The 72,089-nt window shown below is 42.2% G+C and overlaps 1 protein-coding gene, 1 non-coding gene and 1 pseudogene across 2 annotated transcripts; 1 reads left to right on the forward strand and 2 right to left on the reverse strand.

The window, feature by feature from the left end:
• Positions 1–3,134: 3,134 nt before the first annotated feature.
• Positions 3,135–27,034, reverse strand: GOT2 (glutamic-oxaloacetic transaminase 2). The gene is made up of 10 exons (XM_045806925.2): positions 26,840–27,034; positions 15,041–15,197; positions 12,970–13,098; positions 10,850–10,909; positions 10,168–10,329; positions 9,834–9,938; positions 8,379–8,529; positions 8,043–8,208; positions 3,959–4,109; positions 3,135–3,396 (listed from the first exon to the last, which is right to left on the reverse strand). The coding sequence occupies exons 1-10, from the start codon at positions 26,926–26,928 to the stop codon at positions 3,274–3,276; spliced, it is 1,293 nt and encodes a 430-aa protein (XP_045662881.1). The 5' UTR covers positions 26,929–27,034; the 3' UTR covers positions 3,135–3,273.
• LOC123798470 (ORM1-like protein 2 pseudogene) lies at positions 15,741–16,606 on the reverse strand (annotated as a pseudogene).
• Positions 21,171–21,307, forward strand: LOC123798481 (small nucleolar RNA SNORA38). Its single transcript, XR_006781313.2, has one exon. It is a non-coding gene; the product is annotated as a small nucleolar RNA SNORA38 (small nucleolar RNA).
• Positions 27,035–72,089: the final 45,055 nt, after the last annotated feature.

Here is a 72,089-nt window from a genome sequence, read left to right on the forward strand (position 1 = left end):
GGTGGCTCAGTCGGTTAAGTGTCTGCCTTCAGCTCAGGTCATGATCCCAGGGTCCTGGGATCATGTACCATGTCTGGCTCTTTGCTCAGTGGGGTGCCTGCTTCTCCCTCTGCCTACAGCTCCCCCTGCTTGGGCGTGCTCTCTCTGACAAAGAAATCTTAAGAAAGATTTTTTTTTTCCCCAAGGAGGTTGAATGAGCTGGGCTTTGGTTGTTTAGATGAAAGCCTGAAGCAGTCTAGTCTAATAGTGCCCAGTGGCTGCCCATGTGACAGCTATATATGAATCACCTAGGAAGTTTTCTTTTTCTTTTCTTTTTTTTTAAAGATTTTATTTATTTATTTGACAGAGAGAGAGAGGAAGAGAGAAAGAACAAGCAAGGGGAGTGGCAGACGGGAGAAGCAGGCTCCCCGCTGAGCAAGGAGCCTGATGTGGGGCACGATCCCAGGACCCCAGGATCATGACCTGAGCAGAAGGCAGCCGCTTTGCCGAGTCACCCAGGCGCCCCAAGGAAGTTTTCTTTTTCTTATTTAAAAAAATAAATTCCCAAGCCTTATTTTAGAAATACTGAGTCAGAATGCCCAAAGGTAAGAATAGGCAACCAATATTTAAAAAATCAACCCACATTTGGGAACTATTATACCTTAAATTATAACAGAACAAAGGCATGACTCTTCTGAGTAGGCAAACCACATCCTCCATCATGTGCCAGAATGTTAACACCTTAGAGCCTGACTAAGAAATTAGGAAGGGGTGAAGTAGACAGTCTGAACAGTGGAGAGAAGCATCAGGTTCACACCCACCAGGTCTGTTTTCAGTGAGGAATGGGACTTAGTCCAGGGTGTGCTGGTAATACATGTGTTTAAAAATAACAAGTCAGCAGGGTGGTTTAAGTTCCTTTTTTGGTTGAGTTCTTGGCAGGCAACTTTCAACCTTTTGGCTCCAGACAAGGAGACCTAGCAGTCAGTCCCTGTATGGATCAGGTAATATTATTTATTGCTTCTCCTTTTAAGATATTTCCAAAGACACCCAGTGATCTGGTCCATTCACTTCCTTTTACCACCTTGGTATTTCCAATAGCAACAGGAACACAGAAGAGCCAAGGGTCGGGAATGACCACTCTCTGCCCCCTACCCTGTGCAGTGTCCCTCAGGGAACGAAGAGAAACAAGAGCTCACTTTCCTCTCCCCCCGAACTGTCAAAGCACTGTGGATGGGCTCAGGGGCTGAGTCTGGTTCCACTCTCTGTCTGGTCAGTAGCCGGCCCATCCCAAATGGTTCCTAGCACCAAGCAGAAAGGACAGAATAACCTCGGGGAGGACTGATGCGAAGCAGGTGCCGCTGCTAGATGTCTGCTGACAGAGCACATGACTTCATGCTAAAGGTTGCACACTGGCGAACTACTGTTTGCATCTTGCTTGCAAATCATTTTAAAACAACGTAATTAGTTGCCAACTTTTAAACATCAACAGACCTCCCATAAAAATCAGGATTTCCACTTTATTCAAAAACAAACAAACTTAAGACCTGGGGTGCCTGGGTGGCTCGGTCGGTTAAGCGTCTGCCTTCAGCTCAGGTCATGATCCCAGGGTCCTGGGCTCGAGTCCTGCATTGGGCTTCCTGCTCAGTGGGGTGTCGCTTCTCCCTCTCCCTCTGCCTGCAGCTTCCCCTGTCAAATAAATAAAATCTTAAAAAAACAAAAAACCCACAACTTAAGACCTGCAACCCTAAACTTTGATTCTCTCAGTGCTGTCACTTCCCTCCCACTTCTCAACACTGAGGATGAAGGCTGCTTACAGTTATGATCTCCTATTTCACATCCTTTTTTACTTTATGTTCACCGTTTGCTTCTATTACCTACTTGGCTCCTATAGACACCTAAAGTCACCATTGCCCCTCCATTTCTTCATCCCTGCTCTATCTAGCGTTTCCTTCAAGGTATTCCACTTGTCCTCCAAAGTCCAAAGGATTATACCCACATTTTCAACATTGCTGGACTGGACAAGCTGAATGGCAAGACAAAGACAGAGACGTGGCTTCTGTTTACATTCGGAACACCTCACACACCCACTGGCTTACAGGCGGCTGAATAGGCCTGCAGACTTCGGGGCCACTCCTACCCTTTCTTCCCATTAAAGAAAAACATAACATAGGAGACAGTGGTGGGGTCTACAGTAACTTTATTTTAACAGAGAAACCAGGCTGTGAGAAGTCTACATGATTGGAGCAGATGGTGGTTATCTTTCCAAAAGGGTGAAGCCTGAGCCCAGCTGGCAGCACACAGAGATTAAAACCAAAGCAGACAGATCCGCTTTCGTGGTTGTGCTCCGCATCGCCGGCTCACGATGTGAGATGAGAGACCGCACAACCGTACTGAATGAAGAGGTCCAATCGGGCAGAGGCGACATCCCGACAGCAGACAATCAATCACTGAAGACGATGCTGAACTCAAGAGCCGTTACTTACTCTCGGTTATTCTCTATGAGAAAGGTGAGGGTATGGGAGGAGCAGGAAGTTATCTTTTTCGCTCTTCAAACAAAGAAAGCCTACAGGATGGGGCAGGTGGTCAATGAAGCAGTAGCACAGGATGAAAATCTAGGCTAGTTATAGATCTCTGTGCTCAAGGAAAAGAACAGCGATGATAAGGGAAAAGAGAGGAACATTAAAATGCCTGCAAGTATTGAAAAGCAGCTTTTTTTCCCCCTTAAATAAGACAGGAGACAGCATCGTTCTATCTTCCTCACTGCAGTGGCAGCAGGCTTGCTGGTTTTCACGAAACATGGTTCCTGTAACGAGGTCTGTTGATAAGCTTGCTCGATCGCGGGAGGACAAACACGAGCTGCCTGCGAAGGTTAGAACGAGCTCTTCCCATGACACCTCCTGTAGCTGCTGTTCTCATGCTGGATCTGCAGAGGCGCCCCAACACCGTAAGGTGCTGCCGTTAAAGCTTCTGAAATATTGCAATGGCATGACTGACGGGGTTTTTGGGCTACGTCTTTCTTGTACATGTAAACTCTTTTGGAACAGCTGAGGTTAAAGGATGAGCAGGAGTTTGGTTTTGAGCCACAAAGTTTCAGACACCCGCCACAGATGCCTCTGCCCTATTTCACTACAGGTTCTCTTCTGCGAAACACATTCAGTGGTAGAGTGTTAACTACTGTCGTTGAAAGAAGGGACCTGCTTGCCACCATCCACCCTCCTTCTCTCTCCGTGTGAATCTCACAACAGCAGGGGCCGTAGGCAGGAAGGCTGTCTCTGGTTCCTCTCACCAGGGAAATTACTTGGTGACCTGGTGAATGGCATGGGCAAGGTAGCCCACGTTGCCGGAGGTGACCCCTGCCACAGAGATGCGGCCGTCCTTTGTCATGTAGATAGAGAACTCCTTGGTCAGCCTCTCCACCTGCAGACAGGAGAGCACAGGAGCCAGTTCTAGGCAGGGGGATTTGCCCAGCCCAGGTGTTAAGACACGAAAATAACAGAAACTCTATTTTCTCGCTTAAACCCTATTCTCAGAATTTGGTGGGCTAGCATAGAGAGAAGGATAAAAAACCATCTTAAAGTCAGATGAGGAATACTGAGGTGTGAACAGGTGAAAACAAATCTTAGATCCAGCATTTGTAGAAAAAACAGATCCAGAATCCAGCTATGGAACAGCTCAGCTACGTCTCCAAACAATATTCAGGCTCCTGCTTGTTCTGCTTATCTCTTCAGAGAAGCAGCAGTGGTCATATAAAAATGACCAAATCATGCTCTGCTTTTCAGCAGTTTGCAACCTCATGGGGGGTGCAGACAGGGAAACGACTAGTAACAAAACAAAATGAATGCTATACTCTTCCTTTACCTAAAAGGACTCCAAAATGACTGTTTTAAGGGTAATCTGAATAGGTAGGGGATCTTTGAGGAATTCTAGTACTTGAGGACTGATCAAGTGGTCAGCTGGGGAGAAATCAGCGCCCACTCACCTGTTCGGGCTTTAGTCCTGTGAAACAGAACATGCCAATCTGGTCAGTGATGTGCTGCCAGCTGTGGGAGGAGCCCTCCTTCTTGAGGTTGGAGACCAGCTGAGTCCGCATGCTAATGATGCGGTCAGCCATGCCTTTTACTTCCTGCAACCTGTGAAAAAAAAAAAAAAACAAAAACCCAAAACCCTGGGATGCAGCTCAATTCTGGACAAGCACCGACAGATAAGCCACAGCTCACAGCAGTTTTACCTTCCTTGAGTATTACCCTGGTGTGTCTTAATTCTTCGTCCCAACCCATGTCAGACGCTCTCACTGGTTCAGGAAATGAAAAGGTATTTTACAGCACTGTTTTCTATCAGAACACTATTCTGATCAGGTACCTAATGACTAACATAATGGAGTTATTGAGAAAGATGAGGGGCGCCTGGGTGGCTCAGTTGGTTAAGTATCCGACTTCATTTCAGCTCAGGTCATGATCTTGGGGTTGTGGGATTGAGCCCTATGTCGGGTTCTGTGCTCAGCATGGAGGCTGCCTGGCATTCTCTCTCTCCCTCTGCCCCCCTCAACTGCCATGTTTTCTCTCTCGAATAAATGAAAAAATCCTAAAAGAAAAAAAAGATGAATGAATGACTCAAATCTAGGAAGGCTAAGGCTCTCCATCCTTTATGCAGGGGGCAAAAGTTGTGTTTTTTTTTTTTTTTAAGATTTTATTTTATTTATGTATTTGAGGTAGTAAGAGAGAGAGAGAGTGAGCATGAGTGGGGGGCAGATCAGTGGAAGAGGGAGAAGCAGACCTCCTGCTGAGCAGGTAGTCCAGGATCATGACCTGAGCCAAAGGCAGACGCTTAACCGACTGAGCCACCCAGGCGCCCCAAAAATTGTGTTTTAAATAATAGACTATGACCTTATTTTTAACACGGATGGAATACACACTCCTGCTTTTGCAGTTAAGACAGTGAGTGCACTGGGAACCTATGATGTGCCAAGCCATGGGCTAGGCGTGAGGCAAAGGGAGGGTTCAGACATGGTCCTTGCCTTTAAATCTTAAAACTGACACTGGGAACAAACCTGTGAACCACCAACTGGAACACGTCAGGACAAGGTAGGAAGCAACAGAACAGTGCTGTGTTGAAAGCCCCAGGAAGAGAGGGTCAGTTCTATCTGGTGGCTGAAGGCAGTCCTCTGATACACATGGCTCACTCGATTCTGGACACAATCCAGAATTGCCTTCCTTAGAATCTCCCCTTCTCATTCTACTCCTATGGCTCTAGGGGAAATTCCTGCCCAACTAGACGACGACAGTAAAAACATTTATAGTTTACCTCTCTGTTCTAATGTGTTCATGTTCTTAAACCATCTATGATGATGTCATACACAGTTATAACGGGTCACAACTGCCAATTAGAAGTCAAACAAGATTAGTCTTAGTCATTTTTATTTGACTCAGGTAAACATTTAAAATTGGGCACTTGCGCATAAAAACATGGATTTATCCTCTCTGGAAAAAGCGGGCAACGCTTCACTAGCAGTGTAATTACTGGCTGGAGCTGGAGCTCCTGACCCCTCTGGGGATGACATTTGATTTTAAATTTCCTATGGTCCCATCTGTCCAGCTCCATTTACTTTCAGGCTGAGGTCCTAAAAGCATGGAGGCTACGCCCACAGCTAGATCCAGGGCAGTGCCAGCAAAGCCCTTCCTCGCTCTTTGGTGCCCATGGAATGAAGTTCTGACTTCTCAAGGTATGGGTGAAGGTGATTCACCATCTGCTCCCAACTTCCCAGCTTTGCTGCCTTCTCCATCCTCCTCCCACTCAGCGTCAAGGCCACAGAAACTACCTGGGACTTTCGAAGCACGTCCTACAGGACGCACATCGTGCTTCTGTGCCTTTCCTCATGCACAGCTCTGTCCGGTTTTCCTTTACCCTTCATTCCCTTGAGGGAAAAAGCCTTCTCTCTTTAAGGCATAGCTCACATGCTGCTGTCTTCATTATGGCCTCCTTTATTCCCCACTAGAATCAACAGCCCTTCGTTTGGCCTGCCTTTATTCTTTGTCTCTTGTATGGACGCTGTACCCGTACCTTCCTCACCAGATTATAAACTCCCCACAGGTAGAAATGCCCCACTCATCCAGCACAGCACCTCTGTTATCTTTGTACGCGACAGACTGCAAAGCTGTACTGAAGCGCACACAGTAGAAAAACCGACATCCTGACAACCATTAGGAAATATAAAAAACCACTTAAAAATAGTAAGTTAAAAAAAAAAGCTTAGTATAATCCTAAGAGACAAAAACAAAACCAAACCTACAACATACATATACAGGAGTAAGGTATATAGTTAGCATGATGGAAAATGGTGAACAGAGACAAAAGGTGGGTTATAATGACTAGATTTATAGTTAATGTTTTCCCTCTCCCAAACTTTCTGAAATGTACTTACACGTTAATTTTATAATGGGAAAAAAGTATAAATTAAAAAGTAGTCAGTTTTTTGGTAAGCCTTGCATCGATATATTTAACTAAAAAGAACCGCCCTGAACCAGACCTACTTCAACGTTCCACAGGAATAATTTAATGTAAAAAGAACAGCTGTCATGTGATAAGATAAAGTTCCTTGCAGACAGCGGACAACAGATTTCACTTTTCTCCCCAACAAGCTCAATTAAACAGCTACAAAGATACACTCTTGTCTGACAAATCACACTGTTCATGGCCATCTTGGCTTTTTATTAACTTTGAATTATATAGAGCAGGGGTTGGCAAACTTTTCATTTTTAAATTTTTTATTTAAAAAAAAAATTTTTTTTAAAGCTCCAGTACAGTGGCAAACTTTTTATAAAGGGGTAAATTATAACTGTGTTAGGTTTTGCGGGCCATTTGCTCTCTGTCACAACTACTAAACTCTGCTGAATGGCACAAAAGCAGCCACACATGATTCATCAAAAATGGGTGTGGCTGTGTCCCAATAACACTTTACAAGAATAGGGGGCACACTAGACTTGACCCATAGAACACTCTGCCAACCTCTGATCTAGAGCAAAGTTTTCTGAATTGTATGGCATGACCTGTTAGTAGCTCACATATTCAAGGTAGTTGGATGCAACTGGCATTTAGAAAATATCAGAACACATGAAACCTAAGTACTGAGTTTTTGACAACTGTTTCAGTTACGTATATGTTTATAGGTAATGTGTGTTCAGAGTCATTATATAAAATATCTGTCTTATGTGGACTATGGTCAGAGAGACTGAGTGAGTAACACTAAGTTAGAGCACAGGTGCCAAGAGATTCAGATGGTAAGGCTAATAAAAACCAAACATAAGCAGAAATACTGATTCAGTGGTAGCTATTATTAGGATAAGAACCAAAAATATGATATTCTTAAAAAAGTTTTCCTATGTAAGGTACTTCAATTTGAACTTAAGTTGGGGGGGCAGGTTTTTTTTTTTTAAATTAACATATAACATATTATTTGTTTCAGGTGTCTGTGATTCATCAGTCTTACACAATACACAGCGTTCACCACAACACGTAACCTCCCCAATGTTCATCACCCAGCCACCCCATCCTCCCACTCCTCTCCACTCCAGCAACCCTTAGTTTGTTTCCTGAGATTAAGAGTCTCTCATGGTTTGTCTCCCTCTCTGGTTTCATTTTGTTGCATTTTTTTTTCAACTATTCCCCTATGATCCCCTGCCTTATTTCCCAAATTCCATATATCAGTGACATCATGTGATAATTGTCTTTCTCTGATTGACTTATTTCATTTAGCATAATACCCTCTAGTTCCATCCACATCATTGCAAATGGCAAGATTTCATTTTTTTTCATGGCTTTGAGGAGAGGGCAGGTTTTACTTAACATGGAGATAATGGAATAAAAAACCCCTGGTGTTTCTGAATTACCTTTGTCTCTTATGCATTTGAAAGGGCTAACAAAATGCACACTCCTCTCTCCCCTCCTCCCCTTCCACATACAGAAGCGGTGTGATATTCTATGTCACCACTTGCCGATTATAAACGAGCTCTCAAAGATGGGTGGCAGGAAAGGCAGCTAGCTGGCTAGGAGCGGCAATGAGCTTTTACCATTGTTTTCGCAGGTCGGGGCTGGTCAGGATGGTCGAGGCAATCCGGGCCCCATTGATTGGAGGGTTGGAATACATGGGACGGATCAAGATCTTCAACTGTGACTCCACCCTCTTGGCTTCATCAGCATCTTTGCAGACCACAGTGAAGGCTCCCACACGCTCCCCTGAAAAGACACACATGGGTCTTGTCTTCTAGTTTTCCAACCTAACACGCAACAGGAAATCACACAGCAGACACCCCACCTCCCACACTGGCATCTCTGGGGCATCCTCTTTCAGCACTTCTTCAATTGTATTAGGACACACACATCACGCCCTGGGTCCTTTAGCTCACCGTATAAGCCCATGTTCTTGGCATAGGATTGGCAGAGACAGACATTAATGCCCTGTTCGATGAAGTGGCGCACAGCCCAGGCATCCTTGTTACCATCACCACTGGCAAAGCCTTGGTAGGCCATGTCAAAGAATGCAAAGAGATTGTTTTTCTGGGAAGGAAAAGAGAAGAGCAAAGCTTTAGGCAGTCCCTCTCAAGATGCCCCACACGCTTGCCTGTGCTTATTGGGACCATGTCTGCCTCACACAGAGTTAACGGTTTTCTCCCCCAGTGGCAGTTTGGAGATATTTAATTTTCCTTAAGACGTCATCATATTATTTTTTTTTTTACTTTGGTGGATATGGTCCCTCAAGAAGACATTAGGAAGAGATACTCTTAATTTCAATCTTCCCAGAAAGCTGCTTGATCAAACAGGAAGCTCCTTCCAGGCCCACAGGAGTCTGGGTAATTACTCTGGACCAACACCAATCTTTTCTGGGGCTAATGTTAACTCTGGCAGCCTCGTCTTATACCCATGACTCATGGGATGGCCTCATGAGAACCATCTCATCTTCAAAGTGCTCTGTGAATGCTCTCTTTTTCCCTCTGTTTGATGCCAAAGAAAGGGAAACCAAAAGAAGTGAAAATGCGGACACAAGGCAACAGGAATATTTTCCTCCCTTGGAAATTTTTTTTTTTTTTTAAAGTAAACACTGCCTCCAGTGTGGGGCTTGAACTCGTAAACCTGAGATCACGAGTTGCATGCTCTACCGACTGAGCCAGCCAGGCGCCCCTCCTCCCTTGAAATTGTGACTAGTGCCTTCTCTGACAGCTGACCCTGTGAATGATAATGGCCATGCTGAGGAAATAGGCCAGGAGAGGAGACATGACAAAGCATATAAAGAACGAACAAGTCATCTTGGCCAGGGCAAATGCAGGTGCCAATAACAGACATTCTGGGGCCAGTGGATGCCCACTGGACAAGCTAGCCAATGACAAGATTCCTCAGAATTCCCTACATACAGGCTGAGGAGCAGAAACTATTTTCAAGCTGCTCATGTACCATCAATTAAGAACTGCTAATTATGCAGGGCGTCTGGGTGGCTCAGTTGGTTAAGTGGCTGATTCTTGACTGAGGCTCCGGTTGTGATTCAGGGTTGTGGGATTGAGCCCCATATTAGGTTCTGTGCTTAGCAGAGTCTGCTTGCGATTCTCGCCCTTCGTCTGCCCCTCTCCCCACGTGCATGCATGCACAGGCAGGCGCTCCCTCTCTAATAAATAAAAATCTTAAAAAACCCCCAAAAAACCCAAAAACAAACCCAAACTGCTAATTATGCAAATAAGAAGCTCTTTCCTGACAACTTAACCATGTGGGCTTAAGGGTAATTAATTCTCATTGTTAAGACTTTGCCCAGTTAAGCATCTACGGCCAGTTACTGAACACAGAACTGTGGCCAGTCAGCTCACTCTCCTTACCTTCACCACTGTTGCTATCTCCTTCCACTGCTCAGGGCGGGGGTCCACTCCCGTGGGGTTATGGGCACAGGCATGCAGGAGAAGAACACTTTGCTGTGGCATTTTCTAAAGAGACAACCAACAGATGACTTTGCAGCTCCGAAGGAGATAACTTACCTGAAATGCCACAGGGTCACTGTTTTGGATCGGTAACAAGGATAATCTGAGATCTGGGAATGAGTTCATCCCTAGTATTCTACGTCAGATGTGGAGAACCAGCTGTGAGACATCACATCTCCACATGGAGGTTTGTTTCTTGTTCCTTCAGCCCTCTTGCCCTGAGAGTCACACCTACCGAAATGTCCTCTATGGCGCCAGTGAAATCGAAGCCGCACGTCTTGGGGTCATAGTACCGGTAACCATGCAGCTGCATGCCAGCGTCCCTGAAGATCGGAGTGTGATTTCCCCAGGACGGTTTGGGCAGAAAGACATCTCGGCTGAACTTAAAAAATCTTTGCTAAACAATGGGATGAAAGGGAATGGAAAAGTGAAGAAGGAAGAGGAAAAATAAAAAAGAGTCAATATATTTTACTGAGGAAGACATTTTTCTCTCTTGAAACTCAGCATCTTGATGAGTGAGAGACAGTAATGGCTCCGCAGCAAGACTGTGAACTGGAATCTAAGCTCTGACAAGTAAATCCACTGTGGAGCCAAGGACCTGTCTAGGCCTCACTTGCTTCATTTGTAAAATGGCAGCAAGTGAACCTCCTTCATAAAGATTAAATGAGTTAAAACAAAAGCTGGTAGTAACAGGTATGTGCTCAATAAATTAGATTTATTATTATGATTATTCTATCTTCCTTGTAATTTCTTCTAAGTATTTTCATTTTTCTTACCCCTGACTCCGTTTACCAGAGAACAGGAACTCTTCCGACTTTGTGGAAAGAAGTCAGCAAACACACATGCAATAGGAAACCCTGCCATCCTCAACTTACAGACTGTCTTACAGCTCTTTCCTGAAGGAGTTTCCAACTCACCAGAAAACTGGCTCCGATCCTCAAGGCCCCAGTTCCAGAAATGGTCTGCACGGTGGCATACTGAAGAAGAGACAGCATGGTCAGTAGGTGCGACACTCTCTAGAGGCCCATAATTAGCAGAACTGAGGCCAAGCCCACAGAGGCACTGCTCTGTACAGTCAGTCCCCTTCCTTCTTCAGAAGCTGAAGACAATGTTCCAAATGGTATTCGGAAACGAGAGAACAGTGCTATTGTTTCATTTCCTCATTTGCTAAGAGACAGACTGACTCTCCTTGTGAGTTCTCGAAAGAGCCATCTCTTCAGTTTACAAAACCTTTGCTGACAGAGACGCTAACCCCTCATGGCCTGTTATCAGTATCATGGCGTATTACATGAGGAATGTTCAGGATACAACCTCTCCCCTCACATGAGAAAGGGCTGATTTATACAGAGAAGAAAGACACTAAGAACAGTCACTACATTAAAATATTATTCCAGAATTATACAAAATTGAATGAGTCTCTGAACATCAAAGTTTCTTGAAAAGCAAGTCAACTTATTATTAGAATAATAAGTATGACTACATTTCAAAGGCTCAGAAGTTCCATTCAGTTTTCATAATCTGAAAACAGTACCTTTTGAGTAATAGGAAGGTAAATCTGTTTCTTTGAATCAGTCAACTTTAAGGAATAAGAAACCACAGATAATTTTTTTTTTTTTTAAGGCACCATAGACATTTAAGGTTCTCTGAAACATAAACCTATTTTCTGGCCAGCAGTAGAAGAAATGGGGGACCCTAATAAACTCTTTACAACACAAAGTTTGTCCCTGCAAACTTTGCCATGACAGAAATAAAAACTTAACTGTGGGGGCAACTGGCTGGCTCAGTTGGGAGAGCACAGGACTCTTGATTTTGGGGTTATGAGTTCAAGGCCCATGTTGGATGAAGAGATTATTTAAAAAATAAAATTAAAAAAAAAACCAACAACAAACAAACCTAACTGTGGATCTGAGAATACTAAAAATTCACAAAGGCACAGCACTTTATGAGGCAAGCTGATGTTACACTAGATAGATAGAGGTTAAGTAAAAATTACAGAAAAATATGGAAGCTTTCATGAGGGGTTAACAGGTGGCTGACTGCACGGATATCAATCAAACCATGGATTAGGATCATTACTGTCTCTCCCCGGGGAGGAAGTTGTATGCTTTTCTCTTGAGTTAACGAACTAACATGTGGACTTAGACCAGCCTTGTGAATAAACTATTTATTCTGGTCTTGGGGGTGGAAGAGGAGAAATGTTGGCTTAGTTCTGCTACTTTGTATGTTTTTCTCCAGACTTACCCAGAACAATAAATATTTAAATATACACATGTATCCATTAATGAACATATTTGTTTCAAAGGAAAGTAAACTACAGGGCCCGAAGCCACATGTCCTGGGCTGTTCTGCGGCCTGGAGGCATGCCTCCTGCCCAGCGCCACCCCTCTCCTACTCTAAGCGCTGGGCCTGCGCATACTCTGTGGGTGCACGGCCATCTGTTTCTGCAAAGTCTGTGTTCAGTGTCCTTTAGAGACATCTTTCTTCTACAATAGGACGGCCCCCAGGGAGACGGGAGGAGGAGACCCAGCTGCACGACGCTCTCTGGACCTGAGAGAGGAGGGAGGCAGCAAGAAGAGAGCACAATGTCCACACTGGCCGTGAAGGGGCAGCAGAGGAGTGCCAGACTGGTCCTGGCCCCAAGAGTCCTGCCTGTGTGCTTCCTCCATCTCAGCTGGAAGCTGAGAACATGAGGGCAGTGGCTAATTATAGGCCTAAAACTGGGCCTTGTTTGGCATTTCTAAAGCATATTCAGTATAAACGGAACATAAGCGTACACAGAGCAGTGTCAACTCTTCAAATTACCATTCCGTTTTCAGGATTACTGCTACATTTTTGGAATGTGTGTTACATGAAATCTTTTATTTAGTAAGTGCCAACCTACTTTCTAAAGAAGAGATATTAGCAATGGTGCGGTCACCTCAAAACAATGATCACGCACAAAGTGATGTATCTTGATTTATTTAAATTATTTCAAATTTGTTCAAACTGTTAAATATAAAGAAAGACTCTGTATGATGCCAGAGTCTGCTCTGCTTACCCGGCCACTTTTCAACACTTCGTTGTTCTCACCCAGGGCTAGCTCTGCAGACGCCTTACAAAATTCAGCAAGCCCCGCGATGGGCAGATATTCTTTGTCCAAATTTTTTGCAGCAATCTGGGCCTCTGCCTAGACAAGAGAAAAGATATCTGTTTAGTTTCTTCTCCTTACCTGGAATTAGTATGATTAATATTTAATGTTTTATAAATTCAGTTTATATATTAAATATAAAGGAAGTAAATAAAGCCTTGTTTTTACTTGAAAATACCGTCCAAGAAAAACAGTAAGTACTACACCTGAAACTAATATGACACTGTACGTAAACTACTTGGAACTTAAATAAAAACTTGAAATTATACAACAAAACAAAACAAAACACCAAAAAGCCAGCCCTACAGAAAAAATGTAGAATACTTAGTATTTTATACTGTAGAACAGAAGTATGTTATTTTTAAAATTATACTTTATTATTTTTTTAGTTAGGTTTTATATGGATGGGTACACAATGTTCTCTTCGTTAGTATTTAACATACGACATTCTTGGAATGCGTAAGAACAAGGTTTACGAGCAACACTTAAAAGAGATATATGATGATAAAATCAAACTAAATATATAATAAAGAAGTATTTCAAGGTAAAATGCCAGTCTAAGAACTTCAAAGGTTAATAGTAACAGCCACACCTCTTTGTGCTTTGGAGACAGAGGTGAGACTGTCCCTTACTAGCTGTATGCCCGTGAGCAAATTAGTAACCTTCCTGAGCCTCAGTTTCTTCATCTGTTGAATGGGGGAACAACTGTTGCTGCAACTCTTACGACTGGCTGAAGACGTGATGAAGGAATGTACAGAAGCATGTGGTGGTATTCCAGCTTGCAAAATAGGTAATACTTGCTGAATACTCTAACCTGAGACCAAAGCAATTCCTGCATGACCTGAGACCCAGCAGCTAGCAGTTTTCAATAGGTCTTCTCATCACAATGGCTTCTTGAGCCCTTCTTTTCTACTCGCAGAGTTCTAGAGATGACCCTGAACCCACACTCCCACATGCTTAGACATTTCTTCTTTCAAGGGTTCATTCAGCCCATATTCTTACTTCTGTGGCTCAGGAGGGCCTGAGCCAGCCTGCTGCAGGGCGGTGAGGCTCAGATGATTACCAAGGGCTGTACCCTCACCCAGAAGTATTCCTTTGTAACTTTCATTCACTGTGCCCAGTTCTGCTGTAAGGAGGAATGACGCATCCCCACCTCACTTTCGGAAATGACAAAAAAGCATTCATATATCAACAGACGAGGTATAGATGGAAAGGAAACATACTTTCTTTTAAAAAACTGTTCTAAGTGGATTAATTATTTAAAGTTATAGTGATAACCAATATAAAGACTAGTGATAAAAATACAACAAAAATAAAGCGAATTATTCTATAGTTCAGTACAAAGAAAGGACAGAGCATGCCTGTGCAGGAGAGCTTATTAAGGCAATCAACATGAGAGAAATGGAAAATAATGGCAGTAACCCTCATCTACAAAGGTCTATTCTTTTTTTTTTTTAATTTTTTAATTTCTTTTTGATGTAAAGTTCGATGATTCATTAGTTGCGTATAACACCCAGTGCACCATGCAATACGTGCCGTCCTTACTACCCATCACCAGCCTATCCCAATCCCCACCTCCCTCCCCTCTGAAGCCCTCAGCTTGTTTCCCAGAGTCCATAGTCTCTCATGCTTCACTCCCCCTTCTCATTACGCCCCTTTCTTTAAAAGGGCTATTCTTATTACAAAGAGGCAATGTTTAAATTCTTGGTCCTTCTGTGCACTCTCAGGATTAAACATGACCCTATGCCTGCTTTATAGATAATCATATAAGTTCAATTTTGAAAAAGACCAGGTAGTTCTCACCTGTCACTTTTACAGCCAAGGAGACCAGAGCCCAGACAACCTGAATGACTCCAGCAATCAGTGCCAGAGCTAGAAGCCAGGTCTCAGGACTCCCAGACCAGCACTCTTTCTGCTACTCTCCAGGAGCACTCTTCAGTTTAGCCATCCCAAGAAGGCAGGAGACAGATGGCGAACTCACCTTTCGGACACTAGGGAGCACATAAGGCTTTCCATTATCATCCCGGTAGGCACCAACTCCTAGATTCATCTTTTTGCTGTTGGTGTCTCTCTTAAAGGCTTCTGTGACTCCCAGGATGGGATCTGGGGGCCCCATTTCCACATGGGTCCACCAAGAGCTGAAATGGGAAATAAACGAAATCAGTCACAGTAGCTAGATTTCCATGGCCAGACACATCTCAAATCTGCCAAAGCACTTCAGAGAGGAGGGCAGAAGACCAAAGATTTCAGTGTAAATGCAATGAGGAGCAGAAGGGGGATACCTCAATCATCCTGGGGAGGACAGGGTGCATATTTAAGCTTTCACAGTACCAACCTGACCTGAATTCCCAGGCAAAGACTATTTCACATAATTTGGCTGTGAGAAACTGAGAGTGGTAAAAGATGACAAAGAGAAGCAAGCAAGGACCATTGCAAGAGTATTAAGTGAACCCCCCCCCCCCCAAAAAAAAAGGCACTTGGGTTTTATCCTGCTCTCAAACAGGTGGTGGGGTGAAAGACCTGGAAAAACTTGATCAGCTGCCCAAATATGGCTTCCTACTGTGGGGGGTAGAGTGATTTGGCCCTTATTTTTTCCTGCTTTTCCTGATTCAAGGAAACCAGCTCCTAGCAGGGCTGGGCCCAGGGAGCTGCATTTTCCAGTCTGTTCTCTTCCTTGGGAACAGAAAGATTGGGAAATGTTGTAGAGTTCTCAGGCTTTCAAGATACAGAAGGCAAATTGGAGAAGGAAAGGATGTTACGGCCCTTTGGTCCAGTGTTATCCCCAGCCCCATCCCTCAGTATTTGTTGATGCCAAAGACACGAACCCCATGGAATTGGGGTAACTTAGGCAGCAGTACACTGAGCAGTGAGGCTGTGTTGATGAGGAAGTGAGCATCATCATACTCGGTGTAGAAGCTGGCCAGGAGGAAGAGTACAATGGGAGAAATGCTGAGGAATTTGCGGAAGAGGTAAATTGGAGCCTAGAGTCCATCTGTTCCCAGTGTGTCAGTAGCAGAGCCTTTCCTTGGTCAGGGGTCTCAAAGGGTGTCCCTTTCACTGTATAGAAGATGACATACATAGCCAAGTTATGGATGACGTTGGTCAGGGTCCAGATACCAGGCATGCTGTAGAAGGGGATGCTGAGTAGAACATGTGACAGTCCTACCAAGACGATGTAGGCCAGCCAGATGCCCTGACTACTCATCACTTGAGTGTTGGGGGTAACTTTGCTGTGTGCCACCCTCACATTCATCCTGCTGGCTTCAGAAGCCCCTCCAGCTGGAGGTGGGGAACTCGCTTCCATAACTGTGGTCTCCATGAAGCAGCCCGAGGCAAAACTGTTTCTCTGGCTTGTTCCCCACCCGCTACTGATTTGGGGCTTTGTTTCTGGTTCACCTATGGCCAGTAAGCTAGTCCTCATTGGCAGCAATGATGTGAATCTGGTTTTATGATATGACCATTCAGTGATCTTTGAAAATGCAGAGCAGAGATCTACTCTCTGTCGGGTGAGAGATGATAATCTGGTTTGTTGTTTGTTTGACTTTGTTTATTTGAAGCTTAAATCAAGAATTTTGCAGCTCTGGGGTACCTGGCTGGCTCAGTTGGTGGAGCTTGTGACTCTCGATCTTGGAGTTGTGGGTTCAAGACTCACGCTGGGTACAGAGATTACTTAATAAAATCTTAAAAAAAAAAAAAAAGAATTTTGCAGCTTTTTTTTTTTTTTTTAATCAGAACTGTGAGGTTTCTGTGTTTATTCTTGGCCTGTGGCTGAAGCTGTAAACCTGAAGAGCTTTAAGATCTCTGTGTGTCAGTAATTCAAAAAGGCTTTTTTGTTTTACCTCTGAATGTCTGAATGTAAAATGTTTTCCATCTCTGTAGGGTACTGATACATTGAGATTATAAAAATCTTGGGGCACCTGGGTGGCTCAGTCCATTAAGCGCCCGACTTTTGATCTCAGCTCAGGTCTTGATCTCAGGGTTGTGAGTTCAAGCCCTATGTTGGGCTCCATTTAAAATAAAGTCTCAAAGGCGGCTCTGTTCTGATTGTGTTACAGAGACTGAATTTCTAGTACTTCGAATGTGCTAGACAAAAATTTTTTCTTAAAGAAACGAACTCAAATGTTTAAAAAAATTCGAGTTCACATCAGTGATAAAACCTCTGAGACTAGTTTAACTGATTTAATAAATATAGTTATGTCTTTTATTTATTTATGTTAAGTATGATCCAAGCATACATTTTATGCTGTGGCTTTGTTTTTCCTAAACTTATATTGGTTTACTAATACTATGAGCTAACATTATTCCTATCTAACGTTTAAAACTATGAAAAATGTAAATTTGTGTTCAACTAATCATTATTGTGACATATTTTCACCTCACACTTGTCAGAATGGCTAAAATCAAAGACACAAGAAACAAGCATTGGCTAGGATGTGGAGAAAGAGGAACCCTCATGCACCACTGGTTTCGGAATGCAAGGTATAGCAGCCACTGTGTAAGAGTATGGGCACATGGCTGGCTCAGTCAGTAGAGCTTGCAACTCTTGATTTCAGGGTTGTGAGTCTGAGCCCCACATTGCGTGTCAGGATTACTTAAAAAAGAAAAAGAGGGGTGCCTGGGTGGCTTAGTTGTTAAGCATCTGCCTTCGGCTCAGGGCATGATCCCAGGGTCCTGGGATTGAGCCCCACATCGGGCTCCCTGCTCTGCTGGGAGCCTGCTTCTTCCTCTCCCACTCCCCCAGCTTGTGTTCCCTCTCTCGCTGGCTGTCTCTGTCCAAAAAAAAAAAAAAAAATCTTAAAAAGAAAAAGAAAAAGCGGGGCGCCTGGGTGGCACAGCGGTTAAGCGTCTGCCTTTGGCTCAGGGCGTGATCCCGGCGTTATGGGATCGAGCCCCACATCAGGCTCCTCCGCTATGAGCCTGCTTCTTCCTCTCCCACTCCCCCTGCTTGTGTTCCCTCTCTCGCTGGCTGTCTCTGTCTCTGTCGAATAAATAAATAAAATCTTTAAAAAAAAAAGAAAAAAAAAGAAAAAGAAAAAGAAAGTTAAAAAAGATTAAAAATAGAATCACCATATGATCCAGTAATTCCACTACTGGGTATGTACTCAAAACAAAACAAAACAAAATTCGAAAAGATATATGCCACCACATGCGAACTGCAGCTTTATAATAGCTAAGATATGGAAGGAAACAGCCCAAGTGTCCATCCATAGATGAATGGACAGAGAAAAAATATGGTACAATGGAATATTAGTCAGCCACAAAAAATGAAATCTTGCCATTTGCAAGATGGATGGATCTAGAGGGTATAATACTAAGTGAAATAAGTCAATCAGAGAAAGACAAGTACCATTAAGGTTTCACTCACATGTGGCAAAACAAATGAAACAAATGAGCAAAGAAGAAAAGAGACAAACCAGACCTTTATTTTTTATTTTTTTAAAGATTTTATTTATTTATTTGACAGAGAGAGAGACAGCCAGGGAGAGAGGGAACACAAGCAGGGGGAATGGGAGAGGAAGAAGCAGGCTTCCCAGCAGAGCAGGGAGGCCGATGCCAGGCTCGATCCCAAGACCCTGGGATCACGCCCTGAGCCGAAGGCAGACGCTTAACGACTGAGCCACCCAGGCGCTCCCCAAACCAGACCTTTAAATATAGAGAACTGGTGGTTTCTATATTTAGAAATATAGGGGGTGGTGGTGGTGGAGGAGATGAGTGAAACAGGTGAAGGGGAATAAGAGCACACACATCTTGAGGAGCACTGAGTAATGTACAGAATTGATGAATCACTATACTGTACACCTAAAATATAATATTGTTATTTACACTTGAATTAAGAAAATAAATTAAAATGAATAGTAATTACATATTTTTTCTCTTTTGTAAAAGATGTATTTATTTATTTATTTATTTATTATTATTATTTTTTTTAAGATTTTATTTATTTAGTCGACAGAGATAGAGACAGCCAGCGAGAGAGGGAACACAAGCAGGGGGAGTGGGAGAGGAAGAAGCAGGCTCATAGCGGAGGAGCCTGATGTGGGGCTCGATCCCATAATGCCGGGATCACGCCCTGAGCCGAAGGCAGACGCTTAACCGCTGTGCCACCCAGGCGCCCCAAGATGTATTTATTTTTAAGATTTTATTTATTTGAGAGAGAGAAAGAGGGGGAGAGAGTGCCCAAGAGTGGGGAGAGGAGCAGAGGGAGAGAGAGAGAAACAGACTCCTCGATGGGCAGAGAGCCCAATGTAGGGCTCCATCCCAAGACCCTGAGATCATGACCTGAGCTGAAGGCAGACACTTAACCCACTGAGCCACCCAGGCGCCTCTTTCTCAAAAGATTTTATTTGAGGAGAGAGAGAGAGGGAAAGGGCATGCACAAGTGGGGGGAGGGAGAGGGAGAAGCAGACTCTCAGGACCCCTGAGACCATGACCTGAGCCAAAGGCAGATGCCACCCAGGTGCCCCTGTTTTTTCTCTTTCAGTAGATTCATTCATTCATTCATTCATTCACTCATAGACTCCACCCCCAGCATGGAGTCCAACCTGGGCCTTAACTCGGGACCCTGAGATCTCAAGCTGAAACCAAGAGTTGGAGGCTTAACTTTAGACTGAGCCAATCAGGCACCCCAGTGGGTTACATTTTTTAGAAGTTTTATTTTTTAAAAGATTTTATTTATTTATTTCAGAGTGAGAAAAAGAGAGAGGGAGAAGCAGACTCCCTGCTGAGATGAAAGCCCAATGTGGGGCTTGATAACAGGACCCTGGGATCATGACCTGAGCTGAAGTCAGATGCTTAACCAACTGAGCCACCCAGGCGTCCCATACAATAGTTTTAGATTTACAGAAAATTGAGCAGCTAGTACAGAGTTGCCAACAGCTGCCCCTCCAAGAGTTTCCCCTTATTACTAACATTTTATATTAGTAGAGAATACTTGTTACAGTTAATGAACCAATACCGACACATTATTAAATCCACAATTTATTCAGATTTCTTTAGTTTTCATCCAATGTCCTATTTCCATTCTAAAGGTCCACCCAGGATATCATATTGTGTTTGTCATGTCTCCTTGGGCTGCTCTTTGTGGCGGCAGTTTCAGACATCCTTGTTTTTGATCACTTTGACGGTTTTGGGGAGTACTGGTCAGGCGTACTGCAGGATATCTCTCTACTAGACTTTGATATTTTTCTCATTAGACTGGATGGGTGGTAAGGAGAACAGTAATTTTATTTTGTCCGCTTGAAGATAATTTCAAAGATGTTAAAGTAACTTAAAATCTTGGGCTAATATAATGATGAGTTAATTAATGGGTTACTTAGTTACTGGATACCTAGATAATTTCTAAGACAGGATACAGACACATTGATTATAAAGCATAATTTTTATATACTTTTATTTCCTATTTATTTTTATATGTGCTAGAGAGGCTAAAGCTTTGGGTCATTTTATTTTTTGGGGGGGAGGAGGGTTAAACAACAGAAATTTATTTTCTCATAGTTCTGGAAACTAGAAGTCCAGAGCTTTGGGTCATTTTAGCGAACATGTTCTTTGTTGGCATTTTAAGAAAAAAAAAAAATATATATATATAAAGAAAGTATAAAAGGGATATATGTGTGGCTGTAGAAGCTGAACTATGTGCATCCACTAGTCTGCTAAGATGCTTAAGTAGGATTGACATCAATGCCCTCCCCTCAGTTTTGTCTATGAAATGGAAGTTACTTGGTTAAAGTTATTGAGTGGTTGAGAATATAGCAGGATCAACTGTGACAGAGAAACGCAACTTTGTATATGTTTTTGTTTTTCAAGGAAAAGTTGTGTTGTCCTAAAGCAGTGGTTCTCAAACATTTCGGTCTTTGGATCCCTTTTTATTCTTAAAAACTTGTTGAAGGCCTGAAATAGCTTTTATTTATGTGGAGTTTAGCTACCAATATTTACTGTATCAGAAAATAAAACTGAGAAATCTGCTATACCGTGTTAAAGTATCAGCTTGTTCCAAATATGAAAGAGCATATAAGGACACAACTTGGAAAGTGAATTTTGTCTTGATTCATTAGAACTGAGTCTGAAAAGAAGCTATGAAATATGTTAACATTTTTAAAAGTTTGCTCAGTCTTCCCTCCTAAAAAGGTGTGTCTGTAGTTCCCTGTCTTTGGACACGTAAGAATTGGCGGCAAAGAAATGTGAATTTGGAGAATTTTCTGTCTGGGGCCAGCTTGCGCCCTGCAAACTCAAGATGAACCAACAAACAGAGAAGAATTACAAAAAAAAAAGTTTGCTCAGTCTTCCTTGGTTTAATGACTAATGACTTTACTTGTAACACAAAAGGTATTTTTTACCTTCTGTGTAACTGGCCTAGATAGTGGAGATTCTTTGTTTTACCAGAATACTTCTCTATGCTTTATGTTGACTCTCCTATGCCCTTATTTAAGGAAAAAACAAAACACAAAGCATACTTCACATATGAAATGGCTTTACAGTCATGTTGTATGTTTAATTTTAATGTTCTGTCATTTTAATTAAATAGGTAAACAATGATTAATTTCCAGGCACTCACAATCTTATCTTAATCAAATGATCAAATATCTAACAATTTTTTTGATTTGACCTTCCCAAATTGAATCCTAAATATAGAAAACATAAAACTTTCAGGCTATCTTTCACCTACAACTACCTTGAGATTTCTAAGAGGGCACCCAAGAAGCATCATTCATGTTTCCAATAAACACTCTCTTGGCAGCAGGATGTATTAATGTATGAAAACTGAGGTTTTTGCTCATGGTAAATTAACTTCTGAGAAAAAGATTATTCTATCCCTTTTCTTCGGGGGAATAAGCAAAAAGCTTTTTACAGCTTCATATTATAGAAAACAAAGTATGATCTCCTAAAGCAGTCACTGAGAATGTGCTATGTGCTAAGAGCTGGGAATGTAAAGAAGAGTAAAACAACCCCTCACATGCCCAGTGGGGTGACCCGTCGGGAGTTATAACAATGCAGGCTGGGGTGTGGGGATGATGTACTGTGATAAAGACATGCTCAGAGCACAGAATATTATTTTTCAGAGCCTTGAGGACAGGACCTAATAACCTGGGGAAGGGGGAGAAAGAATAGGCTTAGGGAGGCTTCCAGGAGGAGGTGACATATGAGGTGAGTGCAAGGATGACAGGAAGAAAAAGACATTCCCAGCAGAGGAATAAGAATAAAGGCTAAAGGTGAAAAAGAGTGGGGGGGGGGAGGGGCGTGTTGCAGTGACAGGCCGAAGCTAGGGAAGCAAGGTTCCAAATTACCCAGGTGAAATAGCTCAAATTCTCGTAATCATTTATCCAATCTCAACCAGTCAGAAGTTTCAGCACAGCACAGTGAGAGTCCTCTGTGCTACCATGCTGAAAAGCTTAGCGAGAATCTTTCTCGAAAATGGTTCTCTTGTCCAACTCATCAGCGGCCAGTCAGCACTCGTACACCTCACTCCGCGAGGCACACTGGATGGCTCAGCAGAACATTACAGAGTTAAACTTATGTTTTTCTGACACGTTGAAAACTGCCTTAGTATTAGTAGCTGTAATTGTCACACACAATTTTATTATCAAAGGGTAGATTATTCCATTTTTGGATTTCCCAGGCTTTTATTTCTTTTATTGGCTTGCCTTAGATAATGTCAGTACTGGGCAAAGTGCATGGATTCAAATAACAGCGCAGCTGCCTACCAGCTTGAGTGCTCACAGGCAAGCCAATTAAGCTCTAAGTCTCAGCTTTCCTTATCTGTAAAATGAGGGCATAACAGACTGTCATAAGGATGAAAGGAGTTATTACATATAAAACACTCAGAGCCTGGAACATAGTGCTTGCTGTTAGCTGGTATCATTGTACTAAATCATTACTTCTACACTTTTTTTTTTTTTTAAAGATTTTATTTATTTATGTTACAGAGAGACAGCCAGCGAGAGAGGGAACACAGCAGGGGGAGTGGGAGAGGAAGAAGCAGGCTCCCAGCGGAGGAGCCTGATGTGGGACTCGATCCCGGAACGCCAGGATCACGCCCTGAGCTGAAGGCAGACGCTTTAACGACTGCGCTACCCAGGCGCCCTACTTATACACTTTTATTTGTAACTACCATGCCACTAGTATGGTGTCTGGTGAGGCAAGTATGTAGATAATTCAAGAAGCGTATGGTCCTAACTTTGTGACCAAATACAGGTCCTTCTTGCTTTTCATTATTTCTACTTAGTTTTTCTACAGTCTTGGGTGACATTATTACCATCCCCTCCCCTCACTAGCTCTATTGCCAGGACTCAAAATCCCTCTCTTCTTTTTCATTGTTGTAGGCTGCTTAGTTGTTCCAGTGTCTAAGCAACAGTAAGAAACAGATACCTTGAAGCAACTTCTGACTTGGGCCTGAAGAAAGCTTCCTTTATTTCCTATCCACAATTCAGACCCTGAAGACATGTAGCCACCTGCCTCTATACATCACTGTCATTAACTGATGAGTGAAAGGGATACTTTGGATGTCAAGGACACACTATATAAAGCTTCCAGTAAGCAATTTTCATTTTTAAAAAGATATCTGTCTCTACGGCCTTTAATCAACAATGACAGGACTGCTGCCCCAACCACAAGGACAGAAGGCACCATTCTCATTAAATGGTGTGAAAAGCACTTATTCATCAAGTTCTTTGAAAAGTTTACTGAGCACAGAGATTCTCTCAGAAACCGCAGTCTTGAGTCTTCTGGCAGGGATTTGTCAAGAGTGGTATCTTTTAAGAATTCTAAATGCAATTTCACAGTATTGAATCTCAAACAATCTAAATATAGGAGCAGGGATACTCAATTAGATTAGTTCTACATTAGTAATCATGTTCAGAACCTCTGTGCTCTTCACTACTCCTCCATTCCTTAAAAGGGTAAAGACTCTATGACCACAATGTAAGAGCCATGATGTTTTCAAGGGATAGTAATAAATGCAAACAAGAGCACTCTAGGGTCAAAACTGATGCTGATAACCTATGGCCTACAAACTGGTTCCTACCAAAGTACTTTGGACATAAGGTGCAAAGCCTCAGCCATTGAGCAATGTTGACTAGCAAACCAAAAGATGTTAGGTACAAACTATTCAGATAAGTATTTCTAATTCAAGTACCTTGCAATTTTTCTGGGAACCTCTCTGGTGCTTTGTAGTTTTAAAAACATGCTTTCCCTCATATTCTTATTTTAAAATAAGAAGATAAGTTAATTTGCTCATGATCACAGAGCTAAAAATGATACAATTTTGATCTTCTAATAATGGTTATTATACCACTATTGCACACTGCCTTTTTTTTTTTTTTTTAAGATTTTTATTTATTTATTTGAGAGACAGAGCGAGGGAGTGAGTGAGTGAGGGAGTGTGCACAAGCAAGCAGGAGCGGAGGGAGGGGCAGAGGATCCTTAAGCAGACCCTAAACTGAGCACAGAGCCTGTCTTGGGGCTTAATCTCACGACCCTGAGATCATGACCCGAGCTGAAACCAAGAGTCAACCAACTGAACCACCCAGGGGTACCCCCCCGCTTTTAAGATTTTTATTTATTTGAGAGCACATGCACACTGCCTTTCTAAAAGGTCTCATGATTCTCCTTCAGTTATTTCACCAAAATTAAATAATCAGAATAATTAAGAACAGATCCTTATAAATCAAAATACATTAGCATATTTTCCTTTCTTCATTGACCTGGGACGAAGCATGATTTCATGTCACTATGTTTTCACAGCACAGTCAAGAAAAGGTTAAATGCTGAGTGCTTTCTGAATGTTTCTAAATGAAACATTTGAACTTATTGTGCCACTTAAATGACCCAACACCAATTAAGTATTTCATAGGATAAATCCTCAGTTTTTCAGAATACTGACTGCCAAGGCTGAATGGTATTAAGATGAGCTGTTCAAAAAAAAAAAAAAAAAAAAGAAAGAAAGAAAAGCAAAGAAACTTCAATTAGTTCAGTTTATTTTAAATGTTTTCCCTTTGGATTTTGGTAAAGATCACTTCTACAGTGGCAGCAGCGAAGGTTCTCACTTCCTTGTTGTCTCAACAGTTACCAGTCACAGCCAGATATGGCATCTGGCTCTATCACCCAGTTATGTATCACTGTTTAAACCTGAACAACACCTTTCTTGCTGCAGATGCTCAAATATTTTAAGACTTCACATCAGTGAACAAAGTCGGTAAGGTTTCTGCTCTCACGGAACTTAACATTCTTATTGTGAAAAGACGGAAAAGAAAAATGAGTCAGTCACTCAAACTCGAAGAATGACTAAAAGGTCACACCCATAGGGATTTTCACCCAGCACTTTAAGCTCTTTAGGCCACCTAGCCGAATCTACAAAACAGTAGTAAGACCACTACAATGTTGAAAGACTTTCTCTTGCCCATCACGTTAGGCACTCCTTTTTCTTCTCCGAATTTGCTGCATAAATGATAACCCCTCCCTAATTCTGGCCCACTAGACAGGCCGGCTTAAAGAGCACACCTTGACAGGGGGCCAAGGAGGAGCTAAATCAGGGAGAGAGAAAGTGTGAAAGCCCAAGCAAAACTGTACTGCCAACAGTGTGAGGCTGTGTAAAGGACAAACTGTTTTGCTGGCTTGAAGAGGACATGCAAACAATCAAGGCACGCGAAACAGGCCGAGGCTTTGCTCCTTGTAGTCAATATCCGGATGGAGGTGGGCTGGAGACTAGGTTCCTCATTAGGCCATACTAAAGGATACCGTCCCAAATCGCCTTCTTGAGTGAATTAATCTCCTGGCTCAGGTCTCCACTAGGCAGGAATGGCTAATTCGTTTTAAACTCCACACCTTTTTGTTGCAACACTTAGCACACAGTGTGAAATTACATATTTGTAATTTTTTTGAGTGACACCCGTCTCTCCCTCAGATTTAGCATTTGGTCTGGCACCTGGCTCTGAGAAACTGAGGTGACGAACTATTTACTAAATGAGCGCAGAGAGGTGGAGCGGAAGAACGGCGACTTCCCTACAGTCAAATAAAACGTAGGTGAACTACACCTTGACCCTTTTCCATGCAAAGGCCACACGGCTCAGGGGTCACCCGCGACTCAGGCAGCAACACGGGGGGGGAGAGGGGAGGGACGATGCCATACACCAAGGTCAGGGGATGCAGAAACGAAAGCTGGGCCTGAAAGCCAGAGCCCCGGAGCCTTCCTGCCGTGTACCTACTACCCCCCCCCGCCCACGACCGGCAGCACGTCGCGGCCCTGCCAACCCCGCTCAGGCCAGAGAGAGGCCAGGACAGGTGAGCCCAGCCGCGCCCCAGGGCAGCCCATCAAGGGCACCCGCGCCCCTCCGCGCTGCAGCCAATCGGCGCGAGGCAGTCTCGGCGGCGCAGCCAATCGGCGCCAGGCCGGCCGGCACCACAGCCCCGCGTGCTCTCCCCTCGCCAACCCCCCTACCCCTACTCCCCCACCCCCACGGCGCCGAATCCGCGTCTCGTGACCCCCCCACCCCTGAATGGGAGTCCGGATGCCGTAGAGGGCCACACTTCCTAACCCCGGGGGAACGCGTTGGCGCGCTCTCCTACGGTCCTGGGGGCAAGGGAGGGGAGGGAGGTAGGACCCCGACGGTCACTTTGAGGCGCCGACGCTCAATTATCAGCCCCCAGTGAGCCCGAGGGAGTGTCAGAGAAAGTGTGTGTGTGGTGCTGGCGCTTGTGCTTGGGGGGCGGGGGTCGATGTCCTGGGGCGTCCGCAGCCGGGCTGGGCAGGCCTGTCGTCCCCAGTTCTGTCTCCTTCTCCCCTGCTTACCTGGCTCTGGCGGAAGCCGCAGAAGCGAGGCCCGGGTGGAAAGCGGCAGCGACCCCGGACAGGACGCGGCCTGAGTGCAGCAGGGCCATGGTGGGCGACAAGAAGGCAGTGGGTAGCTGCAGGACGGAGCGTAGGTCCAGCGGGCGCAGACACGAAGGCGCGGGCTCCTGCAGAAGGTAAGGACAACGACTTCGCCGGGGCGGCTAGAGCGGTCGTCCCCTGGCCCGAGCGTCGTCACAGCGCACCCTGGCGACCGGAGCGCAGCGGCGAGGCCTCCTCCACAGAGCGGTATGGGCTCGCGGGGGAGCCTGCACCGCCGGGCACGTGGTCCCGGAGGATGGTGGCGGTGCCTTTTATCGCGGTTTGCAGCGCCTGAAAAGCTTTCCTTTAATCACGACGGACCGGACAGCAGGGCTGCTATCGTGCCAGTTTGAAAGCTGGGAAAATGTAGGCTGATGTAGGCGAAGTAATTTGCCTCCTGCTTTACAGCCAGTAACCAAGCATCGGCCAGTCCTCAATCTTTAGCTGGATATTTCCCTAAGTGCAAATCACTCACCTTCCTCCTGAGTTTCTTTATCCCTGTTTGTAGAGGATAACGGGCCCGTCTCTTGGGGGTATTTGTGAGGATTAAGGGAGATTAGCCGATTATGTCTAAAAACGGCCTGGTTTAGTAGCACAAGATAACCCGTGGTTATTAATGACAAACTTGTGTTTGTCAAATCCTTGTAGTTGTGTGTAGAAAGGAATGAATCACTTTTAAAGGAAAAAGCGAACAAATTCGAGATATCAGAAATTGAATGATTCAAACAAGTCCGCTCTAAAGAATGGCTGTTTCTCTGATGCTTCTCTAAACCCCAAATAGTACTGTGTCCCTTACCGATTTAATTTGTCTCCAGTGGCATCTCACTGCCTGAAAGAATAAATCCAAACACCTATCCAAGGTCATATTCAAGGCCCTTCCCAGTCCAGCCCCAGTTGACTGTCTTAGACTCACCTTCTCTCTCCCTGACCTCAACCTATGCGCCCATAGACCACGACTTTTGATTCCACCACTGGATTAGCTTCTTACAGCTGCTCTCACAAAATACCACAAACTGGATGGTTTACAACAACAGAAAGTTATTCTTTTACAGTTGTGGAGGCTAGCAGCCCAAATTCAAGGTGTCAGCGGGTTTCATTTCTTCGAGAGTCTTTGAGCTGGGAATTTGTTCCCTGCCTCTCTTCCAGCTTCTGGCAGTTGCCAGCAATCCTTGCTAGCAAGCAGTTACTTGGCTTGTAGATACACCACTCAATCTCTGCCTTTGTCTTCACATGGTATTCTCTCCCTGTGGGTATGGCTGGGTCTCTACTTGTAGGACATGAATCATATTGGATCAGGGCCTACCTTAATGGTTTCATCTTAAGTTGATTACATCTGCAAAGACCCAAATTGCAAATTAGTCACATTCACAGATACCTGGGATTGGAACTTAAACCTATATTTTGGGGGGATGCATTTCAACCCATAACAATCACTATCTTTAAGACCCAGCGATTATACTTGCCAATATAGACCTTAGAGACCTCACAATGTAAAGGATGTTAGTGAAGCATTGTTTAAAAAAGAAAAACACAGGAAACAACTGAGTTGCTCATCAATAGTTAAATAGATGTGCTGTTGTAGTCACAAGATGGAGCACTATAGAACTGATGAGAAGGAGCTCATTTAAAAAAAATATTTTATTTATTTATTTGAGAGAGAGAGAGAGAGAGAGCACGCACAAGCAGGGGGAGCAGCAGAGGGAGAGGGAGAAGCAGGCTCCCCGCTGAGCAGGGAGCCTGATGTGGGGCTCCCATCCCAGGACCCTGGGATCATGACCTGAGCAGAAGGCAGACGCTTAACCGACTGAGCCACCCAGGAGCCCCTAAATGAACTCAATTTATAGGTATCAACATAGACAAACCTCAAAAAACATAAAAAAGCAAGTTGCAGAACTATTGAGATAAAATTTTAACATATGCAAAATCATTTCATATATTCATTCGTAAACGTATGTATAAGTTTGAAAAAAATACACCAACGATACGTTCAGTACAGGATCTGGAGGGTATAAGAGGGTGTTTGCCCTTGTGGAGGGAATGACACAACTTTGTCATATTTGCTTCATACATAATTACAGATAATATTAACAATAGTCATCATTTTGGGCGTATTTGTTATATTGGTCTCTGTAAAATATATTTTGAACTTTCTCATACGACAGCGAATTTGAGTTACTGGTAGGAAAGAGAGATGGGAAGGGACAACCCTTATGAGGTCCGGAGAGCAGGTAGAGAGAAGGCTGATGCAGTAATCCAGGCAAGAAATTCTGATTGCCTGAGTTCAGGTGGAAGTAGCAGTGCTGGAAAAAGATCACAGATCTGGGATATATCAAGGACGTAGATAAAAAGGGTTTGGTGAGTAGATGCAGGAAGAGGTGGAAAAGGGGTTTGAAATAATTGCCAGTATATCAGTTAAAATTGGGGTTGTCTACAAGTAATAGAGACCCCAAATAATTGGCTTGAATGAGATAAAATTTACTTCTCTGACATAAAAATCCAGAGATAGGTAGTCCAGGGCTGGCATGGCATTTCTGCCCACAAAGTCCTCAGGGACCCAGGTCCTTCCAGCTTGTGACTCGGTTCTCCCTAGGTGTGGCCCTCACCCAGTATTCCTAGGTGGTAGCAACAACTTCAGCGACATGTCTCCACTCCAGGCAGGAGTCCAAGGAAGGCGCAAAGATAACAGTGCAAAGGGTCCATACTTCATATCTTTTATTTATTAATTTTATTTTATTTTAAAAATATTTTGTTTATTTGAGAGAGAGCGAAAGTGAGAGAGAGAGAGAGAGAGGGAGAAAGAGCATGAGCAGGAGGAAGGGGGGAAGGGAGAAGAGGGAAAGGGACAGGGAGAAGCAGGCTCTCTGCTAAGCAAGGAGCCCCACGTGGGGCTCAATCCCAGGACCCTGAGATCATGACCTGAGCTAAAGGCAGAGCTTAACCGAGGGAGCCACCCAGGTGCCCCCACGCTATCTCTCTTTTAAAGGAGCTAAGAGGAGGAGACAGAACATGGTAAAGATCAGATGGAGGAGAGGGAGCCAGGCGAGGGCCCAGGACGGAGGACTCAGCTCTAGCTGTGGAAATCAGGGAGCTATCTTGCGTCACCAGGGATTGACAAAGAAAAAGTGTCACTGGCAAATCAGTAACTCCTCTCAACCAAAAGCCCCACGTTCTCCACTCCACTCCTGTTGAAGTTGTAGCTTATAGAACTCTAGAAACTGAAAAGTTTTCCGAGCTCATTTAGGACAGTGCTTCTCATTCCGTAGTGCTCATCAGCACCACCCAGGGATCTTGTTCAAACGCAGGTTCTGATGCAGCAGGTCGTGGGAGGGGCCTGCAGTCCCTCTATTCTGATAAGCTCCCAGGTGAGGCCAATGGGCCACATTCGGAGTAGCACGGATCTAAACCATACCTTGCCAGCCCTCTATAGATGTCCCAGGAAGCTGTGTCCCCAACTCCAGGCTTCCCACTGTATATATGGAAAATCTGAGGCCAGAAGAGGGAAGAATTGCCTAAGGTCACGAAGTCAGCTGGGGCTTGAGACTAGAGTCAAAAGCACAGGTGAAGGGTGGATTCCTTTTACCAGCTTCAGCATCAATTACAGATACTTGGGAGGATCCTCGATCTGTTCTCAGCCCTCTGGTAGCCTGTCCAGGAATACTCTCAGGCCTTTTCCGGGCCCAGGCTGGAGGATAGATGCTGTGGGTCAGCCTTCAGGCTGCAGGCAGAAAAGAGCTGGTCTCCCCCAGTCTAGAGGACTGAAGACCCTGAAAGAAAGGTAGAGTTCTGAATAGACACATGGCTCTTTTGGGGAGCCCTGTGATGATCAACACCTGGGGGGTTGAAGGAAGCAGGGTTGAGTAGAAGGAGAAGCTGTGCCAACAGCAGTAACAAGGCTCTGAAACTGTTAACGGCCCCAAAGAGTTGCCTGAATTGGGGCAATGGGACCTGGCTTTTATACCTCTGCGTCGACTCCCCCTCCCAGACTCCCTGTCACCCACCCTGCTGAGTGACCTTGCCTGGGCAAGTGAATGCTGCAGTGGGAAGAGGGGCTGGGGGACCTGAGAGGCACCCTACAACATCTGGTACATAACTGTGTATATAAAACCTGTAAGGAGAGAATACTCGAAGTGCCCGTGTGTGTCTGTGTATGTGTATGTGTGTGTGTGTGTAGCTGTATATGCACATGCCTGTCTTTGGTGTTTATGGAGGGCACGCATGTGCACTTGGGGTGATTGTGTTTGAGTGTGACCTTGTGTTTGGCGTTTGTGTGCATATGTGGAAGTGAGTGGTGTGTGTCTGAGGATGTCTACGTGTGTGCCTGTTTGCATGCAGGGATTCAGTATGTGGGAGTGGTGGGGAGTAGTTGTGTGCCAGCTTTCAAACCCATCAGGCAAGAAGTTCTGTGGCCCCCTGTTCCTGAGGAGGACGGAGGAGGCCAGCTGGGCCCGGGTAGGAGATGCTGGGCTGCCTCAGTGGCCTTGGGTGGAGAAGGGATAGTGCTGTTTGAGAGGGCCACTCTCATCTGAAGTGGTAGCCCTGTCTTTGGACTGACCACAGTCTTTTGTATCCTCATGACCCTTGCCCTCTCTGCCCAGCCTGTCCCAGGAGAAATGCAAAGCCTCAGGAGAATAGCTTGGGAATGTCTGGGGGAAGGCCCCGTGCTGCCACTGTCAGCCTCCTCCTAGCAGAAGGCGGGAGGGGGTAGTTTCTGGTGATTGTGGCCCTCCTCAGGGTGGAAGAGCATTTCCTGAGTCCCCCAGAGTATCCTGGTCTCTGACTCGTGAGCCCCCTGGAAACCTCTCCCACTGCCTCACAGTGTGTCTGCAAACACTTTTCTGCATATGTGAAATTACTCTGGAAAAGTACATCCACCCTTCTCCACCTGATAACTTTAAGGATTTTAATAAATGACTTAAAATACTTTATCGATGGTGTCCATCTGTAGCTCCCCCATTGTACAGCTCTCTTGTACAGGTATGTCTTGATTTCCCTCGGTTCTGCTTCACATTCGGACTTTTCACTAGAAGGAAAACCAGCCAGGTCCCCTGTTTGCTGGGATCATGACAGCAGGAGCTGTGGGTTCAAGACTCGCCCTGGGCTGGTGCTGGCCGCTTGCAGCAAGGGGGAGCAGAGCAGCTCATGTGGCAAGGAGCACTGTGGGGCTGGCAGGGGTCAGAAAGAGCCTTGTAAGTGCTCAGGGGGTGCAGGTTTTAGGAGCCCAGAGGGAAGAGTGGTTGCTGCTGGCTGGGGAACCGGGAGAGGTGGCACATGAGCGGGACCTCGAATGAAGAGATGTTTCAACGTCATCATCTGTCCTTTCCAGCTCTCAGTGTCTGGGAAACCAGGGTGGGACACAGATGTCTCCCCCATTCACATGCATGTGAGCTCAGTTCCCAGATGGTGAAGTGACCTACCCAGGACCATACAGAGCACCTCTGATAGGGCCTAGCCTTTCAGATAATTGCCCTATTGTTCTTTCCAATCAGTTTCACCTCTCCAGCTGCCTATGCTGCATCCACCCTGCCCTGCCCATGGGAGTGGGGACCAGGTGTCAGAGCCAGGGCTGAGATAGGAGGGCCTAACATTCCACCCACAGATCCCAAGTATGTCCTGCTCCTACCTGACCCAAGACCCGACATGCTCATAGATGAGTCATTTCTGACTTCTCTGCCTATTTCGTTAAGCCAGAAATCCAAGAGTCATCCTTGATCCGGCTCTCCCTCACCTCCCATATTCCCCAGAGGTGACCTCCAGAACACGTTGACCTCCAGAGCATGCCTGGCATACTTATTACTACTACAAAAACATTTATTCCCTCACATATTCTTCACAACGATGCTGTGAAGTTGGCACTTGAAGTCCATAGCCAAGGAGGGGCAGAGTTGGGATTCAGCCCCAGCTTTCTCCTTATTACAGGAAACGAAAGCCACCTGCTTCTTGCCATCCACATGACCAGCGCCATCGGCCCTGTCTTGAGTCACACCAAAAGCCACTCACTGGACTGTGGGACTCTAGTCTTGCTCCTTCTATATATTCTCCGCACAGTAGCCAGTGGGATCCTTCTAAAACATATGGCCAATCCTATCTCTCCCTTGCTTAAAACTCTTCAGAGGCTCCTCGAGATAGAGCCCAGTCGCTTCCACATCACCCTTGAGAGGCCTTGCAGGATCTGCCGACCATGGAGAGAAGCAGGTGCTGGCCTCTTCCCATGTCGAAGACGATGTCACATGTCTTCACTCTCAACAGTCAGCCAGGATGTGCCGAGACTCGTATTAGCCATCTGAGGGGACACTGCAAAAAAGGCCAATTATAAAAGAATACAGTGCATCTGTCTATGAGCATCTACAGGTGGAAACTGATTTCGGGTTGTCTAAGTGCAGTAGCAAATGTAAACATAGGTGCTGCTACTGCTGGAGGAATGCAGAACAGAGACAATCAGCCTGGGATGTGAAGAAAAATCACTTGGAGGAGGAAACACTTGACCTGATTCTAGAAGAATGAATAAAAGTTTATTAAGGAAAAAAAAATGGAAGGACATTACCAGGATGATGGCGCAGCCCTTGTCAAGCCTGGAAGATACCAGGGACTAGGTGGATGGACAAAGTCAAGATGCTCTCAGATATCACAGCATGAGCTGGAGAGGGGCAAGAGATGTCCCATGAGCAGGCTGATGAGGTTTTCATGGCGGGATTATCAGCCCATTTTATAGGGAAAGAAAGTGGCTGAGGCCCAGAGAGGCCACAAGTCTGGTTCGAGGTCATACATCAGTGAAGTCAGAGCCAACCAGGTCTTCCTCGTTCCTCTCTCTGCAAGTGTTGTGGCTCTGAGAGGGCGACTGAGGGGATTCAGACAAGCCCCAGGCCTCACTCAGCTGACAGTAGGGAGGGCAGGGAAAGGGTGCAGTCAGTGACCTCAAGGCTAAGGCTAGAGGCTACCCTGGGGAGAGATTCTCTGCGCTCAGTGGTTAAGAGGATTTGAGGTCCTCAGCACAGTTCAGAGAAATGGAAGCCAATGTACACATTCATAGCATTTAGTTCCCCCAACTAAGCTATGCTTTAATTATGCTAAGGCCCTGACAGAGCCCCCCCCCCCCCCCCACAAAAGAACAGACTTGAACTTCAAACTTGAAACTGTTCTTTTGCCTTAATCTAAGCCATGTGTCTGGCCCCTACTTCCAGGCCCAGGTGTAGCTCTCATTGCTTTTGGAGGTTGAAATCAACTCCTTCACACGACTGAAATGAGTGTTTTTGTCACTTAAAAAAAATATTAAAGAAAGGAAAATGTCAGGATCATAGCAATCCAGGCCATTGATTCAGTGGACGCAGGCTGTCTCCCAAACTGGAGAGAGCATTACCCATGGAGTAAGAGTGACATCAGTGTGGGCAACGACCACGAGAGGTGTGATGCAGCCTTTTGAAAAGGCCCAGATGGGCTTGAGCTGTTCCCATCTCCAGCTTTGCATGTTGGAGGCTCCGAGGCTAATGCATATGCAGGGGACCAGAAGGCTGCTGCAGAAGGCTGCACTGACCGTGGAATTACTGGATCAAAAGAAATGCCATTTCGGGGCCCCTGGCGGGATCAGTCAGTTAAGTGTCTGCCTTCAGCTCAGGTCGTGATCCCAGAGTCCTGGGACTGAGCCCTGCGTTGGGCTCTCTGCTCAGTGGGGAGCCTGCTTCTCTCCTTCTCCCTCTGCCTGCCGCTCTGCCTACTTGTGCTTGCTCTCTTTCCAACAAATAAATAAATAAAATCTTGGAAAAAGAAGAAATGCCATATCTTCAGAATGAAGCAACAATCTCAAACTGCATGAGAACACAGAGACCCCCAGCTCAACTCCCTCACTTCCAAGATGGAAAAAATGCATGGTTTGGTAAGGAAGAAGACTCGTTTCAAATCAGGAGTGAGTTTATGGTGTAGGCAGAATTAGAATCCGAAGCTTCTGGATTCCAGACCATCATTCTTATTGGATTTAACTATTTAGAAGGCAGGAAAAGGCTTCATGGTCACATGTTTTTCCCCCGCATCTGATAACTAAAGAAATGGCTTCCCAAGAACCGTGGAAGACCAAAGGGTGTTTGGTGACAGTAAGAATGTTGTACAGTTCATTTATAAACTTCCAGTATGACTGTCTTTGTGCGCTCACTGATGGGTGTGTGTTTGACTGCTGTGGCTGTATGTCAATATGACCTGTTCTTTGCCTACGCCGTGTGATTTAGGAGTGACAGGTGTGGTTCCTGTCCACAGGAAGATCATTGCCACTCACACCTGAGCTTGAAACTACAGAAAGAAACATCAGACATGGATAAATGATGATAGAGAGGAAAAAGGTTGTTGACCTTCGAAAGACTCTTAGATCACCTGGTCCAGCATTTTCTACAATACAATCCATGGGCTGATAGTTTGCAGTCATGAGGAGGAAAGGGTCCTGTGGTCAAAGGACGTTTTGGAAACTTTGGCTTAATTCAAATCAAACGGGTTTCTTTTCTGCAGGGCTCTCTGACTTTTTACTCTATGCATGATAAATTTTCAGGGGAGACTTAAAGATGCAGTCTCCCAGACATCTGTGTCCACAGAACACTTTCTTCCCACAGAATAATGTCATGAGTCTAATGCTTCTAGGAAAGCATCTTCTAAATGTTGACTTTTCCAGTATTCTGCTTTTATGATGAGAACACAAAGGTCTGAGAGAGAGAGAGATGACCTGTCCATCTTCCCTTTTGGAGAGAGAGATTACTCATGACCCTGGAATGTAAGCAAATCTCCCACGGAGAGAGAAGGCTTATCTTTACTACTCTGGGACATCTCTGGGGAGGTAAAATCCAAATCTCTCAGGAGGGAACATACCTCTAGCTTCTAAGGCCCTTTGCTATTCAAACACATCTTTAGCTCAAAAGGCCCAGACCATGCAGAAAGTGAGAATTCCAGGGAGACTTGTCTCTCAACAATGATATGGATATCGAAGCCTAATGTATAAACTTTTGGCGTGTACAAGTGAAAGTACTAAGAAAATAAGTAAATTAACGAGTGAGTGACCTAGGCAACGCACTTTCTACTGGAGATGTGAATGACCACCTAATGATAGGGGACAAGGGAGGTGTAAAAGTGTATGAGTGCCTTGTGATCATGGCAGAAGCCCTCCTATCCGAACTGAGTTCAAGATGTTCCCTGACATTCACAACCAGTTGCAAGAGCTCTGTAACTCAGTCATATGGCCAGCACAGTTTTTGCATGACTATTTTGCACAAAATAGACCACACTGGCCTTGCAATATAGCTTCCCTGGAAACCTGGTTAAAGCCTGGGAGGTCCCATGCTAGCCATGATGAAGCCCATGCTGGCCTTAATGTCAGCTTCCATTGTCTCTCTTTTTAAAATTGAGATATAATTCACATGCCATTCACATACCGTAGATGAGCCACTTGAAAGTGTACAATTCAGTTGGTTTTAGCATATCCACAAGATGGTACAACTGTCACCAGTATCTAATTCTAGAACATTTTCATCACCCCAGATAGAAACTCCCAACCATTACCAGTCATCTCCATTCCCTTCCCCCTCATCCCCTCATACGATGCTTGTCTTTTGTGTCTGGTTTCTTTTACTGATGTTTCTGAAATTCATTCATGGTGCAGCATACATCTGCACATTTCTTTTTGGGTCCAAATAATATTCCATTATGTGGATAGACCACATTTTGTTTGTCCATCTGTCAGTTGATGGACGTTGGATTGTTTCCACTTTTTGGCTATTATGAATAAATGCTGTTATGAATGTTCAGTGTAAGTTTTTGTATGATCATGTCTCATTTCTCCTGGTTGTACACCCGGAGTGGAATTGCTGGGTCATATGATTACTCTATGTTTAATTTTTTGAGGAACTGCCAGGCTGTGTTCCACAGTGGCCCTGCCATTTATATGCCCACCAGCAATGTATGAAGGTTTGAATTTTTCCACATCCTCCCCACTTCTTTTTTCAGAAAATGAAGGCCATCTTAGCGGGTATAAAGAGGCATCTTATTGTGGTTTAGATGTGCATTTTCTGGGTAATGATGTTGAGTATGTTTTTGTGTGCTTATTAGCCATTTGTGTATCTTCTTTGGAAGTGTATTTTACCCACTTAAAAAGTTGATTATTTCTCTTTTTATTGTTGAAGTATAAGAATGCATGGGGCGCCTAGGTGGCTCAGTCAGTTGAGCATTTGCCTTCAGCTGAGGTCATGATCTCCAGGTCCTGGGACCGAGCCCCATGTCTGGCTCCCTGCTCAGTGGGGTGTCTGCTTCTCTCTCTCCCTGTCCTTCTGCATTTCCGCCAGCTCATGCTCTCTCTCTCTCTCAAATAAATAAATAAAATAAAATAAATGGATCAAAGGCCTAAATGTAAGAGCTCAAATCATAAAACTCTTAAAACAGGGATAAATTGCTGTGACCTTGGATTAGAAAATGGTTTCTTAAATACAGCACCAAAAGTACAAGAAACAAAAGAAAAAGATAGATAAATTGGACTTTATCAAAATTTAAAACTTCTGTGCTTCAAAGGACACCATCAAGATAGTGAAAGTATGACTCACAGAATATTTGCGAATCATATATCTGATAAGGTCAAGTATCCACAGCATATAAAGTATTCTTTTTTCTTTTAAGATTTTGTTTATTCATTTGAGAGAGAGAGAGCTCGTGCACGAGCAGGGGGGAGAGGCAGAGGGAGCAACTGAGATTATGACATGAGCCAAAGTCAGATGCTTAACCGACTGAGCCACTGAGGTGCCGCATTTTTAAAAAGATTATTTATTTATTTATTTATTTATTTATTTATTTATTTATTTATTTGAGAGAGAGAGACATACACACAAGTAGACTCCGCATTGAGCATGGAGCCCGACGTGGGGCTTGGTCCCACGACTCTGTGATTGTGACCTGAGCCAAAATCAAGAAACTGAGCCATCCAGGTGCCCTACCTTCTATCCATTTTGAGATAATTTTCGTGTAAGGTGTGTAGTAGGGGTCCAAATGCACTCCTTTGCATGTGGCTCTCCAGATGTCCCAGCATTATTTGTTGAAAAGACTATTCTTTTCCCATGAAATGGTCTTGGCATGGTTGTGGGAAAACAGTTGTCTGGACTTCTCTCAGGGCTCTTAATGTTCTTCCTTTGATCTCTTGTCTGCTTTTGTGCCAGTACCACACAGTCTTTATTTCTGTAGCTTTGTAGTAAGCTTTGAAAATAAGACATGTGAGTCCTCCAAACCTTCTTTTTCATGATGTTTTGGATATTTTAGGTCCTTTAAGTTTCCTTATGAATTTTAGGACCAGCTTATTAATTGCTGCAAGGAAGCCAGCTGAGATTTTGGTAGGGATTGCACTGAACCTGTTCTGTTAATTCAGGTTGGGGGGTGGGATTTGCCATCTGAAAAGATTAAAGGGGCGCCTAGGTGGCTCAGTTGGTTAAGCGTCTACCTTCAGCTCAGATCCTGATCCCAGGGTCCTGGGATCGAGTCCTGCATCAGGCTTCCTGCTCAGCCTGCTTCTCCCTCTTCTGATTCCCCTGCTTGTGCGAGCTCTCTCTCTCTCTGTCAAATAAATAAATAAAATCTAAAAAAACCCCCAATATTAAGTTTTCTGATTCACAAAGATGGGATTTCTTCCCACTTATTAGATCTTCTTTAATTTTAGCAATGTTTTGTAGTTTTCGGTATACAAGCCTTGTTCTTATTTGATTAGATTTATTCCTAAGTATTTTATTCTTTTTGATCTATTACAGGTAAAATAATTCTCTTAATTTCATCTTTAGGTTGTTCATTGCTAGTGTACAGAAATACAGCTACTTTTTAATATTGATCTTGTATCCTGCAACTTGCTGAGTTTGCTTATTAGCTCTTACAGTGTTTTAGTGGATTCTTTGGTGTTTTCTAAGTATAAGATCCTGCCATGTCTTTCTGATTTGGATGTCTTTATTTCTTCTCCTTGCCTAATTTCTCTGGTACTATTTTGTACAGTGTTGAACAGAAGGGACAAGAGTGGACATTCTTGTCTTGTTCTTGATCTTAGGGGGAAAGTTTTCAGTCTTTCACCAATAAGTAGATTTTTCAAATATGCTGTTAATGAGGTTGAGGAAGTTTCCTTCTATTCCTGGTTTGTTGAGTGTTTTTTTTTTTTTTATTATCATGGAAGGGTATTGGATTTTGTCAAATGCTTTTTCTGAATCTATTAAGATGGTTATGCAGTTTTGTTTTTATTCTGTGGATATGGTATATTATATTGATTGGTTTTTGTATTGAACTGATCTTATATTCCTGGGATAAATCTCACTTGGCCATAGTGTATAATTATTTTTATGTGCTGCTGGGTTCACTTTGCTAGTATTTAGTTGAGGATTTTTACATCTATATTCCTAAAAGAGATTGATCTTTAGTTTTCTTTTTTTGTCATGTCTTTATCTAGTTTTGGAATCAGGGCAACAATATGGCTCTTACTCAATGAGTTAGGTAGTGTTCCCTTCTCTCTCTCTCTCTCTTTTTAATAAATATCTATTGTTTCCTCAATGTTGTTGAAGTAATTTTGGCCACCAAAGTCTTCTTGGAATCTGAAAATATCATACCCTTGCTCTTGACCTTGTGATCTTGTCTAATAATGGAAATACATCAGTATTTAAAGTCAGAAGACCTAGAATTGGGGGCGCCTGGTGGCTTAGTCCTTAAGCGTCTGCCTTTGGCTCAGGGCGTGATCCCGGAGTCCTGGGATCCAGCCCCACATCAGGCTCCTCCACTGGGAGCTTGCTTCTTCCTCTCCCACTCCCCCTGCTTGTGTTCCCTCTCTCGCTGGCTGTCTCTCTCTCTGTCAAATAAATAAATACAATCTTTAAAAAAAAAAAAGAAGGCCTAGAATTGTAGGCTTTTACCTTACCCATTATGTGACCCTGAACAAATTGTTTGAGAATTAAGACAATCATTGCCTTTATTATCACTATCCTTTTTATCTCCATAATTTATTGACTATTTATTATGAACTTTATATGCCTTTATCGTCTTTAAATTTCACAACAAACCTATGGGCAGCTGCTACTATTGTCCCCATTTTGTAGGTAAGGAAATGTGGTATGAGAAGCCATACTTCTTATATTTGTGAGCTTTGGCACATGGCAGGCCTGCAATTTTAACTGAAGGAGTCTGATTCCAGAGGGCACAGTTTAGTAAACAATTGCTAAACTCTGTTGAAGTGCCGGGCGTTCTGTGTGTGTGTGCATGTGCATGCATACGTGTGCATGTGCACATGTTTGTGAATAAATTCTCCTGTTTCACACAAGCCTGTGAGAGATGTGTTATCATTGTCACTGAGTTGAGGAGGCCGAACCTCAGAAAAGTTTCGAAAGTTGCAAAAAGTCAGAAGGCTAATAAGTTGTATTAATGTCATTTGAACTAAGAGCTCCATGTCTGCAAAAGCTAAGCCCTGTCTACTATATGATCCTGATGTTTCTGAACCTGTTTCTTCATGTGCAAATAAATGTAATTAAAACTGTTTCCTAGCCATGACTAAGAGGAGTATCACGTGAGACTGTAGTATGTGAAAGCCCTCAAAAGCGTTATGTGTCATCATGATTGCCTGTGCTCATTTTTGTGCAAGTCATTCAAGACAAGTCTCCCCTGGGAGGTGCCATCTTGCTAACTTTTGGGTTAAGCATTGGTTGGACATTAGATTCACTTGTTTAACTTCATTCATTCATTCATTCATTCATTCATTCAGTAGGCTCCATGCCCAGCATGGAACCCATGTGGGGCTTGAACTCATGATCCTAAGATCAAAGACCTGAGCTGAGATCAAGAGTTGGAGGCTTAACCCACTGAGCCCACTCAGGCACCCCTAACTTTTCTAATTTCCTCAGGGCCTTATACAACATAGGAAGTATTTGTCTTTGTTAGAAGGATGACTTAGAGATAAATCCACTCTGCAGCATAAGTAGCCCCAGACTTGTGTGTCCCTGTGGGATTCCTTCCTACCTCAGCAAAACATAGTCAACCTGAGACCAGGGGACAAGTCTTCACAGTCTTGCTAGTCTAATGCAAAACGCATCTAATCAACAGGTCTTTATTTTCCCCACTTCCAAGAGACTCCACTTCTCCCCACAAAACAGAACAAAGGGATGGTTTTTGGCAGCATTGAGGTTAATTGGATAGTGTAAGTTCCAGCTGATAGTTACCAAAAGTTGCCTGCATTTCTGTAGATGCTTCCTTTGAGTTAAACGAACAAAGGGCACAATTAGGAGGCAGAAGGCATTTATTATACTTGTTTTTGCCTTGAGACTATGTCTCCTCTTGATTTTGAAAAGACTTTCTGAGCACAAAGTTTAGATCAGAGAACGGTTCACAGCTTCCAAATGACAGGATTTGCATGAAAACTTTCAACTTTGATTTTTTGGAACAGCGTCATTGAGGTATCATTCACATACTGTATAATTAACCCTTTCAAGTGTACAGTTCAGGGTGCCTAGCTGGCTCAGTTGGAAGAGCGCATGACTCTTGATTTTGGGGTTGGCAGTTTGAGCCCTACATTGGGAGTAGAGATTACAAAAAAAACCCCCAAAACTTAAAAAAACACAAAATGTACAATTTAGTGGTTTTTAATATATTCACAGAGTTGTATAACCGTCATTACAATCAATTTTTGAACATTTTCATCACCCCTCAAAGAAATTTTGTATCCTTTATCAGTTACCCTCCATTTCTCCCCTCCCTCACCCTGACTAGGCAGCCACTACCCTACTTTCCGTCTGTACAGATTTGCCTATTCTGGGCCTTCCGTATAAATGGAGTCATACAATAATAATACGTGGTCTTTGGTGACTACATTTTCATCGTGAGTCACATTAGTTCCTGCTCACAGAGCAACCATAAATAGGAGGAAAGGTCTACCCTGTTCTTAGTGGCTTTAGTGTTCGTCTGTTCTTAGTGGCTTAAATCATTTGGCTCACGTGACCCTGAGCAATCTCAGTCACCTCTATCCTGACTTTGCCAAAGTTGATTAGTTCTAGGATTGCTATCTCAGTTCCTTCTCAAGTCTGAGTGAGGACAAACAGAAAAAAAAGTACTGTATAAATCCAGCTGGAGGGAGATCCCATGTGTTGGCTTAGATGTTAGCCATTTCCCTTCATATCTGCTTTCGTACTGGTCCTCTGGCTTCAGTGTCTGTTATCATGTCAGATGGGGTCATGGTACTTGCTGAGAATATTCTCTCTCCTCTAACCTGAGTGAATCGATGTGCTCAAAACAAGGACTCAGAATCCACACAGATGATGTAAGGGGCACAGAAAGTACAGATAATTAAAGTCTTGACCGGATCCACAGGAATAAATAGTTTGGATGTTATTTCATGCATTGTCTGTGAAATGGTATTTCAGATAGAGAAGGGCAAGTGTCTTTGCCTAACTCCCCCGATCAAGAATGTTCTCTTGGCGAACTGATACATTTGTCATAGAGGCCTTCATGATTTTGTCCTTGACTGGATACAGTCAGTATATATCAGCCATGTCCGAAGCAGCCAAATGCACGTTGGGACAGTTCTTTTCCTGCTGCGTCTTTCCCCACGCAGGTCACTGGTGCTCCCTAACACCTCCATGCCACAGTAAGGCTGTGCACTCATGTTTTCCTCAGCAAGCTCTTCCTCATCCTTTAGAATGAGCTCAAGCTCCGGCTCCTCTCTGGAGTCTCCCTTAATTTCTCCCACTGTGTTCTCTCAGCATACTTGTGGTAGACTGAAACAGAGAGCCACAGTATTTTGCAGCCCCTCCCATGGAAAAGAAGCGTGTTTCCTCCTTTGCCCTCTTGGAATGCAGCCCGGACACCACAGTGTGGAGAAGCTCCTCCTTGCCTTCCAGGGGGTGGGAGGCTAGAGCAGGAAAGCCTGGTGCCCTGACCTATGCCGCGTGGTCAGTGTCTTGTAGCTGAGCTATCCAGTGACTACAGCCACGTGGATGGCCCAGCCGAGAGTCATGAGCAGATAAGTGATTGTGATTTTAAGCCACAAAAGATTAGAATGGCTTGTTACATAGCAGTAGATAACTGATAACAACAGACATTTTTTCTTGGTGTTTATAAAGGTCACATATGGGAAGAAGGTCATAGAAAACTATGTTTGGGAAGGAACATTGTTCTCAGTGGAAAATCCTCTCTTTCTTCCATCTTCTGGTAACCATTCTCTGAGGATCCTTTTCTTTTTTCTTTCTTTTTTTTTTTTTTAAAGATTTTATTTATTTATGTGACAGAGAGACAGCCAGCGAGAGAGGGAACACAGCAGGGGAGTGGGAGAGGAAGAAGCAGGCTCCCAGCAGAGGAGCCCGACGTGGGACTTGATCTCGGAACACCGAGATCACGCCCTGAGCCGAAGGCAGACGCTTAACGACTGCGCTACCCAGGCGCCCCTGAGGATCCTTTTCTGACTACTCAGAGTCAGGGTCAGGTGCCCCTTGGATGGGGCTCCCTTGCACTGTTTTTATTATAGTATATTTCATGCTTTATAGTTACATTTCCCTGTTTTTTTTTTTTTTCTGCTCTGTATTCACTGCAAAGGCCCCATGAGGGCAGAGCCAGAGCCTACCTCCAACACTATTGTGCACCTAGAATTTGGCATAGCATTTGACATATAGGGAAGAATTTTCTGCTAATGGATCTCATTGATTCATCAAATATTTACTGGTGCCCTGATCAGGCCAGCTGTTCCATTTGTGGGACAGCACTTGGTGTGACAGTGCTCTTCCTTTTAATGAGACAGGCTCTGTGTACCTTCGGTTCATAGGCGTGCATCTCATCACCGGAGCCAGAAAAGAAATGCTGTGCGTATTTGACGACAGGTGCTATGTTCCCCTTATTACATCTTCTCTTCCTCAGCTCCTGGCAGGAGAAACAGCTGAGGACCGTGGAGGTGTCTGGCCTGGAGGCTCCGGCCATCCTGATGTTTCTTCTCTGGTTAATAAAACTCATCTTATGGCATAATAAGAACTTGGCATCAATATCCATTCTTCAGTTAAACAAAACCGATCCTAAATGTAACAAGACCATAGCCCCATCAGGAGAGGTCTGACTAAGACAGAGTGTGATGACCATTTCTGTTGTTTAGAACTTTACTCTTTTATTAATGCAACCTAAGCCCATATTGATTTGTTGACTAAAATGGTCCTGTGGCCAGCAGTAGTACATAAAAAAGACTTCTGGGCCAGATTTATGTAACATCTCACCTAAAACTAGGAATGCAGTTTATTTTATTTTATATGTTAACATTTTTTTAGAACAAATGTGGCAGTTTTCATATAACTTAAGAAAGCTTAGGGATGCCAGGGTGGCTTAGCCGGTTAAGCTGTCTGCCTTTGGCTCAGGTCATGATCCCAGGGTCCTGGGATGGAGCCCCACATTCGGCTCCCTGCTCATCAGGGAGCCTGCTTCTCCCTCTGCCTGCCACTCCCCCTGCTTGTGCACGCGCTCTCTCTCTGACAAATAAATAAATAAATAAATAAATAAATAAATAAATAAAATCTTTAAAAAAAAAAAGTCGTCACTGGAGATAGAGCGTATTAAATAACAGTTTCGGCGTCAGGATTCGTTAGCCCCCAAGGTCAACCAGAAGGTGGTTGTACTTTGCACATGCAGGGACTGCAGGAAACCCACAAACAAATGATTCACTCATGTTTATTGAGCACTTCCCCGTGCCAAGCACTGTGAGGTAGCTTTATTCCCTTTTGTTACTTCAGGAAACTGACCCTCAGTGCAGGTTAGCCGCTTCTCCATTGCCCTACACTACCTAGTGGTAGAAAAGAAATTCAAACCGAATTTGTCTGATTCCAAACCCCATTCTTTCTACTGTCACAGCTTTTCCTACAGTAGGGGAGGGGGGAGAACGAGAATATCCAGTTCTCTGAGAAGAATTAGTGTCACTCGCAATTTTTTCCCTTTTACAAATAAGATCCAGTCGAATTAAACAAGGAAATTTGCCAAATACTAAGTAGATTTTTCTTGGCAAAGACAAACCATAGTTAAATGGAATGGAACGTGAAATTCCAGTCAGCGTGAATTCTCACAGGTACTACATAGAATGCAATTTTCTGTAATGACAGTAGCACCTGCAAGGCCTCATTACCATGTAAACTTTTTTTTCTTATTTTTTTATTTAATTTTTAAAAACTGAGCTTTATGCCCAGTGTGGGGCTTGAACTCACAACCCTGAGATCAAGAGTCACATGCTCTACCATCTGAGCCACCCAGGTGCCCCATAAACTTCCTTTTTAAAAAAATATTTTTGTAAGAATTTTATTTATTTATTTATTTATTTATTTATTTATTTATTTATTTATTTATTTATTTATTTGTCAGAGAGACAAATGCAGGAGCCCGATGGGGAACTTGATCCCAGGACCCTGGGATCATGACCTGAGCCAAAGGCAGATGCTTAACTCACTGAGCCACCCAGGTGTCCCTCTCCAGTGACTTCTATATTTAAAATAGGAAGTAAGGAACAGATGTAAGCTCCCTCTGAACCTTGAGATTTGGTGGTTAAAAGGCCTTTTCTCAGCTTGGACATTTTTTGCAGTGGGTGTGTGTGTTTAACATAGCAACACCTGTGTGTAGGTAACAGTGCAGGAGTGCAGGGGTCAGTGCGCACCTGTGGAGGTGTGGAGAGGACTGCCCTCTATCAGGAGATGCTTTCTGAATCAGCCTCCTGACCTTTTAACAGGAGGCAAGGGATCAGGACCCTCTAGTGTTCTTTTTTTTTTTTTAATGTTTTTTTTTTTTATTATATTATGTTAGTCACCATACAGCACATTCCTGGTTTCTGATGTAAAGTTCGATGATTCATTAGTTGCGTATAACACCCAGTGCACCATGCAATACGTGCGCTCCTTACTACCCATCACCAGCCTATCCCATTCCCCCACCTCCCTCCCCTCTGAAACCCTCAGTTTGTTTCTCAGAGTCCATAGTCTCCCATGCTTCACTCCCCCTTCTGATTACCCCCCTTTCTTTATCCCTTTCTTCCCCTACCGATCTTCCTAGTACTTATGTTCCATAGATGAGAGAAATCATATGATAATTGTCTTTCTCTGCTTGACTTATTTCACTTAGCATTATCTCCTCCAGTGCCGTCCATGTTGCAGCAAATGTTGAGAACTCGTTCTTTCTGATAGCCGAGTAATATTCCATTGTGTATATGGACCACAACTTCTTAATCCAGTCATCTGTTGAAGGGCATCTCGGTGCTTTCCCTCTAGTGTTTTTTTTTTTTTTTTTTAATGATTTTTTATTATGTTAGTCACCATACAGTACATCCCCGGTTTCCGTTGTAAGGCTCGATGATTCATTAGTTGCGTATAACACCCAGTGCCGGTGATGGGTAGTAAGGAGGGCACGTATTGCATGGTGCACTGGGTGTTATACCCTCTAGTGTTTTGTAAGCGTATTCCGGAGTACTGTGGAGATGGGCTTGGCTGGTTGTAGCGTCTGTGGGCGGATGCTGCCATCTTGTGGTGGAAGTGTCAGACTGCTCCCCCCAGAACCAACCTCCGGCATCGCTGCGGGAACAGAGGACGACTCCTGTCCTCTCCGTCTAGCCTCAGACTATCTCCTTTCCCTTTTTCCTTTGCTTCCCAGTCCAGAGGAAGCTTTTCTAGTCTAGGAGGAAGCTTCTCTTCTGTTCTTCTTCTAACCAAGTAGCCTGTATTAGGGTTCTTAAGAGAAACAGAATTAGTAGGATCTATCTATAGAGATTTATTATGGGGGATTGGCTCACACTATTAGGGAGGCAGAAAAGTCCCATAATTTGACGTCTGCAAGCTGAAGGCCCAGGAAGGCAGGTGATCCAGTCCTAGCCCAAAGTCGTGAAGACCAGGGGAGCCGATGGTGTAAGTCCCAGTCCTAGTCTGAGGGGAGCTAGTGTGAGAACTGGGGGACTGATTGTGTAAACTCTGACCGAAGACTGGAGGCCCAGGAACCAGGATTGCCAGGGTCTGAGGGCAGGAGAAGATGAATGCTTCAGTCTAAGCAGAAAGCAAATTTGCCCTTCCTCTACCTTTTTATTCTTTTCAGGACCTCAGTGGATTGTATGATGCCCATCCACGTTGGGGATTACAATCTGCTTTACTCAATCTACCAATTCAAATGCCAGTCTCCTCCAAACCCCCTCACAGACACACCCAGAAATGTTTTACCAGCTCTCTGGCCATCCCGAAGTCCAGTGAAATCAACACATAAAATTACCCATTACATATTCCTAATGTGCTCATACTTCTGATCTCTTCTTCCTGTGGCTTAGAATTTAGATAAAAATATCGAGAGGATTTGCACTATCTCTCTGGTTTCTGCTTTGGGTTGTTTTTCTCCAGAGGCAATGGTGATATGACCAATTACTTGCTTGTGTCCTAGGAAGTTAAATTGGGAAAGCATACCATAGAGATAAAATACCTCAAAATATTATTCTGATGTGTTTCACTGTCTGGTAAATCTTTGTGGCAACGATGGTGGCCTGAATGTACGTCTACCTTAACTTCTGATCAAAATTCCAAAATAACCATTATTACTTTTCCAGAGCAGGGCAGCTGATGGGTCAGAAAAGCAGGTGAGCACTGGAAGGTAGGTGTGTGTGTGTGTGTGTGTGTGTGTGTGTGTGTGTGTCCAGTGGGGAGGGCAGTTGGGTTCTGTCACAATTAGATGGTTCAGGCACATAATTTGGTTCCTTTTGGGTTTATAAGAGAACTAGAGAACCCTGGAATTGAGGATAGTGGGGTCTTTTTGCCGTGGCTGCCCACACAGAGAGCCTGTGGAAGGAAATTTTCAAGACCTACCCTCTTTCCATCTGCCTTCCCAAACGACTGTGTAAAGTGACAAGGCCTATTTACCCCCGGTGTTCAGGTCCCACTAGCTTGCTGGAATCACCCTTCACTCCCCTAGGAAGAAGTTTAGTTGTTTTAGAAATGCTGGGTGTGACACAAGAGCTTTAAAGACAACTTTATTTATTTTTATTTTTTTTATATATATATATTTTTTAATAATGATTTTTTATTATATTATGTTAGTCCCCATACAGTACATCCCCGGTTTTCGATGTAAGGCTCGATGATTCATTAGTTGTGTATAACACCCAGTGCACCATGCAATATGTGCCCTCCTTACTACCCATCACCGGTCTATCCCATTCCCCCACCCCCCTAAAGACAACTTTAGAATCCCCCTCCCCCTTCTAGGTCTTCTGGGAATTTTAGAGGATCGAATCTTCTCCATCCTATTTTACCGGGCTTCATTTGCTCTCTTCTCCTTCTTTCTGCTGACAACCCAAATGTGGCCCAAAGGTTTTAAGACATTGGGTAGAAATGCAATGATTTTTGAATATGATTTTGTATCCTGCAACTTTACTGAATTTGTTTATTAGTTTTAGCAGTGTGTGTGTGTGTGTGTGTGTGTGTGTGTGTGCAGTCCTTAGGGTTTCCTAGACAGCTGACCCTTGAACAACATAGGTTTTGACTGCGTGGGTCCCTTTATATGTGGATTTCTTTAATAAATACATAAATGTATTTTCTCTTCCTCATGATTTTCTTAATAACGTTTTCTTTTCTCTAGCTTACTTTATTGTAAAAATGCGGTATATAATACATATACCATACAAAATATACAGAGTATGTGTTAATCAGCTGTTTATGTTATCAGTAATGCTTCTGATTAACAGTAGGCTATTAGTAATTAAGTTTTGGGAGAATCAAGAGTTATACTTGGATTTTTGGCTCTGTGAGGGCTTGGTGCCCCTACCTCCCATGTTGTTCAAGGGACAACTACGTATAATACCATGTCATCCGCCAATAGATGGTTCAGGCACATAATTTGGTTCCTTTTGGGTTTATAAGAGACTGGGAACTAGAGAACCCTGGAATTGAGGATACTGGGGTCATCCTCAGTGACAATTTTTCTTCTTGCTTGCTGATTTGGATTCCTTCTATTTATTTATTGATTTTTCTTGCCCAATTGCTCTGGCTGGGACGTCCAGTACTATTTTTTTTCCCCAGTACTATTTTGAATACAAGTGGTGGGAGTGGGCACCCTTGTCTTGTTCCTGATCATAGAGGAAAAGCTTTCATCTTTTCAATATTAAGTGTGTTGTTAGCTGCAGACTTGTCATACATAGCCTTTATTATGTTGAAGTATGTTCTCTTTGTACTCATTTTGTTGACTTTTTATCATGAAGGTATGTTGAATTTTGTCTAATGCTTTTTCTGCATCTATTGAGATGATCATGATTTTTATCCTTCTTGTGTTAACGTGGTGTATCATACTTCCTTATTTGCATCTATTGAACCATTCTTCTGTCCGGGGACAAATCCCATTTGGACATGGTGTATGATCCTTCTAATGTGCTATTGAGGATTTCTGCATCTATGTTCATTAGTGATATTGGCTTGTAATTTTCTTTTCTTGTAGTATCCTTGTCTAGTTTTGGTAACAGGGTAGTGCTGGCCTTGTAATATGAGTTTGAAAGTGTTTCCTCTGTCAATTTTTTGGAAGAGTTTGAGAAGGCTTGACATTAATTCTTCTTTTTTTTTTTTTTAAAGATTTTATTTATTTATTTATTTGACAGAGAGAGAGATAGCCAGGGAGAGAGGGAACACAGGCAGGGGGAGTGGGAGAGGAAGAAGCAGGCTCCCAGCAGAGGAGCCCCATGTGGGGCTCGATCCCAGAACTCTGGGATCATGCCCTGAGCCGAAGGCAGACGCTTAACGACTGAGCCACCCAGGCGCCCCTGACATTAATTCTTCTTTAAATGTTTGGTAGAATTGACTAGTGAAGCCATCAGGTCCTGGGCTTTTCTTTATTGAGAGATTTTTTGATTACTGATTCAATCTCATTTGTTATCAGTGCATTCAGGTTTTCTATTTCTTCATGATTTCAGTTTTGGTAGGTTGTATGTTCCTAGGAATTTAATTTCTTCTAGGTTGTCCAATTTGTTGGTGTATACATGTTCATAACAGTCTCTTCTGATTTTTTGCATTTCTGTAATATTAGTTGTAATGTCTCCTCTTTCATTTATAATTTTATTTGAGTCTTCCTTCTCTTTCTTAGTTTAGCTAATGGTTTTTCAGTTTTGTTTCATTTCAGAAGACCAGATCTTAGTTTCATGAATATTTTCTATTATTTTTCTAGCCTCTATTTGACTTATTTCTGCTCTGATCTTTATTATTTCCTTTCCTCCTAACTTTAGGTTTAGTTTGCTCTTCTTTTTCTAGTTCCTTGAGGTGTAAATTTAGGTTGTTTATTTGAAATCTTTCTTTTTTCTTAATGTAGGCATTTATTGTTATAAACTTCCTTCTTAGAGCTGCTTTGCTGCATCCCATAAGTTTTGGTGGTGTGTTTCCATTTTCATTTGTTTCAAGATTTCTTTTTTTATTTCCCTTTTGATTTCTTCTTTGACCCATTGGTTGTTCAGGAGTGTGTTAATTTCCATATATTTATGGATTTTCCTCTTTTCCTTCTGTTACTGATTTCCGGTTTCATACCATTGTGGTTAGAAAAGATACTCGATATGGTTTCAGTCTCCTTAAATGTGTTAAGACTTGTTTTGTGACCTAATGTATGATCTATACCAGAGAATGTTCCATGTGTACTTGAAAAGAATGGGTATGTATTCTGTTGGTGTTGGATGGAAAGTTCTCTATATGTTTGTTAGGTCCATTTTATACTCCCCCCCCACCCCAGGTCCATTTTATCTCTAGTGTTGTTTTAGTTTGCTATTTCCTTACTGCTTTTCTGTCTGGATGATCTATCCATTGTTGAAAATGGGATACTCATGTCCCCTAGTATCATTGTATTTTTGTCTACTTATCCCTTCATGTCTGTTAATATTTGCTTTATATATTTAGGTGCCTTAATGTTGGGTGCATATGTATTTAAAATTGCTATATCTTCTTGATGAATTGACCTCTTTGTCATTACATGGTGACCTTTGTCTCTTGTGACAGTTTTAACTTCAAGTCTGTTTTGTCTGATATAAGTATAGCCATCTCTGCTGTCTTCTGGTTAACATTTACATCTTTTCCCATCCCTTCACTTTCAGCCCATGTGTGTCCTTAAAACTAAAGTGAGTCTTTTATAGATAACATTTTGTGGGATCTTATTTTTTTTACTTTTATTTTTTATTTATTTAGCCGCTCTGTGTCTTTTGATTGGAGAATTTAAGCCATTTACATTTGAAGTAATTATTGATAGGTAAGGACTTAATATTGCCATTTTGTTAATTGTTTTCTGACTGTCTTGTAGTACTTTTGTTTCTTTTTTTCTTTGTAATTTAATTTTTTTTTTCCTCCAGACACAGACAGATGAAGGCCAGGATGTGATCTGATGATTTTTTTGTAGTAATATATTTTGATTCCTTCCATTTTATCTTTTGTGTATATATTACAGGTTTTTTATTTGTGTTTACCATGAGGGTTACATCATATATGTATCTATATCTATATCTATATAAAATAGACTGAAATATATATATTTCAGTCTATTTTATTTTAACTTATTAAATTTTTTTAAATTTAAAAAATGATTTATTTATTTAAATTAATTAATCAATCATTTTTCAAAAGTAGGGTCCATGCCCGGGGTGGAGCCCAACGAAGGGCTTGAACTCATGACCCTGAGATCAAGACCTGAGCTGAGATCAAGAGTTGGATGCTTAACTGACCGAACCACCCAGGGGCCCCTAAAGATTTTATTTTTAGGTAATCTCTCTACCCAATGTGGTACTTGAACTTACAATCCTGAAATCAAGAGTTACATGCTCTACTGACTGATCTAGCCAGGCACCCTTATAACAGTCCATTTTAAGTTGATATCAACTTAACCAAAACTACACTTTAACTTCTCTCCTCCCACATTTTATGTCACTGATCTTAATTTACTTATTTTATATATTGTGTATCTATTTACAGTTATTTTAGCTATTTTTAAATACTTTTTGTCTTTTAGCTTTTATATCAGAAATGAAAGTGACTTGTCCAATAAAAAACTGAATTGTTTGCTTTATTGTTGAGTTTTGACAGTCTTAAAAATATGTTCTAGATATAATCTTTTCTCAGTGATGTATTTTGCAAAAACGTCTTTCCCTTTTTTGCCTCTTTTTATTTTCTCACCAGTCTTTTGTAGTAAAAGGTTTAAATTTTGATGAGGTTTATTTTATTATTCGTTATTTTAATGGATTGTGTTTTTAGTGCCATATCTAAAAAATCTTTGCCTAAAGGTTATGGAATGTCACTCACATGGTTACATTACTATATATATATGCCCATGCTATGTATATTACTATATAAGATGTGTACATGTGGACTGCCTGGCTGGCTCAGTTGGTAGAGTGTTGATTGTGGGGTCATGAGTTTAAGCCCTACATTGGGTGTAGAGATTAATTAAAAAAATAAAAATATTAAAAAAATCTTTGCCTAATCCATGGTCACAAAGATTTTATGTTTCTTCTGAAAGATTTTCAGTTTTAGGTATTATGTTTAGGTTTATGATCTATTTTGAGTTAATTTTTGTTTATAGTATGTGGTATGGATCCAACCTATTTTTCTTTTCTCTCTTTTTTTGTTTTGCATATAAATATCCAACATTATGGCACTATTTGTTGATAAGGTTATTACATTGTCTATGTACCTTTGTAAAATGTCAGCTGTTCCTATGTGCGTAATTTTTCCCCCTGGACTCTATTGTATTTGTATATTATTACGGCAATGCCATGCTGTTCTGATTACTCTAATGTTAAAAAAATTCTTGAAATCAGGTAGCTTAGTCCTCCAACTTTTTTCTTCTTTTTAAAAGTTGTTTTGGTTATTCTAGGTTCTTTACATTTCTATATGAATTCTAGAAAATGCTTATCAATTTCTAAGAAAAAACCTGCCAGGATTTTGAATGAGATTGCTTTGTATACATAAATGAGTTTGGGAGAGAATTTACAACTCAACAACCTTCAGTTTTCTGACCAATGACCAAGGTATAGCTCTTTATTTATTTAATTTTTCTTTCATTTGTCTCAGCAATATTTCATTATTTTCAGTGTATGGATCTTTTACCAGCTTTTTCTGGTTTATCCTTAAGTATTTAATATTTTTTAAAAAAGATTTTATTTATTTATTTGACACAGAGAGACAGCCAGTGAGAGAGGGAACATAAGCAGGGGGAGTGGGAGAGAAAGAAGCATGCTCTTAGCAGAGGAGCCTGATGTGGGGCTTGATCCCAGAATGCTGGGATCACGCCCTGAGCCGAAGGCAGACGCTTAATGACTGCACCACCCAGGTGCCCCAGTATTTAATATTTTAAGTGCTGTTTTAAGTCATATTTTAAAAATTTCAATTTCAGTATTTGCTAGTATATAGAAACATAACTGATTTTTTGCATATTGATCTTGCATCCTACAACCTTGCTATACTCACTTATTTTAGTATTTTTTTGGTTGATTTCATCTCTTTTTGCGTAGGTTATTATGTTATCTGTGCATAAAGACCATTTTCTTCTTCCTCTGCAATCTGGAAACTTTATTTCTTTTTCTTGCTTGACTTCACTGTCCAGAACTTCTAGTACAATGTGATAAGAATGGACATCCTTTGATCTGTGGGGGAAACATTCAAGTCTTTCATCGTTAAGGATAATATTAACTTTGGGTTTTTTTTGTGGGGAGTTTTTTTCAGGTTGAAGAAATTCTTTTGTATTCCTTGTTTGCTAGAAAGTTTTTTTTTTTTAAATCAGAAATGGATGTTGGATTTTGGCAAATGCTTTTTCTGCATCTGTTAAGATTATCATTGTTTTCATAGTTGCTTAGTTAATGTAGTAAATTACATTGATTGAATTTTGAATTGTTAAACTAACCCTGCATTCCTTGAACAAATCCCACTTGGTCCTGATATGTTATCCTTTTAACATACCATTGGTTTGATTTGCTGAAATTTGTTTAGAATTTTTGCATCTATGTTCAAAAGGAATATTTACCTATTACTTACCTGGTAATGTCGTTTTCTGATTTTGGTGTCAGGGTACTGCTGGCCCTTGGAATATGTTGGGAAGTCTTCTCTTCTCTTTAGTTTTTGAAGAAATTTGTATGGAATAGACATGATTTCTTCCTCCTCCTCCTCCTCTTCTTCTTCTTCTTTTAAAAGGGTTTCTTTTCTTTCCCTTTCTTTCTTTCTTTCTTTCTTTCTTTCTTTCTTTCTTAAGATTTTTATTTATTTATTTGTCAGAGAGAGACAGAGCACAAGCAAGGGGAGCAGCAGCAGAGCAGGCAGAGTGAGAAGCAGGCTCCCCGCTGAGCGAGGAGCCCAATGCGGGACTTGATCCCAGGATGCTGGGATCATGACCTGAGCCAAAGGCAGATGCTTAATTGACTGAGCCACCCAGGTATCCTGACATGATTTCTTCCTTAAATATTTGGTAGAAAGCACCAGTGAAGCCATCTGGCCCTGAAGTTTTCTTTGTGGGGTGTTTTAAATTACAATTTAAATTCCTTTCATAGATGGCACTTTTCAGGTTACCTAAGTTTTCTTTAAAGAGTTTTGTTAATTTGTGTCTCATTAGAAATTTATCTATTTTAGCTAAGTTTTTGAATATATTGTCATAAAGTTCATTATATTTGCTTTTTTTTTTTTTTAAGTAGGCTCTATACCCATGGAGCCTAACATGGGGCTTGAACTCATGACCTTGAGATCAAGACGTGAGCTGAGATCAAGAATAGGATGCTTAACTGGCTGAGCTACCCAGGCACCTCAATATTTGCTTTTTATCCTTTAATATCTATAGATGCTTAAATGATGTAACTCTTTGATTCATGGTATTGGTAATTTGTGTTTTTTCTCTTTTAATCATTCTGGCTAGAGTTTTACTAATTTTACTAATATTCCTGAAACCACTTTTAGTTTCGTTGTTTTTCTCCGTTGCCTTTTTCTTTTCTGTTTTATTTATTCCACTTTAATGTTTATTATTTCCTTTTTTTTCTGCTTACTTTGGTTTTGCTTCTTATTCTAGTTTTTAAGGTGGAAGCTGAAGTTATTGATTTGAGACTTCTTTTCTAATATAGGCATTTAGGCTTTTTTTTTTTTTTGAGAAGGGGGGAGGGACAGATGGAGAGAGAGAGAATTTTAAGCAGACTCCATGTCCAGCTTAATTTCACAACCCTGAGATCATGGCCTGAGCTGATATTGAGAGTTGGACACTTAACTGACTGAACCATCCAGGCATTTAGTTTTATAAATGTCTTTATTAGTACTGTTTATTCGTACTGTCTCAGTGGCATCCCATGAATTCTGATATGTTGTGTTTTCATTTTCATCCTGTTCAAATACTTTCCAATTTCCTTTTTGATTTTCTTTCTGACCCAAGGGTTATTTAGATGTGTATTATTTAGTTTCCAAAATTGGGATTTTCCAGAGAACTTTGTGTTATTGATTTCCAATCTAATTTTTTTTTTTGTGGCTAGAGAACATACTTTATATGAATTGAGTCCTTTTGAAATAATTGAGGCTTGATTTGTGGCCCAGGATAAGGTTGGTATTTATTTATTTTTTTATTTAGTAATTGTTCTTTATACATTTGAGAAAAATGTGTATTCTGATGTTGTTTGATCAAGTGTCTTATAAGTTGGCTGATAATTGGTCGAGTCTAATATACCCTTGCCGATTTCTTATCTACTCATTCTATCAGTTGTTGAGGGAGATACTGAAATCTCTAACTATAACTGTGGGTTTATCTCTTTTCAGGGGCTACACTTTGGCTGCAAGTATTTAGTTATCGCTTGCTTCTAGGTCTCACCTGCTTGGGATGCTTTTTCTGACCTCTTGGCTCACTCTCAGAATGAGGTGCTTATAGGACACCTTTTACTTTTTCTATAGGAGCACTTACCACAGGATTTAATTGCCAGTTGATTTTTCTGTCACCCCCACTTGATCTTTACGTCTTGACAACAGTAACTGGATTTTGTTACATTCTCATGCGAAGCACTCAAGAAATATTTGATGATGTAAAAAAGATATTTGGGGCTCAGTAAATGAACATGTGGCATAATTGAGAACAGGAAAAGAATTTAGTGGGTTCAGGGAATGGCAGGGAGGAGTGACAGTGGGAATGTGAGTACCTTGGGAATTAATAAAAATTACTGAGGAAGACATGACTTTTTATGTAATGAAAAATGAAGAGTGAAAGCTGATGAGAACATCTGACACTGGGTTTCATTAGCATCGACTCAAATTAGGGTGGGCATATCCTTGATCTTTTCTCCCCCCTTCCGACCCCATTTCCAAAGGAGCCATGTAAAATTTTGACCAAGAGATGGGATATGGGCATCATTTGATAGCTCATATGTATGCGTAAGGATTACAGAGATTACAAAGGCTTACACAGGATGTTGTGGCAGGGCCATATAAATGAGAATTTTCACTTTGTCCACAGTACCCAGAAGTAGGAAAATTCACGAGAGTGTAAGATATCATGATTAGTGAAGAGAGCCTGGGGTCTGAACCAGACACATAGTTTATAGTCATAAGACATATGCAAAATTTTGTATCAGAAAAGAGGTGTAAAAACAAAGCAAGAGGGTGATGGTTCAGGACAAAGTTTGAGAAAGAGAAAAAGGTGCCAGAGATAACTTTTTTTAAAAAAATAAGTTCTCTCTTCAACATGGGGGTTGAACTCAGGACCCTGAGACCAAGAGTCATATGCTCTACCGACTGTGCCCCCCCCTTTTAAAGAGATAACTTCAATTTAGGCCTTCTGATGTAGAGATGGGCCTCTAGGCTTAAAGGGACAGAGCCAGGCTCTGCTAGACTAGGTACAACCTTTAGAGGTACATTTGGTGTCATTCTAAAGTAGTCACAGAAGGAGGCCCTTTCAGTGCTTAAAGACCCAACTTGCCAAAGTGAAGACAGATGGTGAGCAGCAGTCACTGAATGAATGGGTATAAAAATGTAAACTTCACGGAACATTTTATCTCCCATCTGTTTCCCTCTGTAATTTCAACTTGGTGCAATAAATCAAAATTTCCCACTTCCTTTCTTCTACTTCCTCAGGTTGCCTCTGTCTTAGAAGTTGATAGGCAGCCAGGCTGTTTTGGAAGAGTCCTGTTTAACCAAGATGTTGAGCGTAGGGTTTCCAAAGATGGGACCCCCTCACTTCGGTGTCCCATTGTATTAATGTTTTCCTACCCTGGGCTTTGATTCTGCATGTACAGTATCCTCATAAAGAGATAGGAAAGCATTCAACAGCTTTCTGTTCAAACACTCTGCCTTAGCTGCTTACATACATACTCTACTGGTATATTGATAAACAAATTTATTCAAATTTCTGTCTAGGAACTGGCGATACAGATACAAATTTGATATGGTCCTTGCCCTTAAGGAGCTCATTGTCTAGTAGAAGAGAAAATGAATGGGTATTGTTTTAATTATCTACATAATAATTTCCCACAAATACATGGGTGGGCTGTGGATTTGCTGGGACTCAGTTGGAAAGTTCATCTGCTTGTCTTGTGTGGAGAGTGTTTCAGGCAGATGCATTTAGGTGCCTGTTGGGCTTGGCTGGGAGGTCCAATATTGCCTGACTCCTATGTCTTGTGGCCCAGTGGTCTTTCATGCGGCCTTTCTCTTTTTTCATGGTGTCTCGTCATTGAGTAGTCTAGTCCAAGTTTCTTTACAGCAAGGTGGCTGACTTCAACAGGGAGAAAGCAGAAGCTGCCAGGCTTCTTAAAGGAGAGGACCAGAAATGGCATCACTTCTGCTACGTTTCATTGATAAGGGAGGTCACAGTGCCAGCCGTGACCCAGGAGGAGGGGTAGTAGATTTGGTGGGTGAAGTAGCACCCCCTTCCAGAGAGGGAAGGACTTGGTGGCAACCCTTTCTGGAGAGTATCTTCCACACATACACATAAATAAGAACAATAGCTAAAATTTAGTGAGCCCTTTTATGTCAGACAGTAGGCTAGGTACCGAACGTGTATTACCTCACTAAATCCTCATACTAACCCAGCGAAGTAGGAATCTTTCTCTCCCACATTTTATAAGCAAGCAAGTGGAGCTGGTAGAGGTTAAATAAGGAATTCCAGGTCAAAGATCTAATAAATGGCCAAGTCAGGATTCAGAGACTGATTTGTTGTTGTGCGAGGAGAGGAAGTTGAGTGAAATGGTGAAGAGCTCTGTGTGCGGAGTCGTCACACTGTAATAAATGCTATGAGAGAGGGCAATGGGGTTGAAAGAGGGGAAAGATCCCTTCTGTCTGAGAGTTCAGGGAAGTCTTCAGGAAAGGGGTCACTGGACCTGGATGCTTGAGGATGATTTAGACATGAACAGATTGGTGGATTGAGGATTTCTCCCCGGTGGGAATCTTCTGAGCATATATGTTCAAGGAGTGGAAGCAGGAGCGTACACTGGCAGCAACATTCGGTTTAGCTTGAGTGGACTCCAGAAATTCAGGGAAGGAGACAGCAAGAGTTGATGGAGGCAGGACATTTGGTGTCTGACTGTGAAAATACTTGAACACCTGCCTGAGATATCTGGGCTTTTATTTTGTGGAAACTGGGGAAACTTAGTGTTTTGGAATAAAAGTTTTATTTTGAAAAGGTTAAAAATCACAGAGGTAGACTTGACATACCGAAACGCAAGATGAACAAAGCTTTGAGTGCTTTCTCAGGGAGCTAGCACAGAGGGGATGTAGGCCTGGAGCTTTTTACTGACCGTTGGCATGGAGCAGGGGTATGGGATAGGAGAGATATTGAAGGTCTTGGTGGTTGAGGAAGGAGTCAAAGATGGTATAGAATATCCAGCCAGAGTAACTTCAAGAACAGAAATGGGGCAGACTCGGGAAATATATAGTTGTTTAAACATTAGGCTACTGAATTGACTTCAAACAACGCTATAGACCTGATGACGGGCCAATGTGGACTTGCATGAATTGATCCAAAGGGGAGAGTTGTTGTTTATAATGAAAAACATGAGGGGCACCTAGGTGGCTCAGTCCGTTAAGCATCTGCCTTTGGCTCAGGTCATGATTCTGGAGTTCTGGGGTCGGGCTCCCTGCTTGGAGGGGAGTCTGCTTCTCCCTCTGCCCCTCACCCCACTCGTGCTCTTTCTCTCACTCTTTCAAATAAATAAATAAAAATGTAAAAAAATCACCAAAAATAAATATAATGATTTTTTAAAAATACTTTATTTATTTATTTGACAGAGAGAGACAACCAGCGAGAGAGGGAACACTGGCAGGGGGAGTGGGAGAGGAAGAAGCAGGCTTCCAGCGGAGGAGCCTGATGTGGGACTCGATCCCAGGACTCTGGGATCACGCCCCGAGCCGAAGGCAGACGCTTAACGACTGAGCCACCCAGGCGCCCCCAAAAATAAATATAATGATTAAACATGATATTTTTAATTAATTTTGCAAGATACTGTATACCAGTAACATGAACCAGTAACATGATTTTCTCTTCTCTTTGTTACTTTCAATCAAACCCAAACAGAGACTAGTCCCTTTTATAGCCTGCTCCATTCACTGTGTAGATCTCTTGTATTTCCCCCTGACATTCTCTCGTTAACCTCATAAAAGGCTCTGCCCTGTATCAGGGCATTAAGTGCCTGATGGGGCAGTTGCCTTGTCCAACTTCTTTACATATAAGAAAAATGAAGTGGAGAACAGTTAAATGACCAGCACAGCAGAGAGTCAGGATTGTGTGCTGACCTGAGTCAGAGCAGGAGGGAGGACATTGATGACCTTTATGCACAGGGCACGGGTAGGTGGAAGGTCAAGTTATGGTCAGGTAGACCAGATACATAGGGAAGAGATGGGTGGACTGCTCTGTGGCCTGGCAGCATCAGGAATAGGTCTGCAGTAGAGCTGTGAGCTGATAAGTCAGTTCCCCTTTGCAGAGGCCAGCAAACACATGATATTTACTTTTGTAAGAGTCCTAACAGGTTCAGGATAGAAGCTTCTGTAACGTTGTGATGATTAAGGACCTTTATCCTGATTAGAATTACACACAGTGGCAAATGAGCGGGAACCATCCGGACTTGAGTAGCTGCTCAACGGAACGAAGGCAGTCATTTCTGAAGTGGGTTGTTAACTTATTACTTGCTCTCTTGTTTTTCATTTGCTCCAGATCTGGGTGTGTGGTTTCTGGGGCCTTGGGGACGGCAGCTGGGATTGGAATATTTAATGTGGAGTGCCTCCTACTGCTCTGCCTCATTACCGAGGCCCACCCTCATCATTCATCAAAACACTGGCAGCCCCTCAAGGAGGAGTGGGGGATTGCCCCTCGTCTCGCCACAGGTGCTTTGTCAAGACCCTGGTTATTTGTCTAAGTTGTCTGCACACATCCCGTGCTGAAGGGCAAGGACCCATGTAAGAGCTGGTTTCCAAGAGCCCAAACGACTCAGTAAGGACTTCCCAGATCACTCTGCTACCACCTGTTTTCACGTGCTAAAACAATACTACTCCATACTCGTAATATTCACCATAGTAACAGTTTCCAACCTACCTTACAACGGGCTGGGCAAGTCATGCTTATTATTTTGAATCCTTGTGACAACCCCTTTTACAGATCAGAGCACGGATTTCTCCATTCCAAAGCTTTGAATCCTGGTTCAGACACCAGCACTGATGTTTGGTTTTCTGTGATGAGCATTGAAATTGCAGTTTTCTGTCTTATATGGTGGGGACAGGGGATGCTAGGATAGGCCTTGGAATATAATTTCCCGATTTCCATACCCTCTTTTGGTTATTTTGGTGAATGTGGGCAACCTGTCTATACAATTCCCAGTTGTATTTCTTCCGTACTGTCCTGGGGCAGCCAGGGGAGGATGCTCATGGGATTAACTCAGGCTTGGGCAGCAGGAAATTGGGTGAGACACAAAATAGACCAAAACACAGAACATATGGATTTATTTTAGATCATCTTTCCCTCCGAAGCATGGCCGGCCTCTGCCAGTGGGGGGGGGGCGGTGAACATTTTAAAGCTACACTTGAATCAATAATGACCAGGCATAGCTTGAGATAACAGGTAGTATTGATCAGGAGAGAAATCTATTGCATATGTAGGGGAATTCGACAGGCTGAGCAGAGAGCTTAGTGTCATGGAAAGAACACACACTCTGCAGTCTAATAGACACAGGTTTGAGTGTTGTCTCCACAACTGACCTTGTGACCTTGAGCAGTTCTCTTGAACATTCTGAGCCTCAGTTTCCTTGTCTGTAGAATGCACCTATCTCCTGGGCTTGTTCTGAAGAAGCTATAACCACTCATTGCCAAGGGTTCCTCTTTCTGAGGCACTATGATAACTGCTCTAAGTACACTCTATGTGTGTGTTTATGCTTTTGTTAACGTTTGGACACTCACAAGTACTTACTTTGGGTATCTGCCCATCTATTTCTGCTGCTATACTTTCCTTCACCTTTTCCCCATTTTACTGGTTATTGACATTGATTTTGAACCTACTGGCCTATCCCTGCTCTACTCAAGACAAAGAGGACATGTCTGGTGGTCGTCGTGATATTCTTAACAAGCAAGAGACTGCTGGATGCTCTCATGGAATAAAGGGAAAGAATCCTAGCAGAAGGCAGAAACCAGAGCATGGTTCATGCAGCTTCTCTTCTCTCTGGGAGAAAACTGTTTGGAGCTGTAAGCCCTCAAGGGTCCAATCTCACAGATCTTGGTGTACTGCATTTAACAAATTTTATCCCTTTGCTAATTCCCTTAGCCATCTATTTGTGTCTTGTCTTTGGACTTTATCAAATGTAACCTCATGCTATAATTATTTTCTAAGGATCTTATCACTGTTTTCATATTATGATGTCATTACCAATTCTACAGCACCTAGTTGAGAGTTGGCCCATCGTGGGTGCTTAGTGTTTTTGTTTTTGTTATCGGTTTCTTTTGAAGGAAGAAATCAAAAGAAGAGGGGTGTTGCCATTTCAATTAATTCTGCGATATTTTACAAGGTTGTTATACAGATATGTTCAGTTAAACAAATACTCGAGTATCTGTGTAAAGCTAGAATTTGAGTGTACAGAGATTTATTGGAAATAAGCATAGTCCTTGCCCTTGAGATTCCCATAGTTTGGTGTGCAAAATAATCATACAGTCAGAACACTTCATAGTAAAGCCCTGGATATTATGCAAAAAAAAGAAGGGGAGTAATATCTGGGGTTTTAGGGAAAGCTTTTGGAAATGGCACCTATGTTGAACCTGAATGAATGGATAAAAACCATCTAAGGGGAAAAAAAGGATGGCACAATTCAAATAAAATAGCATCAGCAAAGCCAGAAGGTATGTGGGAAATCTGGTGATTCACCAGAGCTTGTGGGAAGCAGTTTGGAGTGATCACACCATAGAGTATAATATTTTGGAGGTGAGGAAAGGAGAGTGGATAGGGGCCAGATCAGAACCAGGAAGTAACTCTGTATCACACTAAGGTAAAGATGAAATCTGTAAATAATATGACATGGTTGGGGGCTCCTGGGTGGCTCATTTAGTTAAGCATCCGACTCTTGATTTCAGCTCACGTAGTGATCTCGGGGGTCTTGCGATTGAGCCCTGTGATGGGCTCCACGCTCAGTGTGGACTCTGCTTCAGATTCTCTCCCTCTCCCTCTGGCCCTTCCACTCATGCTCTCTCTCTTTCCCTCTCTGGTGTAAATGAATGAATCTTAAAAAAAAAAATATAACATGGTTAGAGTTGTCCTGAGCAAGATCGATCTGGCTGCTAATTGGGGATGAATTTATGATGTTGCGATATTAGAAGCAGGGGAGTAATTTGAAAGTTGTTGCAACAGTCTAAATGAGAGAAATTAAGGGCCTAAATTAGGATAGGGAGGAGGAGGATGATGGCGATGAAGACGGTTGTGCTACTGTTGCTACTGATAGCAGCAACATTTTAATAATCCTTGCTGTATTACAGGTTCTGTTTAAAGGATTTACAGGTGTTAATCCATTTATTATTGTTTTTTAAAGATTTTATTTATTAGAGAGAGAGAGCACAAGCAGAGGGGAGGGGAAGAGGGAGAGGAAGAGGCAGACTCCCTGCTGTCTAGGGAGCTGTCGCAAGGCTCGATCTCAGGACCCTGGGATCATGACCTGAGCCGAAAGCAGACGCTCAACCAACTGAGCCACCCAGGTGCCCCGTGTTAATCCACTGAATTCTCACACTGACCCCATACAGTTGGTATTGATTTTGCCCCCATTTTACAGGTGAGGAAACAGAGTCAGAGGGTAAGTTGTTCATCGAGATTCCATAATGAGAGGTGGCAGGGCCTGAGTGCCGGCCAGGAGGTGTGGTTCTGAGTCTGTGTCCTAACCACTGGGGCTTCTTTTGGTCTTGAAACAACAACAGCGTTTGTCGTTGTTATTTCCATCAAAGGGATCTCCTCCTTAGCTAAGTCTCATAATTAAAAACAGAACTTTCTCCTTTGATTGATAGTCATAGAACATTTACATGGTATCAATAAGCAAAAAGAGGAAAATAAAAACAACTCCCAACACTTTTTGGGTAATTACTAAAAACAGCTTGTAGTTTGTTTCTATCTCCCTCCCTCCTGTCCTCTCTCCTGCCTTCCGCTCCTTGTGTGTGTGTGTGTGTGTGTGTGTGTGTGTACGCACGCATGCTTTTGGAGCATCATCCTAAGGAATTAGATATTTTTCAATATTATTTTTTAGTAACTGCATAATATTTATTTATTTAAGGACATTATTTTTAAGTGATCTCTACACCCAACGTGGGGCTCGAACCCACAACTCTAAGATCAAGAATCACACACTTCACCGATGGAGCCAGCCCGGCTCCCCTTGTAATACTCATTTTTATTTATTTTTTATTTAATTAAAAAAGATTTTATTTATTTATTGAAGAGAGAGGGAGAGAGAGAGAGGGTGTGTGTGAGAGCATGAGCAGGAGGAGGGGCAGAGGGAGAGGGAGAGAATCTCAAGCAGACTCCACACTGAGTGCGGAGCCTGACATGGGGCTTGATCTCATGACCCTGAAAACATGACCTGAGCTGAAACCACGAGCTGGACGCTTAACCGTTGGAGCCACCCAGATGCCCCTATAATACTAATTTTTAAAATGCAAGGCTTGGTAGCTGGACCAATGTGGGTGGGTAAGGAAGAAGGAAAGTGACAGATTTCGTATGACTCAGATTTATGGCTATGTGTGTGGTGATGCAGTGAGGAACAGAGAACTTTGGAATATTGCATAGGCTCCCAGAAGGGAGAATATGGTTTAGACATGCTGAGCTTGAGGGTCTTTGTATTATTTAAGTAAGGATACCTGCAACCGGCTTAATATGAAGGTGACCAGCAGAAATGTATTATTTTTCCCATTTTACACTTGGTGAACTTGAGACGCTGAAGGCAGAGTTACTTTACCAAAGTTCAAAGACCTTGTCTGTCTGGCCGAATCTCACGTTTTTCACACAGTGTGTGTGTGTGTGTGTGTGTGTGTGTGTGTGTGTATAAAACCATTATATATGTAAATAAGTTAATAAGAAAACTTACCCGTGAGTTAAAATAATTTTTTTTTTGATCATACTCAGTGTTCAGCCCAATTCTCATTCTGGTCACTCTCACCTCTTTATTCCTCACAGAAGGGTGAATCTTGCCCTAAGGAAGTTTAGAAGCTGTATTTGTTTAACATTGCATTGAAGACCCACCGCCCCTTGGCTAAGATCATTTTCGCTGCTTTGCTGCTCTTTGAACCGACAAGATGCTTTAAAGTGAGGGCAAAAAACCCGAGAAAACAGACAAAAAATAAAAACAACAAAATCCCAGTGAGACTGATAGTGTAACGAAATGGAAAGATTGGGATGTACCAAATAGGCCATGTCATTTTCTGAGCATTGCCTAGTTCTCTTTGGGAATTTTCTGATCCTTGGCTATTTGAGGGTCCCAGTTTTATTTTGCTTTACCTGCCCAGTAATCGTTGCTGTCGATTTAAGGTTCTATTTCTTTGAAGCCAGCTGTAACTCACTTATTCCATGGGGAGATCTGTAGGGGACGGGCAGTGTCTTGCAGATGAAAGGAGGCAAGGGAGAGGAATGATCTAACAAGGTGGCCTTTGCCTAGGTGCAACCACAGTGTGTAGAACCCCGGCCTGGGCCCTTAGGGGAAAAGACTTTGAAGTACATCCAGGTTATCCCTCTTCTCACGTCTAGTTCTTTCTCCAACGTAGCTGGCATGTTAGTCCCCAAATCACTGTGCGAGCACACACACATGCACACATACCCTCCATTGCGGATAGTTGGACCACAGGCATTTGCCCTCTTGGACTTCCTTTCATGGGACCTAGCTTTTCCTTCTAGAGCCACACAGAACATGTTCCACACCCCTTCCCCATAAGGTCGCTTTAAGAAATTCAGGGATCACAAGAAAACTTCCCCTAACTAACCTTCTTAAATTCCTGCAATTACTTCTGAGTTTTCCACTTTGGTACATTTTCTTTCAAGGTGCAGCTTCCAGAAAATTGGTGCACTTCGAGTTTTAAGAAGTTTATTATGGAATATTAATATGTAAGTGCAGAAGGGACATTTGGTAGAATGTATTGAAAGTCAGGTGGCCTTAGATCCTGAATTGGTCATAACAGAGACTGGGTGGAGACTGGAGGAGACTGGTTCCCTATTCTGAGCATCAGGATTTCCATCTGTAAAATGGGTGGTCTTGGATTAAGAGATCTCTATGATCTCTTATGGTTCTGAGTCGACCCAGGGACAACAGAAGATGAACATTGTTAAAAACTACACTTATTAAAAGATACAATACAAAGGATTCTAAAAATGAATAGGAAAGGATCTTAAATCTCACAGATACCCCTGCTGATGGAAAAGAGGTACAAACATAAAGAGTTAGAAAATTAAAAAAATGCTATAAGGTATACAATAAAAAGTAAAAGCCCCCTTTCTGATCTCCACACCTGGTCCCTTTTCCCAAGGGATTTCGATATGGCCAGTTACTTCTGTTTCTCCTCCATTCTCCCCCCTGCTTACCCCCCCCTTGCCAAAAGAGAATATCAACTTTTGAAACAAGAATATAGAATTTCTAAATGTCTGCTTCTTTTCTATGGCCTTGGGGAGGGTTTGCATGGATCCACGCCCACTATCCCACACAGTTTCTCTTGCAAGCATGCGCAATTAGTTGACCACAGAGAGGGATTCAGTCATGGAAATCTCTGGTAATTGTTATGGTTTCGCTTACAAACCTGAGAGCTAAGACAGTTTTGAAGGGCTCAAAGGTGAATGAAATTGATTATAGGAGGCTTCCCTGGGATGGCAGCTTTTAAGTAGACCCCCTATACCTACTGAAATGATTCGCGGGAATCCTCATGATTGTGATGGAATCTCTTGGGAATTGAGAAGAAACAGTAGCACAGGGCATTCTCTATTGAAACCAGTTTTTTTTTTTTGTTGTTGTTCTTCCAGGTATGTGGGCCAGTGTTGAAGGAGCCTTGTCTTATGTTTTATGGTCTCAAGAGGAGAAGAGTCCTTGTGTGGATGCTTGAAATAAACCTCTTGAAATTCTGTAGATTTTCATTTTAGGTTTTACTCCTGTTAGTACTCATAAGATAAATAAGTGATTACCTCAAGATGTGGTCTGGCCTATAAGGTATTTTAGCCATGCCAGACTTTTAGGACTTATAGGAACTGAAGATTCCACTTCCCCTAAAATATCTCCCTCTAATATAGCAACTGAAATTCCTTCTACTTTATTTATTTATTTATTTATTTATTTATTTATTTATTTATTTATTTATTCATTTATTTATTTTTAAGATTTTATTTGTTTACTTGACAGAGACAGCGGAGAGAGAACACAAGCAAGGGGAGTGGGAGAGGGAGAAGCAGGCTTCCTGCCCAGCAGGGAGTCCGATGTGGGGCTGGATCCCAGGACCCGGGATCATCACCTGAGCCGAAGGCAGACGCTTAATGACTGAGCCACCCAGGCGCCCCTACTCTATTTTTATTTTGAAGATTTTATTTATTTATTTGCCAGAGAGAGAGGGAGAGAGCGCAAGCACAAGCAGGGGAGTGGCAGGAAGAGGGAGAAGCAGGCTCCCTGCTGAGCAAGGAGCCCAATGTGGGACTCGATCCCAGGACCCTGGGATCATGACCTGAGCAAAAGGCAAATGCTTAATCAACTGAGCCCCCCAGGTGTCCCTCTATTTTTATTTATTTTTTAGGATTTTTAATTTATTTTAGGGAGAGAGAGCTGGTGCATGAGCTCAGGGGGGAGGGGCAGAGGGAGATGGAGAGAGAGAATCTCAAGCAGACCCCCTTTTGAACATGGAGCCTGACATGGAGATTGAACTCATGACCTTGAGATCATGACCTGAGCCAAAATCGAGTTGGTTGCTTAATGGACTGAACCACCTAGGAGCCCCATATTTTTTATTTTTATTTTTTAAAAGATTTTACTTTTTAAAAATAATCTCTACACCCAGCATGGTGTTTGAACTTGCTACCCTGAGATCAAGAGTCGCATGTTCCACCACCTGAGCCAGCCAGGTGCCCCTGAAATTCCTTCTACTTTAGATAGTTCTTTAGATTTAGTAAGATATGTTTTAAGGCTTTATCAGTATAAAATATCATGTGCCCATTTTTATTGAGGCATAATTATATAAATTATTAATTAACATTATATGTTAAATTATATATTGTTGCATATAGTAATATATGGCACATGTTTAAAGTATGTAATTTAATAAAATTTGACATATGTATATACCTGTGAACCCAATACCACAATTGAGAGAGTGAACATATCAGTCATAACCCCAGTTTTTCTCATTTCTCTTTATAATTCTTCTTGTCCCTCTTCATCCTGTCCCCTGCCTCCCACCCCTGCAATGAATGATCTGCTTTTTGCACTATATTGGTTTACATTATCTGGAATTCATACAGATAGAATTGCACAGTATGCAGTTGGTTTTAGAAAACTTTTTAGTTAAAAATTTTTTCATCCGCCTTCTTGTATCGATCTGATAACTTTGATATTCATTCATGTCGTGTCTATCAATAGACCAGTCTTTTTATTGCTAAGTAGTATTTTCTTTTGTGGATATAACACACACTGTTTCCAGTGTGATTGTGCCATTTCACATTCACACCAGCAGTTTATGAGAGTTTCAGTTCCTCTGAGTCCTTGCCAATACTTGGTATGGTTAGTCTTTTAAGTTTAAGCCATTAAATTAAAGTGTATAGAGCTGTATCATTGTGGTTTTAATTTGTATTTTCTTAGTGACTAGTGATGTTGAACATCTTTTCATGTGCTTATTTGCCATTCATGTATCTTTTTTGCTGAGAGTTTGCTTAAATCTTTTGCCCATTTAAAAAATTGGGTTGTTTGTTCTCTTATTTTTGACACTTGAGAGTTTTTAAAAAATATATTCTGGAAACAAGTCCTTTATCAGATATATGCTTTTCAATTTTTTCCCAAGTTAGTGGGTTGTCTTTTTTTTTTTTTTTAAAGTTTTAATTTATTTAAGAGACAGAGAGGGAGCGCAAGAGCAGGGGGAGGGGCAAAGGGTGAGGGACAAGCAGACTCCCAGCTGAGTGCAGAGCCCAATGAGGGGCTCAATCCCAGAACCCCAAGATCATGACCCGAGCTGAAGACAAATGCTTAACCAACTGAACCACCCAGGTGCCCCATGGGTTGTCTTTTAATTCTCTCAATAGTGACTTTTGAAGAATGGAAGTTTTCAGTTTTCATGAAGTTCAGTTTATCAATTTGTTTTTTTATGGATTGTGCTTTTGGTATCATATCTAACAAATTGTTGTCTAAACTAAGGTCACACAAAGATTTTCTCCTATGTACTCTTCTAGAAGTTTAAATTTTATATTTGGATCCGAACGAGTTAATTTTTATATATGGTATGGTGTATATATCGAAATGACTTTTGTTCTGTTTGTATGTAGCTATGTAATAGTTTGATCTTCTTTTGGTGGGAGACTATTTTCTTCATTGAATCACCTTAATATTTTTTTAAAAGAATCAAATAATTTTTCCATTCATCTGTGGGTCTGCCTCTAGGCTCTCTATTCTGTTCTACAGATCTGTTTGTCTATTTCTATTTGGGAATATTTGCCTTGAATTGGCGTATTTGAAGCATTTTCACTTAATGTGATTACCAATCTGATTGGGTTTAAGCCTGCCATTTTGCTAATTATTTTTTGTCTCATCTGTTCTTTGTTTTTCTTTTTCTGCCTTCCATTAGATTATTATTATTATTATTTTAGATTTTATTTATTTATTTGACAGAGAGAGAGAGAGACAGCCAGTGAGAGAGGGAACACAAGCAGGGGGAGTGGGAGAGGAAGAAACAGGCTCCCAGCGGAGGAGCCCGATGTGGGGCTCGGTCCCAGAACGCGGGGATCACGCCCTGAGCCGAAGGCAGACGCTTAACGACTGAGCCACCCAGGCGCCCCTAGATTATTTTTTATGATTCTATTTTATCTCCTTTTGGGGTAATTATCTACCACCCTTTGTGTTGCCATTTTAGTGATTGCTTTATTGTTTATTGTATACATCTTAAATGAACACAATCTACTGTCAAATGATATTCTATCACTTCAGGTACAGTACAGGAATTTACAGTAGTACAATTCTATTCTCCCCTCCCAGAATTTATATTTTTATGATCATATACTTTACATTTATATAAGTATAATAAACCTGAAATACACTGTTAACAATTTTGTTTCAACAGTTCTCTTTTAGAGAGATTTAAGTAAATAATAAGAAAATCATAATTACTTTTGCAGTTACCATTTCGGGTGTTCTTCATATTCCTTTTTGTAGATCCATATTTCCATGTAGTATCATTTTCCTTCTGTCTAAGGGACTTCTTTTAACATGTAGTATGGGTCTGCTAGTGATGACTTTTTGACTTTTGTATTTCTGAACAATTTAAAATTTCTCCTTTCATATAATAAACAGCTTTATTGAGATGTAGTTCACCATACATACACCAATTAAAAGATACAATTTAGTGGTTTTTGATTTATTCACAGAGTTGTACAGCCATTATCATAGTTAATTTTAGAACATTTTTATCACATCCAAAAGAAATCCTATTCCTTTTATTTATTATCCCCTTTTGCCCCCCTCCCCCCTCAGCTCAAGGTACCCATTAATTTACTGTCTGTAAAGTTTTGCCTATTTTGGACATTTTCTTTTTAAAAAAGATTTTATTTATCTGAAAGAGAGAGAGAGCATGAGCAGGGGGGAGAGACAGAGGGAGAGGCAGAGAGAGAAGTGGACTCCCCGCTGAGCAGGGAGCCTGACATGGGGCTCGATCTCAGGACGCTGAGATGATGACTTGAGCTAAAGGTAGTTGCTTAACTGACTGAGCCACCCAGGCGCCCCGATTTTGGACATTTTCACACAATAAAATAAGATATGTGGACTTTTGTCACTGGCTTCTGTCACTTAGCATAATGTTTGCAAGTTTCATCCATGTTGCTTTCCTTTCATTTAGAAAGATATTTTTGCTGGGTATAGAATTCTATTATGTTGCTCTGCTGTTTTCTCCCCTGTGTTGTTTCCAATGAAAAAATCTGTCATTGTTATTTTTGTTTTTCTCTGCATAACATGTCTTTTTTCAACAACTGAATTTAGGGTTTTCTCTTTACTACTGATGTGAACAATTTGATTATGGTGTACCTTGGTGTAGTTTTTTTTTTTTAATGTTTCTTGTGTTTGGGATTCATTTGATCTTTGATACGTGGGTTTATACTTTTCATCAAATTTGGAAAATTTTCTGCAAATTTTTTTCCCCCCTTCTCTTCCTTTTAGGACTCTGTCTACTCATGGCTGTTTGAAGTTGTTCCACATCTCGTGGATGCTTTTTTAATTTTGTTGGATTTTTTTTTTCTCTCAGTGGTGTATTTTGAGTAATTTCTGTGCTGTATCTTCACCTTCACTATTTTTTTTCTCTGCAATGTCTAATCTTCCATTACTTTCATCCAATATGTTTTTTATCTCTAGAAGTTTGATTTGGGAATTTTTATATGTTTCATGCCTGTACTTCAAATTCTAAACGTATGGAATACAGGTATACTAACTGTTTTAATGTCTTGATAACATTTCGGAGTCAGTTTCAATGGATTTTTCTCCTCATTATGATTGTATCTGTTCACCTCTTTGCATGTCTGTTAATCTTCCGATTGGCTGTTAGATATTGTGATTTTTGCCTTACTGAGGGCTGGATATTTTTTGTATCCCTATAAACATTTTTGAGTTTTGTTCTGGGACACACTTAGTTACTTGTAAATAGTTTGATGCTTTTGGATATTGCTTTTAGGAAATATTAGGTTGGACTTGAGCAGAGCTCTCCAGGGCTAGTTATTTTCCATTACTGAGATAAGACTGTACTGTGTCCTCTACTCCATGACCTGTGAGTCATGTGGCTTTTTAGTCTGGTTGGTGGGAATAGCTACTATTCCCAGCCCTCTTTGAACACTGGATACTTTTATCTTTTTAGGTAGTTTTTCCCCTGATCCAGGCAGTTTCCTCACATGCATGTATTGATCAGAATTCATTAAACACTTGAAGAGTACCCTCTGTAGATGTTTGGAGTTCTTTCTCTGTATACTTCCTTCCTCATGGGTGCTGTGTGCTATGAACTCCAGGCACTTTGGTTTCACTGGACTCTTAGATTTTCAACTGAGGGAGTCTGCCATGTCCTGCCTGGTTTCTTCTCTGTGTGCAGAGGTCTGGACACTGTCTTAAGAGAGTGCACTGAGGCAAACCTTAATTGTTTCCCATCTGTCAGGGATCACTGCCTTTGTTGCCCAATGTCCAGTGTCTTGAAAACTTTTGTTTCACATATTTCACCTGTTTTTTGTTGTTTTAGATGTAAGAGTAAATCCAGTCTCTGTTACTCTATTTTGTATGCCCAATTTTAAATATTGAAAAAAATATAGACAATAATGATTAGAAAGACATAAAATTAGCCATCACCTTATATTTTAGCAATAACTACCATTAACTTTTTTTTAGTGTTTTCACCCATAAATCTTGTATGCTATGTAGTAAAAATGGTTTTTGGAGTCAGACAGACTTAAGAGTAAACCTGCCACTCACTTTTTCTGTTACCTTTTATAAGTTACTGAAACTCTCCAGCCTTAGTTTTTTTACCCATAACAAAGAGGTAATGGTACTTACCTCATAGGTTTG

The sequence above is a fragment of the Ursus americanus genome, chromosome 21 (assembly GCF_024610735.1).
Source record: "Ursus americanus isolate L20-20 chromosome 21, mUrsAme1.1.p, whole genome shotgun sequence".
NCBI lineage: Eukaryota > Metazoa > Chordata > Mammalia > Carnivora > Ursidae > Ursus > Ursus americanus.

Coding starts and splice junctions, on each gene's coding strand:
- GOT2 (XM_045806925.2), bottom strand. CDS start 26,928: ATGGCCCTGCTGCACTCAGGCCGCGTCCTGTCCGGGGTCGCTGCCGCT. Junction 13,099..15,040: donor TGCTCCCTAGTGTCCGAAAG/GTGAGTTCGCCA, acceptor TCTCTTGTCTAG/GCAGAGGCCCAGATTGCTGC. Junction 4,110..8,042: donor CCCGACCTGCGAAAACAATG/GTAAAAGCTCAT, acceptor TTTTTTTCACAG/GTTGCAGGAAGTAAAAGGCA.